Source organism: Helianthus annuus, chromosome 15 (genome assembly GCF_002127325.2).
Source record: "Helianthus annuus cultivar XRQ/B chromosome 15, HanXRQr2.0-SUNRISE, whole genome shotgun sequence".
NCBI lineage: Eukaryota > Viridiplantae > Streptophyta > Magnoliopsida > Asterales > Asteraceae > Helianthus > Helianthus annuus.
In genome coordinates, this window is record NC_035447.2 from 82,766,038 (window position 1) to 82,838,126 (window position 72,089).

Below are 72,089 nucleotides of genomic sequence, written 5' to 3' on the forward strand. Positions count from 1 at the left end.
TAGTCTTCTTCTCAGCCATCTCGCTCATCTTATCATTTTCATTGTCTGAATCACTTTTCTCATGTCTCCACTTTTCATTCTCAGGAGCAACATAATTTTTATCCTTGATTCTACATATCATTTGTTTTGTTTTTGCATCCTTTTCCTTGGTGATTCTTCCAATTGTATTATAGTTTACACTACTCAGCTCCATGATATCATCACTGTTCCTTGGAAGATCCTTGATCTTATCATTGATTAACATCATGATGAACCTAGGGTACATGATGTATCTATCTACTTCATTTTTGCAATTTTCTTTCATGTACTCAAAGATCACTTGAGAAATATTATACTTTCTGTTCAATACCAGGCTAGCAATGAAGTTCATGATGTAATCGGGTACTTCATCATATGCTCCTTTTCTATGTGACATTGAATGCACCATGCAGTGCATCAAGTACCTGTAAGCCTTTGAAAAATTTCTTTTAAGCATTTTTCCATTTATATGCCCAGTGAATCCCATTGTACACCACAACCCTTTAACAAGACGTTCTGACATGATTGTTGGATCATCATCAGAATCCTGAAAATCAAGAACTCTCCTAACATCTCCAACACCAAACTCAAACTTGTCACACCCCAACCGATGGCGGAATCATCGGGGCGCGGCACTGAGCGAAACAGATTGTCCAGAAGTTTCCACAACAACTATTATTACAAATTCAGTTAAGTGATACGTCCCACACCGTATCCCAAATAAATAAACAAGTTATCATAGAATACAACTAAACAAATAGTACTGTTTCGACAAATCAGATTCAATTTATTACAAACCAGATGTTTATAAGTACTGCCCAGAGTCATTAAGACTCGTCCGGACAAGAGCTACAGACAACTAATGCCATAGATGCTTGATCGAACAACTCCAACGGCTCCATGGCTATAGTTTATTCGCTTCTAGAGACCCCTAGGTAGGCTACGACCTACAACTGCTAGATGGGCTCTAAAGCTTTATTATTGCCCCGCTTTCCTAGCAAGTAAGCATCCTAATTTCCTGTCACATACGTTAAAATAAAGTCAATACATAAAATGTAAAGGTGAGCACACAAGATTGATAATAGCATATGGAGTTCGAATAGTTTACGCATAACCAGGCACGTACACAAAGGAAAACGATGCATGTTAATTATCGACATGGGACCATCGATACCAACGACTGCGGGTTGACCGTCCGAGACGGTTCGCAATACATGATTACCACCGTAATCCATGCAAGTATTTGTCCTTAACAACCCCCGTGTGAACGGGTGCTGAGTCCAAACTATAGTACTATGTTGCTAAGGCAGGTAGATAGCACTCCACGTGTAAACATAATAAACAGCATTCATTTAGTCAAATAGCACATGCAATTTGGTTAGCGTTCAAATAGTTTGTGTTTGATTGTGATTTGATAGGTAACGTATGTAACACCCAAAAGTGCTAAAGCAAAAAGGGATCGAGTATACTTACAGTGATTGATTGTGGATTGAAGGGAGCACTGAGAGTAAGATTAGCCTGAATAGTTCGATAGCATAACGATAAGTAACGCGGAAAAGTAAACAAGTATGGATGGATCGAATGGGCTGGTCGATCGAACGGAAGGTTCGATCGGACGGCCTGTTCGTTCGGCTGGTATATCCGATCGGACAGTCCTGTTCGATCGGCCGGTTGGCTCGATCGGCTGAACCATTCGAGTGGATTGTTTCTTCCTCTAGTGTGTTTGTGTTACAGGATTTGAACTTTTGAAGTTTTTGTTGCAGTATTTGAGAACACTGAGGTGTTCCTACCTTTTCAAGTCGTTCGATCGAACGGTTCGTTCGATCGGCTAGCTCACTCGATCGGCTTGGAGCTTCAGGTTAGTCCCCAACTGAGTGTCACTCGATCGAACAGTCTGTTCGATCGGCTGACATTCTCTACTACGAACGAGTTGTGAAAATGGTCAAGTGTTGAAGCATGGTATCTCATGATCCGAACAGTAATGTTTACCAATCAGGCGACCCATTTGATTGAACATTACTTCGTCAATACTATACTTCGAAAGTTTGGAAATGTGGGACCATGTGCTAGCCGATCGGCTGGCCCGGTCGATCGGCTGGTATGTCCGATCGGCTGGGCTGTTCGAACAGCCTAGCCGTTCGGCCAGCATTTCTAACCTGGTCGGCCTTTCGTCTAACACATGGCTGTTTGTTTATTTGTCATTCTTTCAAGGCATCTTGACAACGTGTTGAACTATGATAGCCTTCGTTCCTACCTGTTTCCCTGGCTCGAACAGGAACCACCCAAGTCCGGCCGGCGAACGGTTCGGAAGGTCGGTTAAGAGTTTAACCGATATCGGGTTAACCTTGTATATAGAATCCGAATCTTGAACCTTTTAATCTATTTGAATGATTAGTTAGCCGGTTCAAGCTCCGTTTCTATCGATTTGAAAGAATTGAGTGTAAAAGAGTTGAAAGAAAGTTGGAAATCCTTCTTTCAATCCTTCACATCATGAAAATGTTTAGATCTATGTTGGATCTTAGCTTGTTTATGTGGAAATCGGTTAGATCTAAGCTAATCATAGTGGAATGAGGCCAAAACATGATGTTCTTCAAGAACACCAATATGACATCACCCAAGAACACTTAGATCTTGGTGATTTCACGGTTAGAATACAAGTTTTTGAAAGATAGAAACGTGTAGAATCAAGTAATGATCAAGATCGTACAAGAATTAGAGTGAAAACTTACCGGGATTGTGAGAAATCTGAGAAAAGGTGAAGAAGATGGCTGGTTCGGTCAGAGCTTTCCAAAAATGGAAAGTATGACAATGACAGCCCTATTTATAGGCTTCCAAAAGAGGAAAGTGGCAGCCGATCGGCTGGGAACTCCGATCGAGTGGGCTCGATCGGCTGGCAAGGTGCTTAGCCGATCGGCTGGCCTGTTCGATCAGGATGTTTCCTGTTCGATCCGCCACGCACTTCGAGTATTTTGCGACGGTTTTCGACGTTTCGATTCCGACGTATGATGATATGATTTTGTTAGAGTTCCTAGTCAAATTACTTTTAATCCCAACCACTATATCTAACATACATTCTTCTATAAGTCACGTTTCGATGTCGGTTTCGATTGAGTTCGATTGTTTTTCGAGTTTCGATTCGATTTTCGATTGATTTGCTTGAATACCACACCAAACATAAAGTAAGCACGCACAAACAACACATAAGGCACACACACACGTATAACAATACCACAGTTCAATAGTTCGAGTCTCGAGTTTGATTGATTGTTAGATCGGTTTGATTACTGATTAGGTTAACTTTATCGCATTGTTACTTCCTATCGTTCACAGTCGTAGATCGATTCGCATTAAAACACATTTGATTACTTCGGTTCTTGCTGATTACAACACTTACTCCACATAATACAACTAAAACACAAAATCGACTATTTACAGTCAAAGAAAGTCAAAGTTGACTTGGACTTTGACTTTGACTTTGACATTCAAAAACACGGGGTGTTACAGCCTCCCCTTGTTTAGGGAATTTCGTCCCGAAATTAGGCTCGAAGGCTACACGACACCGTGATTTACCAATTTGATGCTTCAGATCTATTTATTTAAACAACTGCGGGTACTTGGCCTTCATGTCGCTTTTGAGTTCCCAAGTGAACTCCGCGCCTCGTTTGCCTTCCCATCGGACTTTCACGATCGGGATGCGAGAGCGCCTGAGCTGCTTGGTTTGACGATCCATGATTTCGACAGGCTTTTCCACGAAGTGTAACGTTTCGTTGACCTGAAGATTGTCGAGTGGTACGATTAGATCATGATCAGCAAGGCATTTTCGGAGGTTAGAGACATGGAAAGTCGGGTGGACGTTACTGAGCTCCTCCGGTAATTCGAGTCTGTAGGCGACTTTTCCGATTCTTTCCAGAATCCTAAAAGGTCCAACATATCGAGGCGCGAGTTTCCCTTTCTTGCCGAATCGGACCACACCCTTCCAAGGTGATACCTTTAGGAGTACGTAGTCACCAACTTCAAATTCAAGGGGCTTGCGTCTTTTATTGGCGTAACTTTTCTGTCTGTTTCGAGCTTTTACCAGGTTGTCTCTTATCTGGTGGATTTTGTCAGTCGTTTCTTGTAGAATCTCGGGACCGGTTAGTTGCGAGTGACCGATCTCGTGCCACACAATAGGCGATCGACATTTTCTACCATACAAAGCCTCGAAAGGTGCCATTTGGATGCTGGCATGATAGCTGTTATTGTACGAGAATTCCACCAACGGCAGGTGTTTGTTCCAACTACCACCAAAATCTATAACACACGCTCGGAGCATGTCTTCAAGAGTACGGATCGTTCTTTCAGTCTGTCCGTCGGTTTGAGGGTGGAATGCGGTACTTAGATTAAGCGATGTACCAAGGGCTGCTTGAAACGTTTCCCACAATCGCGAAGTGAACCGAGCGTCGCGATCTGAAAAGATATCACGAGGCGTACCATGATTACGGATGATCTCGTCGGTGTAGATTTGGGCTAATCGTTCCACCTTGTAGTCTTCTCGTATCGGCAAAAAGTGGGCTGACTTCGTGAGACGATCCACTATAACCCAAATACTGTCGTGACCTGATGGCGTGGGCGGGAGCTTCGTTATGAAATCCATAGCTATACTCTCTCACTTCCATATAGGTATCGGCGGTTGTTCGAGTAAGCCAGAAGGTCTTTGATGTTCAGCCTTGACTCTTGCACAAGTTAAACAGCTTCCAACGTACAGAGCGATATCCCTTTTCATACCCGGCCACCAGTACTTATAACGAAGGTCCTGGTACATCTTGTCTGCACCGGGATGAATAGAATATCGGGACTTGTGGGCTTCGTTCATGATAATCTTTCGCAAATCGGTCCGCTTAGGGATCCAAATTCGGTCCAGATAATAGAATATCCCATATGGTTTGCTTACTAACTGAGCTCCATCGTGATATATTCTCTCCCTCTTCAATGTACGCTCGTTAAAGCAAGCATGTTGAGCTTCTCGGATGAGGGTTTCGAGGTTATGCTGGGCTTGGATGTTTCGGGTACTGAGCACATAACTCTTTCTGCTGAGCGCGTCAGCAACCACATTCGCCTTGCCTGGGTGATAACGAATCTCACAGTCGTAATCATTGAGAAGTTCTACCCATCGGCGTTGACGCATGTTAAGCTCTCTCTGATTAAAGATGTGTTGTAAACTCCTGTGATCAGTGTAGATTGTACACTTAGTGCCATACAGGTAGTGTCGCCAAATCTTCAATGCAAAGACAACCGCGCCTAGCTCAAGATCATGGGTTGTATAGTTCTTCTCGTGGACCTTGAGCTGACGAGATGCGTAGGCTATAACCTTGTCTCGTTTCATGAGAACACAGCCGAGACCAAGATTAGAAGCATCACAGTAGACAATGAAGTTGTCGCTTCCGTCGGGCAGCGTAAGAATCGGTGCGTTACACAGCATATGTTTGAGAGTTTGAAAGGCAGTCTCTTGTGCGTTTCCCCACACAAAAGGCTTGTCCTTATGGGTAAGAGCGGTAAGCGGCACAACGATCTTGGAGAATCCTTCGATGAATCGTCGATAATCGCCCGCTAGTCCGAGAAAAGAACGAACTTCTGACGGGTTCTTAGGCGTAATCCAGCTTTTGACAGCTTCAATCTTCGCAGGATCGACATGGATACCTCGACTATTCACTATGTGACCCAGAAATTGAACCTCCTCCAACCAGAATTCGCACTTGGAGAACTTGGCATAGAGTTGGTTTCCCTGAAGTAACTCGAGAACCAAACGTAGATGTTGCGCGTGTTCGGCTTTCGATTTGGAATAAATCAAGACATCGTCGATGAACACGATGACGAAACGGTCAAGATAAGGCTTACACACGCGATTCATGAGGTCCATAAAAACCGCGGGTGCGTTGGTTAGACCAAAGGGCATAACAACAAATTCGTAATGGCCATAACGGGTTCGAAAAGCAGTTTTAGGAATGTCTTCCTCTTGAATCCGCAACTGATGGTATCCTGAACGTAGATCGATCTAAGAGAAACATGCTGCACCTTATAGTTGATCAAACAAATCGTCAATTCGGGGCAAGGGGTATCGGTTCTTGATGGTTATCTTATTCAATTCCCGATAGTCGATGCACATCCGGAACGACCCGTCCTTCTTTTTGACGAAAAGGACTGGCGCGCCCCAAGGAGAGGTGCTTGGGCGAATAAAGCCTTTTTCGAGTAATTCCTAGAGTTGATTCGAGAGTTCCCGCATTTCGGATGGAGCGAGTCGATAAGGGGCTTTGGCAACGGGGTTAGCTCCAGGAATGAGATCGATACGAAAGTCGATATCACGACTTGGTGGTAGTCCGGGAAGATCATCAGGGAACACCTGAGGAAATTCACGAACCACTGGAACATCTTCGGCTTCAACTTTCTTTATCTTTCCCTTCTCCGCTACTACGATGTTGGCCAAGAAGGCTCGGTATTCCTTGCGGAGATACTTATTGGCTTGAATACACGACATAAGCTTAAGATCTTTCGACGTTGTTTCACCGTATACACATAGGAGATCACCATTTGCGAGCGAGAATCGAATCATCTTTTCAAAGCACACAACTTCAGCATGGTTTTCACGAAGAAAGTCCATGCCGATTATGACATCAAAACCTCCGAGTTGCATCGGAATAAGGTCGATTGGAAAGATGTGATTGTTGAGTTCGAGAGTACAATCACGGAGTACTGAGTCAACGGCAATAGTTCTCCCTGTAGCAACTTCGACTTCGAATGACGAGGATAGATAAGAGCGCTTATGACTAAGGAGCTTCTCGAATTCAAATGACACAAAGCAGTTATCGGCTCCAGTATCAAACAAACATGATGCATAAATACCATTCACAAGGAACGTACCATTAACGACGTTGTTATCCGCCTGAGCCTGACGGGCATTGATGTTGAAGGTTCGGGCATGGGCTGCTTGCTGCTGTTGCTGAGGCTGCTGTTGCTGCTGCTGTTGTTGCTGCTGGGGCTCTTGTTTAACCACCCTGTTTGGGCACCTGTTTGCAAAGTGGTTAGGGTCACCACATGCAAAGCAGACTCGAGCATTGACTGCTGGTGCTGGAGCTGCTTGTTGGCCTTGAGGGGCAGGGAGTAGAGCTTGGTTGACAGTAGCTTGAGCTGGGGCTTGACGAGAACCATAGCGACAGTTCACAGTGAAATGACCGTAAAGGTTACAGTGAGCGCAAAAACGATAAGCTAGACCCACTGGATGGTGATACGAACATGTCGGGCAGAGTGGGTGAGGGCCTGTGTATGCACGCTTTGCTGGTGGTGCATTGATCACTGGAGCTGAGCGCTGGTGGTGCTGCTGTTGAGCTGGTACTGCTTGCAGAGGAGTGGCAGTGGTTGCGGCAGCACAGCTCTTGTTGCTGGAGCTGTTGTTGTGCTTCTTCTTCCTTCTCGATGACTTGGAGGCTTGAGCAATTGTGTCGGTGGGTGTTGTAGTAGCTTGATGTAGAGACTTGGTCTGCTTATCCCAGAAACCAGACTTGACTCGCTTATCGTTGATCTCAGCGGCGAGTAGATAGGTTTCTTCGATCGTTGTTGGCTTGGCAGCGTGAACAAAATCGGCTACACAGTCGGGTAGGGCTCGGATATACTTCTTGATGGCTTGATCTGAGGTCTTGACTTGATCAGGACAGATAATGCTAAGCTGCTTGAAGTGAGCAGTGAGAGCAGCGTTGTCTCCATCCTTCTGCTTGATTCCCCAGAACTCGTCCTCCAGCTTTTGGCGTTCATGAGGAGGGCAGAATTCTTCGATCATGATCGCTTTCAACTCCTTCCATGATAGCCCGTAAGCTGCATCATTTCCGCTCTTGTTTCGTTCGGCCGTCCACCAGTCTAAAGCACGGGACTGGAAGACACCTGTAGCATTGAGAGTACGGAGATGCTTAGGACATCCGCTCTGGCGCAGAGTGACTTCGACCGAGTCAAACCAGTGAAACATGGCTGTTGGACCATCTTCGCCAGTGAACTCTTTTGGTCCGCATGCCTTAAACTGCTTGAAGCTGAAAGCAGCCTTTCTTGAATCCTTAGAGATCTCAGTTCGGGATTCTTCTGACGACTTGCTATCGTTTTCATACACCTCACTCACAGCTTTCGCCACGGTTTTGGAGATGATAGCAGCGAGGCGTCGGTCCCTCTTTTCTTGGCGGGTCAGACGATGACGTGATCCAGACGACGACATGGTCTGCAACAGACATCGTCACAGGACTCAACACAACGAAATCGAATCTCACCTCACACGTCTAGACTACTAAAGCTTAGAATCACGTCGAATCACATATTACGTAACATATGGGCACGTAATCACAGATACATATAATCACAGAGCACAGAAGTATACAGAATCACAGAAGCACAAAATCACATAGAGCACAGAAGCACAGAGGCACATAGACATTTAATCACAGATGTAGTCAGAAAACAGAAACCTATCCTTTCAAGTCGAGTGTCGTCATACAGTGATCCCGTCTAGCAGATAGCCTAACTTAGTCGTATGGCATAACATAGTATGATGTCGTCTAGATTTGCAGTAGCTGGGTGTCGATTAGGGGTAGAATAACAATACAAGTTGTGTTTTGTTTGAACTAGATAGAGGAATCGAATAATATTCCAAAACATGAGCTTAAAACAGAGAGAGCAAACATAAACACTAAACAGAGAAGCACACATAAATACATAAAATCAACGAGTTATCAGAGTATGCGGTTGCGGTTCTCAGAATCGAAGCACATAAAAATCGAGAGATAGATTGTCTGCGGCTACTAGACATCGACTAACCAAGGCAACTCGACTATTCACAGTAAACTTGTCATCACTTTCGACTCTAGAGGTCGTGTTTCTGCCTCGATTCTTGGGCATTCCACACGCGTTCCCTAGGTCATACTTGTGAGTTCAGGTTGTTGGAGTCCGTCGAAGCCTTGGTGAGATAGGTAAAGTTTAGAACAAACTGCTAAGGTTAGGGTCTCACCCCTTGGCTTAGCAATTTCTTCCTTGTTTCTAGTAAATTTAAGAAGAATTTCCATCAAAATGAGGGTTTCACTCCTGATTTGGTACAATTCTCCTTATATGAAAGTGAAAATAATAGGATAGCATGAACAAATGAATAAAATCAACATAAGTCAGCCAATTTAGTCGGGAGTTTGCGGTTTTCACACCTATTCCTGACTGAATCGCCTGACGTTAGTTAAAATTTCGAGTGCAGTGGTTGTGAAGGATTACAGAATAAAGCACATAAACTGGGTCTGATGGTTCCTAACTATAGTCTAGGTTTATAAGACAGCGACCCGGACTAGGTCGTGTCCGCCTAATTCCCTATAGTTATGGCTCTGATACCAATCTGTCACACTCCAACCGATGGCGGAATCATCGGGGCGCGGCACTGAGCGAAACAGATTGTCCAGAAGTTTCCACAACAACTATTATTACAAATTCAGTTAAGTGATACGTCATATACCGTATCCCAAATAAATAAGCAAGTTATCATAGAATACAACTAAACAAATAGTACTGTTTCGACAACTCAGATTCAATTTATTACAAACCAGATGTTTATAAGTACTGCCCAGAGTCATTAAGACTCGTCCGGACAAGATCTACAGACAACTAATGCCATAGATGCTTGATCGAACAACTCCAACGGCTCCATGGCTATAGTTTATTCGCTTCTAGAGACCCCTAGGTAGGCTACGACCTACAACTGCTAGATGGGCTCTAAAGCTTTATTATTGCCCCGCTTTCCTAGCAAGTAAGCATCCTAATTTCCTGTCACATACGTTAAAATAAAGTCAATACATAAAATGTAAAGGTGAGCACACAAGTTTGATAATAGCATATGGAGTTCGAATAGTTTACGCAAAACCAGGCACGTACACAGAGGAAAACGATGCATGTTAATTATCGACATGGGACCATCGATACCAACGACTGCGGGTTGACCGTCCGAGACGGTTCACAATACATGATTACCACCGTAATCCATGCAAGTATTTGTCCTTAACAACCCCCGTGTGAACGGGTGCTGAGTCCAAACTATAGTACTATGTTGCTAAGACAGGTAGATAGCACTCCACGTGTAAACATAATAAACAGCATTCATTTAGTCAAATAGCACATGCAATTTGGTTAGCGTTCAAATAGTTGTGTTTGATTGTGATTTGATAGGTAACGTATGTAACACCCAAAAGTGCTAAAGCAAAAAGGGATCGAGTATACTCACAGTGATTGATTGTGGATTGAAGGGAGCGCTGAGAGTAAGATTAGCCTGAATAGTTCGATAGCATAACGATAAGTAACGCGGAAAAGTAAACAAGTATGGATGGATCGAATGGGCTGGTCGATCGAACAGCAGGTTCGATCGGACGGCCTGTTCGTTCGGCTGGTATATCCGATCGGACAGTTCTGTTCGATCGGCCGGTTGGCTCGATCGGCTGAACCATTCGAGTGGATTGTTTCTTCCTCTAGTGTGTTTGTGTTAGAGGATTTAAACTTTTGAAGTTTTTGTTGCAGTATTTGAGAACACTGAAGTGTTCCTACCTTTTCAAGTCGTTCGATCGAACGGTTCGTTCGATCAGCTAGCTCACTCGATCGACTAGGAGCTTCAGGTTAGTCCCCAACTGAGTGTCACTCGATCGAACAGTCTATTCGATCGGCTGACATTCTCTACTACGAACGAGTTGTGAAAATGGTCAAGTGTTGAAGCATGGTATCTCATGATCCGAACAGTAATGTTTACCAATCAGGCGACCCATTTGATTGAACATTACTTCGTCAATACTATACTTCGAAAGTTTGGAAATGTGGGACCATGTGCTAGCCGATCGGCTGGCCCGGTCGATCGGCTGGTTTGTCCGATCGGCTGGGCTGTTCGAACAGCCTAGCCGTTCGGCCAGCATTTCTAACCTGGTCGGCCTTTCGTCTCACACTTGGCTGTTTGTTTATTTGTCATTCTTTCAAGGCATCTTGACAACGTGTTGAACTATGATAGCCTTCGTTCCTACCTGTTTCCCTGGCTCGAACAGGAACCACCCAAGTCCGGCCGGCGAACGGTTCGGAAGGTCGGTTAAGAGTTTAACCGATATCGGGTTAACCTTGTATATAGAACCCGAATCTTGAACCTTTTAATCTATTTGAATGATTAGTTAGCCGGTTCAAGCTCCGTTTCTATCGATTTGAAAGTATTGAGCGTAAAAGAGTTGAAAGAAAGTTGGAAATCCTTCTTTCAATCCTTCACATCATGAAAATGTTTAGATCTATGTTGGATCTTAGCTTGTTTATGTGGAAATCGGTTAGATCTAAGCTAATCATACTGGAATGAGGCCAAAACATGATGTTCTTCAAGAACACCATGATGACATCACCCAAGAACACTTAGATCTTGGTGATTTCACGGTTAGAATCCAAGTTTTTGAAAGATAGAAAGGTGTAGAATCAAGTAATGATCAAGATCGTACAAGAATTAGAGTGAAAACTTACCGGGATTGTGAGAAATCTGAGAAAAGGTGAAGAAGATGGCTGGTTCGGTCAGAGCTTTCCAAAAATGGAAAGTATGACAATGACAGCCCTATTTATAGGCTTCCAAAAGAGGAAAGTGGCAGCCGATCGGCTGGGAACTCCGATCGAGTGGGCTCGATCGGCTGGCAAGGTGCTTAGCCGATCGGCTGGCATGTTCGATTAGGATGTTTCCTGTTCGATCCGCCACGCACTTCGAGTATTTTGCGACGGTTTTCGACGTTTCGATTCCGACGTATGATGATATGATTTCGTTAGAGTTCCTAGTCAAATTACTTTTAATCCCAACCACTATATCTAACATACAATCTTCTATAAGTCACGTTTCGATGTTGGTTTCGATTGAGTTCGATTGTTTTTCAAGTTTCGATTCGATTTTCGATTGATTTGCTTGAATACCACACCAAACATAAAGTAAGCACGCACAAACAACACATAAGGCACACACACACGTATAACAATACCACAATTCAATAGTTCGAGTCCCGAGTTTGATTGATTGTTAGATCGGTTTGATTACTGATTAGGTTAACTTTATCGCATTGTTACTTCCTATCATTCACAGTCGTAGATCGATTCGCATTAAAACACATGTGATTACTTCGGTTCTTGCTGATTACAACACTTACTCCACATAATACAACTAAAACACAAAATCGACTATTTACAGTCAAAGAAAGTCAAAGTTGACTTGGACTTTGACTTTGACTTTGACATTCGAAAACACGGGGTGTTACAAAACTCCACATCTATGTCTTTTCCAGCTTGGTCCTTCTTTCTCAATACTGCGTGTATCATTTTGTCTGATTCTTCAAATCTTGTTGTGTCCCAGAAAGCTCTAATATGGGACTCATAAACCGCAGTTCTGTTAGATAAAGCTTTTGCAACTCTGCTTTCTCTTAAAAATTTTGCCATCTTTTCAACCACCGTACCATTCGTGGTTTCAGCATCAATTACGCAATGTACATTGTGACCTTTGTCTGTATCCTTTCCTCTTCCCTGTAAGTATATGCATTATTAATCATTTGTACAGATATTGAGGCATAAGGATGAAAGATGAAATTTTTTCTAACACTGAGAATCTCTATGTGATACTACTAGAGAATCGACTGGCCTGTTCGATCGAATAGCATTGTTGTTCGATCGGTTAGAATGTGCAGTGAGACAGTGACTGTTCGATCAGTTAGCATGCCTTCTTGAATCAAATAAAAGATGTTGTTCGATCGGTTAGCAGAGCTGTTCGATCGGCTTGCAATGCTGATCGATCGGTTAGCCATGTTGTTCGATCGGTTAGCAAGGCTGTTCGATCGAACTGTCACTTGTTCAGATAACAAAGTATGATAAGTTGTTGTTCGATCGACTAGCAATACTATTCGATCGACTAGAAAAGCTGTTCGATCGGTTAGCAAGACTGTTCGATCGAACTGTCACTTTGTTCAGAAAACAAGGTATGACAGGATGCTGTTCGATCGACTAGCAATGCTGTTCGATCGGCTAGCAATGCTGTTCGATCGGCTAGCAATGCTATTCGATCGGCTAGCAATGTTGTTCGATCGGCTAGCAATGCTGTTCAATCGGCTAGCAATGCTGACCAATCGGCTAGCATACATTTGAACAAATACAAAAATTTCATAACATATGATGGCACAATTTTCAAGAGATGAACTATCTTATTATTCATCAACAAAAGGCAATTAATGTCATTGTTGTTCGATCGGCTAGGCTAGCCGATCGGTTGGCATCTCGTTCAAGAACAGCCTAAGAACATTCAATAGACTCAAAAATTTTATGCAAATTAACAAAAATTGAACACAGATCCATGTTCCTAATGATGTCGCGATCAAAACCCTATGTTCATCTTTGTCTAACTCGTGCTAAACAAAGAATAATTTCACATGAACTTCGCCGACTGCCGAACACCAAAATTCCTAGATCTATCAAGTTTGAGCAAGATTTTACACAAATAGATCCGGTAAACTTATAGATCTAAACATTTCGAACACAACCTTATGCTTGAATCTTATCAAAAGTTCCTAAAATCTCCTAGATCTAAGATAGAAGCACCGACAGGAACGAACATGAAGAACATGTATAACAATGGTAGATTTGATAAAGAAATACATACCTTCAGCATTGTGAATGATGAGCAAACCAACAAACCAATGTTCTAAATCCAAGAGAATCAAGAAACAATGAAATCAGAGGAAAGATTTTGAAAGAGAAAGGTCGGTCGTTCGAACAGTGTAACTGTTTGACTGAAGCTTGACCACTTATTAATAGGTGATGTTTACTCGGCTTGGCTGTTCGATCGGCTAACAATGCTGACCGATCGGCTAGTCTGTTCGAACCAATTGACCTTTTGACTTTTAAACACTTTGACTTTTTGACCGTTTTGACTTTATCAGAGTTTGAGAAATCCACTTAAGTATCTAGGTCCAAGTAAATGACCCTAGGTACTTAATTTGTCTACCAAGTTCAACTTAATGACCTTGGTTGACCCGAGACAAAACATACTGATATTTTGATCAAACTTTTTCTGAAAATTTACAAGTTTCAAGTTAATGAACTTGTATAGACTTTGCATTTTCTCTGGTTCTTTCAAGATTAGCTCCCAACCCATCTTCCAGATTAGAATAACTTCCTGCAACTGCATCAGACTGAGATTCTGAAGATCAACTCTCTGCTTTTTGGTTTGTTGTAAAAATAAAGCAGACAAGAAAAATCTTTTTGGATTTTCTATAAAATCTCTAAACTAGAAATGAATTACAGAAACTAAAGTACAAAATGTAATGAAAGTAAAATATTTACAAACATATTTTTGGTGAGCGTGTTAGGGAACCATATCAGCTACAGACACGTCACAAGTACCTTTAAGCTTGATAGCATTATAAGTATTAAACAATTCACATCGATTGTCAATATACTGATCCATTTTAAATTTTTATACAAGTTTCAATCTGTTCAGGATACGAATTAGGTGAATAAGAACTTGAACTTATTCGAGTGTCCCACCTCTTGAATATACTCCCGTATCCAGATCCCAATATTCAGTCTTACAGGTGAATATACCACAGATGATATCTGTAAAGGGTTAGATGCGAGGGCCGTGAGAGCTCAGATCGATACTTCCGTATACGTGAGAGATGACGGCTTCGACTTTTCGGTGTGTCCCCTTTAGAGGATCTTTTATACAACAGCAATGATTATCAATTTTATTGTTTCATCAATTTGCTGAGGGCTGTGCTATGTTTCAAGCAATGCGGAAAGTATTATTCGGGGACTAGGTCAGAACTTCCATTCAGCAGAAGTCCCAGAATAATACCCCAGATATCACTGAGTATAAAGACCTAATATTTCAGAAAAAGGGATCTTTCAAACGAGATTTCAGGGGTTACCTATATATCCAAGTAGTGTTCCCCAAGAAATAAGTAAGTTAATGTTTTATGTTTATATCCCGAGCAAATTTACTAAGTGTATAACAACCTATTGACACATCATTAGCGAGATTGTTTAACGCTATATTCATTACAATTCTTTAGCATACTGAAACTGTCTAGCTGATGTACTATCATTTTCCCTTTTTACACAAGCTCTTTTTCAGTTTTCTATTGTTTTTGGATTTTGGAATTTTCTCATGTTTTTGGGTTTTTCAATTTTTTATTGTTTTTGGATTTTCTGAAAGTATATACATATATACCTATCTCCCCCTAAAGACCAAAACAGGTAAAAAATCGACAAACCATTGCAGATTGTTTTTCAGCATCATCTACAGTGGAGTCTTCATCAATGCTAATAATCCCCTCCAATACCGACAAAAGCTTCAAACCATTCAATTTTAGCAGATATTGAAAACGTTTTTTATCAAATGCTTTGTTATGTAAATCAACTTTTCGCTCGTCAGTATGGATTTTCTCAATTCGTATCAACTTCTTCTCGAAACAATCACGAATGAAGTGATGACGAATTTCAATATGTTTTGTTTTAGCATGATGAACGGGATTTTTAGTGATGTTTATTGCTGCCTCATTATCAACAAATATAGGGGAGTTCAGAAATTGCTAACCGTAGTCGCGCATGTGGATAAAGCTACAGAGGTTTGCTTCTTGCATTGCCAGGTGACCAACCTTGGTCCGAAAAACTGGCACCCCGCTGTTGTTGATTTTGCATTGACTTTGCAGCATCCAAAGTCGGAATCAGAGTACCCTTCGAGCATGAAGTCGCCTTCTTTAGGATACCACAACCCCAAAGATGGAGTTCCTTTCAGGTAGCGTAATATCCTTTTCACGATTACCAAATACGAAGCTCTAGGGTTTGACTGAAATCGTGCTGCAAGGCAAATGGGATACATAATATCCGGCCTTGAAGCAATCAGGTACATTAGCGAACCGATCATTGAGCGATACAATGTTTCATCTACTTTATCTCCGGTGAGATCAGGATGTATTCCATGGTTCGTTGCTAATGGGGTGGACATTGGTGACATTCCTGACATCCCGAACTTCTCCAAGACATCATGAACGTACTTTGTCTGATGTATGAAAGTTCCCTCGGATAGTTGATCAACCTGAAGTCCCAAGAAGAACTTCATCTCACCCATCGATGACATTTCGAACTTCTGCTTCATAACATTTTCAAAGTCTTTGCAGAGTTGTTCATTTGTAGACCCGAAAATTATGTCATCCACATAGATTTGTACTATCAGAAGATGCCCGTCGACTTCTTTTGTGAAGAGGGTGGCGTCTATCTTTCCTCGGATGAAGTGATTGGCTAGAAAATGCTGAGACAGAGTCTCATACCAGGCTCTCGGGGCCTGGTGTAAGCCATATAATGCCTTATCCAAAAGATAAACCTTGTCTTTATGGTATGGGTCGGTGAAGCCTGGTGGCTGTCCGACATAGACTTCCTCCTTCACTTTACCATAGAGAAAGGCCGACTTAACATCAAGCTGGTACACTTTGAATCCCTTCCACGATGCAAATGCTAGGAAGATTCGAATTGCTTCAAGCCGAGCAACGGGAGCATATACTTCTGTGAAATCTATACCCTCCTGCTGACTGAAGCCTTGGACAACAAGTCGAGCTTTGTTTCGAATAACAACCCCTCTGTCGTCTCTCTTGCACTTAAGCACCCACTTGGTGTTTATCTTCCTGTGTCCTTCAGGCAAATCCACCACCTTCCAGACTCCTAACTTTTCAAAATGGTTTAGCTCCTCTTGCATAGCATTGACCCATGAATCTTCAGTTAGTGCTTCCTTGTACGTTCGCGGCTCGATCTGCGAAATGAAACAACTTAGTGAAAATTTTGTTTGTAAAGGAGCAACAGTAGAATAAAAGCAAGTAAGCCCTTGGTCAATCTGTCGTCTGGTGCGAACGCCTGATTGTAACTCTCCAATTATCAGCTCTTCAGGGTGATATGAAAGAGTTCTTGGCATCACCTCGCCTGGAACGTCTACCTCGCCTTCCAAATTTGTGACATTTTGATTTGCATTTTGTTCACTGATAAGGTTTGTTTGATATGAAATCTGGATCTGCTCCCCCTCAGACTCTGAATCACCATGATCAAATGTTGGACCGATATCAGGTGTTAAATCATCATTTGTTGTCGTCTGAATATCGGGAGCTTGTTCTTGTTCTGAATGAGTTTGCTGAATATCATAATGTTCTCCAGCATTACTAGGACCTGCTTCATCGTCATTTGAAGTTTGTTGTGGTCGCCTAGAATACTTAGCTGGAAATCTTTCTTCTGATGACTCATAATCTCTCAGAATATCCAATTCATCAAAGAATTCCGGTTCATCTTCTATCTCTTCTCCCATGTCAAACGAATCCCACAGAATATCATAATTAAAGCGCCATGAATCACCGGGGTTCTACAGAGGCATTGTATGACCTTGACATTCAACATTGTGAGCCTCAATAATCCTCTTCAAGCTTGGAACAAAAACTCGCTTTAATGGACTTGAATATCTAACAAATATCCCTTCAATGCTCTTTACGTCAAACTTCCCAAAAGGCTCTAGAACTGTGCATGGAGACCTAAACGGTTCTAAATACTTCAGGTTTAGTTTGCGGTTATTGATTAGCTCGAAACAGGTCTTGTTGAACTTCTTGACAATGAGAACTCGGTTGAGAATATAGCATGCAGCTGACACTGCTTCTGCCCAAAAATTGATTGGAAGCTTTGAATCAGCAAGCATCGTCCTAGCTGTTTCAATTAGTGTCCTGTTCTTACGTTCAGCTACTCCATTTTGCTATGGAGTGTAAGGAGCACTAAATTCATGCAATATTCCTCTCTCATCATAAAATTCTTCCATTCGGTTGTTCCTGAACTCAGTACCATTGTCACTTCTGATTCTTCTGATACAGGCTTGGTACAGGTTTTCAATTTTTCTGAACAATGCCATCAAACTGTCAAATGTCTCATCTTTCGTCTTCAGAAAAGAAACCCACGAAAATCTGGAATAATCATCAGTTACTACGAGACAATAGTAATCTCTAGTTATGCTTTTGACATTTAGAGGACCAAAAAGATACATGTGAAGTCTCTCCAAAGGTCTCGAAACTGAATTGACTTTCTTTTGGGGATGTGACTTCTTTTTCTGCTTTCCTTTGACACAACTAATGCACTCCCCTTCCAGATGAAAACCTTTAATGTGAACACCAGTAACCAAATCATTGTGTACCAGGTGGTTCATTTTTCGAAGGTGAATATGCCCCATCTTTCTGTGCCATAACTGTGACTCTTTTTCAGTGGCTCGAGACATGAAACAATGAGCCTGACCTGTTGAAGTAGTTGCTGTACTCATGTCTAAAACGTACAGGTCATTGACTCTAGGTGCTCTCATGATTATCCACTCCTCGGGAACAACAAACCCTGGTTTCAAGATCAAACACTCTTTATCAGTGAAGTGAGTTCTATACATTCGATCACAGATTTGAGAAATACTCAGTAGATTGTTCTCCAGCTCGGCAATGTAATTTACTCTTTCAAACATCACAATCCCATTGGATAGAGTTCCCTCACCAATTATTCTACCTTCTTGATTTCCAGCAAAACCCACGTAACCTCCATTAAACCCTCTAACATCATACAATAGAGCTTTTGCTCCTGTCATGTGTCGAGGAGCTCCACTATCCATAATCCAACGTGAAACGGATATTGGAAGCCCCTGCACATATCAAATACGTTTAATTAGATTTTGATGCTACCCAAACCTTCTTTGACTCGGGTAACTTGACATTGATGTGAGTTGTTTTTGTGTAAAGCGGTGGAAAATTTTTGTCGTTTATCTTCAAGCTCTCCTCAGACCCAATCTCAACCTCTTTGTATAAAGAAACATCCTTTTTTGGAGGTTGACCAGATGATTGGTCTTTCTTCACCACATATTTCTTTAGCGAATTTGAAATTTGTTTCTGAAGTTTCTCAAACAAATCCAAAGGTACATACATCTTCTTGGTTGAGGATGATGATTTTTCAGTCTCAGAAACCTTTGGTTTTGGAGAACTTGCTTTCTGCTCAACACTTTTTGGCTTCCAAGTTTGTTGAGATGAGGCAGCTCATTTGTAAAATTTGTCTTTTTAGTTACCTCATTCTTAACAGGTTCAATTTTGACTTTGGTGATATCATTTTTCAAACCCTTTTTCTCAACAAGCAATGAAGCTTTTCCGTTCCCCTCAACTTTCTTTTTCTGAATCTCAACAACTACAGTCTCAGGCTTCAAGTTGGTACACTTTCGTGCAATATGTCCAACTTGATTGCATTTGAAGCATGTTCGGGTGTCAATTACCCTACTTGTACCTTCAGACTGAGGTTGTGAGGCCTTCTCCTCAAAGAATTCTTTGTTTGATTTTGAAAAGATTTTAGGTTCTTCATCAGAAAGTGAACTCGAACTTTTCATAAATACTTTCTTCTCTACAAGTTTTTTGTTTTGAACATTCTTTCTTGGATAATTCTTACCCCCTGATAACCATCTGACCATCTATTTTGATTGTTGTTATGAAAACGCGGAGGTACAACAGGTTTTTTGTAGTAAGATTTATCTTTTTCAAAGTTCATTTCCCTCTTAGCACCTTTTAACCCATCAATTTTCAGACACATTGATTTCAATTAATTTAAACACATTTTTTATTTTGTCAACATTCACATTTTCTATCGGAAAATCACAATCCGAATACAGCTTATCAGATCCAATCATCTTGTACATTACAAGATTTGGTTCCTCATTTAAGTTGTTTTTGGATTTCGATTTTGAAATGTATTTGTCAAGAAAACATTCATCTTCCTCAGAAGTGTCACTTTCAGATTTCAAAACATTTTCAACAACAGTTTTCACAACTTCAGATTGGACACTATCTTCATCAGAAGATGAAGTGAATGTTATATCAATTGTGTCCGGAAGTTTTACTCCATTAACTTCCTCATCATTAACCAACCCTGATTTCTTCTTTGAGAAATTGTTTAGAACTGGTGGTGGAACTTGATGAAATCCCACACCAGTTCCATCAGAGTATACATCTTCTCCAGCTTTGTTCTTTCCAATTGGTTTTGGAACAATGTGTTGAAGAACAAAACTAGCGGAGTTGTAACTGTTCAATTTCAACTGGATGTGTTCATTTTCAATTTTAGCTTCTTGAAACTGAAGCTTCAACTTTGCAATTTCATCCAGTTGTTGATTGATCAATTCCTCTTTTACTCTAAGCACACCTGATAGTTGAAGATTTTCTTTTGTTGTTTTTCCATTTCGTTCATCAGAATCTTTAACCGTTCGTTTAAGCTTCTCAAAATTTTCGGTGATGTGACGATTTTCATGAATTAGTTTTTCATTTTCTTTCCTAGTTCTTTCTATGTCACTTTTATCACTTTCAATTTTTTCAGTTAACTCTTTTGCTCGTTCGTTTAAAGCTTTCAACATTTTATCCCGGTTTAAGATCTGATCTTCAACATCTCTGACTCTTTTTGTCAGATCTTCAACCTTTTTGTTGTTAAGGTAAGCAATAGTACTACAATCCTTGCAGTTTTTCATGCAATTCTTGCAGTCACCTTTACTTTTAACTTTCTTACATGACTCTTTGTTTGTATCAATCTGACTGACCTGGCTTTTTGACTCAGCTCCAGAAGTAGAAACTACCTCTAGCTACTTTGCAGCAAGAACTCTGTCAGCCATCTTCATCAGGTTTTCAGTAGTAAACTCTTGTGATGTATCGATAATCCTATCATCAATCTTCTTTGTCTGTTGCTTCTTCTCTGCCTCCTTTTCTTTTTCATCTTTCTCTTCCACTTTCTCTTCACCACCACCCCACCATTCTTTCTGTCTAGCTTCTTCTTCTTCAGCAAATTGTTGAATGAGAGCATCAACACTGATAGAGTCTGGATCAACTGCAATGTTTCCTTGAGGATCATGATAACACTCTCTGTCTGCATCCCATCTCTTTGCCCTTTTGGCTTCTTTGTAAGTGTTAAAGATTCTGCTCATTCTTGTTTGGGCTTTCATTCTTCTGTTGACAAACTTTTCTTCTTCCGTTCTGTTGTCCTTAAAAGGGACAATCTTTGCAACAAAAGCGTATCCAACCGTATCCTCTTCTGGTAGCAAATCGCTCCAGTCAAACCCTTCGTCATCATGAATCACAGCGAGAGCTCTCGATTTTTCTTTTGAGGTATCCTCAAGCTGTTTCATCCTCGGCGGTTCTGATTTATTCTGATGATAAATCGCTCTCTTGTAATAATCTTCTCTAAACGGGTTTTCAGAATCATCAACATAAGCATTTCGACACTCGCGCTTAAAGTGACCTTTCTGTTTACACTTGAAACACGTCACTTTTGTCTTGTCAAAGCTTAACTTGGTAGTTGGTCCACCAATAGACTTTCTCCCAGTTATCTCCATGAAACGTTATGCCCTTCTTACAGCATTGGCCATACACCACCTTATATCGATCAATTCCATCTCATCCGGATCGATTTGATCAAAGTCTTCTTTCGTAAGGTTGGTGTTTCCTATCTTCCCAGCCACAAGACTTTCATATGACTCTAGCACAGAGGCTAAGAACACCATATGTTGCTTTGCTGACTCCTCACTGAAATTTTGACCATTTTTCAAATCCACAACGATGTTGCATTGAAATACATTCTTTGGTGCTGATTGCTGTTGACTTGAAGTACTAGAAGATTATCCTTGACTTGAAGCATTGGAAGACATTCCTCCATGGAAACCACTGTTTAAATTTTCTTGATTGGTCGGTTGTGAATTTTCTGCTGAGAAGGCTGTTTTGGGGGATACTGTCTTCGGGATCATACTACCCCTATAGTACAGTTCTGCATTCTGCTGGTACGATGAGTGATTGACCTTGTTCATTTTCTTTATTTCCAGCTCATGACTTTCTAGTCTCTCAATCAGCAAATCAACAGTCAACTCTTCCGGCTTTATCGTGTTCTTTAACATCAGGGCAAAGTATTGCCAATCTTTGTCATCTGGTAAAGAATCAAACAGCTTGTCGACTAGCTCTTCTTGAGAATATATGACTCCATGTCTTGCCAGCTCCATCTTTAGATGCCCAAATCGCTCAATCATTTTAGAAATAGACTCATTTTTTAAACATCCGAACAAGTCAAATTCTTTTCTCAATAACTTCTTCTTGTTCTTGACTATTTCAGCAGTACCAACACATTTAACTTTTAATTTTTCCCAAAGATCTTTTGCGTTTATGTATTCAATCAATGAGATTATATCGTCTCTCACTGACTGGTGAATCAATGCTATACATTTCTGCTCAGCCGCAAAGTTTTCGATATCTTCACTTTCTGTCAGATTTTCAAAGTCTACTCTTCCATTGTTGAATCCGTTCTTTAAACTTTTCCAGCTCGGGTACGCGAATGCTTTTAACCATTCATCGAATCTTTTAGCCCACCTGTTATACTCTTCGATCGCCATCAACTTTGGTGGTTTGTTATAAGTACCATATGCGCTCTCTATGCTCAAGGCATCGGACAAAGTCTTCTTTGTACTTAGAGAATTTTCATTTGTTCGATTTGACGTATCATCTCCAGTGTTTCCAGCGAATGCATACATGTCACTAAAAGGGTTCATGAACTCGTCCATTTTCAAATACCTGAAACAGTTTTAACAAACACTTAGAAGAATCTTTATGATTTTCAAAAATCTAACACAAATGTACTTGGATCGAATGACTTGTTCGATCGAACGGTACACACTCAATCGGTTAGCTTGTTCGATCGAACTACCTATTCGATTGGATGTCAAATGGATGACTGTAACAGCAACCAATTACTGTCTGATTGGTCGGCTTATCCGATCGGCTAGCAATATGACGTAAGCAAAAGATATCAAATATTAACAATGTTGTGCGATCGATCAGCTTGTTCGATCAGCTAACACTGATGATGTAAGCAACACAATCTGTAAGCACTCTAACTCAAGTCGTTCGAACAGTTTGTTCGATCGAGTTGATGATGTCAGCAAGTCTTAAGAACAGCTAGGTAGTCTGAACAGCTGACATCAACAACCAAGAACATTTTTTCATAGTTTTTGATGAATTTGAACAAGTTTTTGAGCGAATTTTGTTATGAAAACTTGAAGGATTATACTTCTAATGAATGCGAATCGATCTATAGCAGATTTATCAAATTTTAACCGTAAAATCACTCTCAATTTTAAGTTTTTCCGATTTTATGGTGACAAAATGAAAAATAAAGCTAGATCTGAGTAGAAAGTAGAAGAATCTGTCAAATTTCCGGTGAAATTTGAGTCGAATCGGCAGAAATAACAAATTTCCGGTGAAATTTGTCTCTGAATCAGTAAAAGAAGCTCGAATTCCGGTGAATTCGTCGTCGTAGATCTCGATTCAGCTCCCTAAAGCTCTGATACCACTTGTAGGTCCCTTTTGAACAGGATCTGATCGACTGGAACTTAGATGAATCGGATATGATCAATGCGCGGAATTCATTGATTCAAACTATAGATGTACGATAACAAATTCAACTCTGAAATACTGTCTGATCTTTCATTAATCGAATATGAAAGTACACAAGCTCCTTTGAAAGGTCAGACTGACATAAGTTCGCCAGAGAGTCAAAATAGCAAAAGTTACAAATGAACACTTCGGCTAGCTATTTATAGGCAGTAGCATCAGGATAGAGAGAGTGCTGGCCGATCGGCTGGGCTAGCCGATCGGCTGACATGCTGTTCGATCGAACACCCTGTTCCATCGGTTTGCCTGTTTGATCGGCTAGGCTAGCCGATCGGTTAGCATGGTCAACAAAAGTCAGCACCTTAACATTTACGCACCATATCCTGATCTACTAGGCTATCTAACATACATACATACATATATTGTTTTCAAACATTACAAAACATGACTACATACTGACGGAAGCTACAGACGTATACACTAACACTTTATTTACATTTGGGTGTATTTATTCGTACCAATAACTTATCTATATATTATAAGATGGAACACGATGCCAATGAACCAGTTAATGAAGTCAATCAATCGGAAAACAATAATGAGGATCACTTCTTAAATCGACAAGATATAGAAAACATTGTCGCTCAGGGAATAGCCAACACTATTCCAGCAATCTTCGCTGAAGTTAAAAGTCCTGTTGAGCCTTCACAAGCTCACCCCAGTAAACGCACGCGCGACGATATTTTCAGTAATAGTGTTAACGGAGGAGGCGACAACGACAACTTAATTCAGGCCCCAATACTCAAAAGAATGAAAGCTGCAACACCTGGTTGCACTTACAAGGAATTTCTTGCCTGTAAACCAGCTGAATTTGCAGGCAATGAAGGGGCAACAGCCGCGCTGCGTTGGCTAGAAAAAACTGAAGCGGTAATTAAAATAAGTAAATGTACAGAGGAAGAAAAAGTTATGTATGCTTCTCACCTTTTTAAGGAAGAAGCATTAGAATGGTGGAATACGGTATTACAAGCCAAAGGAAGTGACTTGGCTTATGCAATGAATTGGGAAGAATTTAGGCAATTAGTGGAAAGAAAATTTTGTCCCGAATATGAAAAAGAACAAATGGCAAACAAGTTCCTGGGCCACCAAATGGTGGATGTTGACTGTCAAGGCTATACTTCGAAATTTTTCGAGTATGGCAGAATTGTGCCAACTCTGGCTTCGCCAGAGCCAGTACTTATTTCTCGCTACATTTGGGGTTTGCTTAGCGAGATCCGTAATATCGTCAAAGCTGCCAGACCCAGCACAATTGATGATGCGGTGGAGTTAGCCAATACCTTGACAGATGAACTGGTACGCACGCGAGAAGAGAATAGAAAGAAGGACTTAGCTCAGAAAATTACCCAAGGATTCAGAGGGGGTAATGTTAATAACAACTTCAGGAAAAGAGGAACTGGGAAATCCTCCACTTTTCCGTTTTGCAGTACTTGCAAAAGAAAGCATTTTGGAAGAGGCAAAGGGTATTGCAATTTCTGCAAAATCCCAGGGCATCAGGAAGAAGATTGTCGGAGGAAGAAATCAACAATCTGCTTCAACTGTGGAGAAGCTGGACATTTTAGACCAGATTGCCCTAAACTGGTTAAACCAGCTGACAATAAGGCTAAACCTGCAGAAGGAACTACCAAGAAGAATGCAAGAGCCTTTCAGCTGACTACACAAGAAGCAGATCTGATTCCGGATGTGATAGCGGGTACGTTCCTAGTTCACAACATTTATGCGAAAGTATTATTTGACTCTGGTGCAAACCAAAGTTTTATAAATACTTCGTTCTGCCAAGCTCTTAAGTTACCATTAACCAAACTTAGGAAGATTTATGCAGTAGAAACAGCCGACGGTAACTCTGTTAGTATAGATCGAGTCTTGCAGGAAGGTAAAATAGAACTTTCAGGTCATAGATTTTCTGCAAACCTGTTACCCATGAACTTAGCTGGATTCGATGTTGTGTTAGTATGGATTGGTTAGTAGCCAACCATGCTCAAATCCTTTGTGATAATAATTCCATAGAAATTCATACACCCACCGAAGAAATAAATATGGTTGCAGGGGATAAGCCACGAAAGCCAATGTAATTCATTTCAGTCATGAAAGTGGCCAGTTATTCAAGAAAGCAGGGAATAGCATATATGATTTCGGTAGTTGTTAATACCAAAAGTAAAGAACTTAAGGACATTCCAGTAGTATCAGAATACTCGGATATATTCCCAGAAGAACTACCTGGATTACCACCCGATAGGGAAGTAGAATTTAGAATTCATTTAATTCCTGGAACTACACCGATAGCCAAGGCACCTTATCGGTTAGCACCCACCGAAATGTTAGAATTGAAAAAGCAGTTAGATGAATTACTAAGTAAAGGATTTATACAACCTAGTTCATCCCCTTGGGGAACACCAGTGTTGTTTGTGAAAAAGAAAGATGGTTCGATGCGAATGTGTATCGATTATAGGGAATTGAATAAAGTTACAATTAAGAATCGATACCCATTACCTAGGATTGATGATCTTTTTTATCAGCTTCAAGGAGCTAGATATTTCTCTAAGATAGATTTACGCTCCGGATACCATCAATTGAAGGTACAAGAAGAAGACATACCTAAAACCGCTTTCAGAACTAGGTATGGTTATTACGAGTTTACAGTAATGCCCTTTGGATTAACAAATGCTCCTGCAGCATTTATGGATATGATGAATAGGATCTGTAAACCATATTTGGATAAATTTGTAATTGTCTTCATTGACGACATACTTATTTATTCCAAAAGCCAGGACGAGCATTGTGAGCATTTACATGCACTCTTAACTTTGTTAAGAAAAGAGAAGCTTTATGCCAAATTCTCCAAGTGCGAATTTTGGCTCCAGGAAATGCAATTTTTAGGGCACATGGTGAATCACGAAGGTATTCACGTAGATCCTTCCAAAATAGAAGCAATCACCAAATGGAAGGTTCCGCAATTAGCTATGGAAGTTAGAAGCTTTCTAGGGTTAGCCGGATACTATAGGCGATTCATTAAGGATTTTTCTAAGATAGTTGTACCATTAACTAAGTTAACCTGTAAAGCAGTAAAATTTGAATGGGGACCTATGCAAGAAGAGGCTTTTAAGATTTTAAAGCAAAAGTTAACAAACACCCCAATTCTTGCTTTACCGGAAGGAAAAGAAGATTTTGAAGTTTACTGTGATGCTTCTAAATTAGGATTAGGATGTGTGCTAATGCAACGCAAAAAGGTAATTGCGTATGCCTCAAGGCAATTGAAGAAGCACGAGGAAAACTATACGACTCATGACTTAGAATTAGGATCAATAATTTTTGCCCTTAAGATCTGGAGACACTATTTGTATGGCAGTAAGTTTACAGTCTATACAGATCACAAGAGTTTAAAGTACATATTTGGGCAAAAAGAGTTGAACATGAGGCAAAGGAGATGGATGGAAATTCTAAGTGACTACGACTGTGATATCCAATATCATGAAGGAAAAGCAAATGTAGTCGCTGATGCTCTAAGTCGTAAGTATCATGAAAAGCAAAAGCGAGTTTGTGATCTTAGATTAAATCTTCAAGTAGATTTAATGGAATGAAGAATGTTCAGGAAACAGCAATCAATGATGATGCTGAAGGAATAAAAGGAAGTATAAAGGAACTAGAGCAAAGCACCGATGGAATTTGGAGATTCCACAAAAAAAAAAAGGATTTGGGTACCTAAACAAGGAAACCTAAGAGATAAGATTTTAGAGGAAGCTCACAAATATAGGTACACCATGCACCCAGGAAACAATAAGATGTACCAAGATTTAAGAAATAATTTCTGATGGATAGGAATGAAAAAGGACATAGCTAGATATGTATCTAAGTGTCTAACTTGTTCGCAAGTTAAGGCAGAACACCAGAAACCTTCAGGGTTACTTCAACAATTAGAAATGTCTGTTTGGAAATGGGAACTAATAACCATGGATTTTGTTACTAAGTTGCCCAAAACCAGAAAAGGTAATGACGCGATTTGGGTGATTGTGGACCGATTAACCAAATCAGCTCATTTTCTACCTATAAAAGAAACCTTTAACATGGAAAGGTTAGCCAAGTTATACGTAGACGAAGTAGTATCCTTACATGGAGTGCCACTCTCCATTGTATCGGACAGGGATAGTCGTTTCACTTCACATTTCTGGACGAGTTTTCAAGAGGCAATGGGGACCTGATTAAATTTAAGTACAACCTACCATCCCCAAACTGACGGACAAAGTGAAAGAATGATTCAAACCCTGGAAGACATGCTCAGGGAATGTGTGATCGATTTTGGTGGTAACTGGGATAACCACCTACCCTTAATTGAATTCTCCTCTAACAATAGTTATCATTCAAGCATCGAAGCTGCCCCATTCGAAGCACTATATGGACGCAAGTGTAGAACTCCAGTTTGCTGGGCAGAAATAGGAGAAAGCCAATTATCAGGTCCTGAGATTGTGCAAGAGACCACTGACAAGATAACTCAAATCAAGGAAAGATTAAAGACGGCTCGAGATCGCCAGAAAAGTTATGCAGAGAATCGACGTAAGCCGCTAGAGTTTCAAGTTGGAGACAAGGTATTCTTGAAAGTTTCTCCTTGGAAAGGAGTAGTTCGATTCAGTAAGAAAGGAAAGTTAAGTCCAAGATACATAGGACCATTCCTAGTAATCCAACGCATTGGACCAGTTGCCGATCGTTTACAACTACCAGAAGAGTTAGCCGGGGTACATGACGTATTCCATGTATCTAACCTCAAGAAATGGTTATCCGACGAAACGCTAGTAATCCCTCTTCAAGATGTACAAGTAAATGAAAAGCTGAAGTTTGTTGAGAAACCACTTCAAATAGAAGACAGAAAGATTAAGTTTCTCAAACAAAAAAGATTGGTACTAGTCAAAGTCAAGTGGGATTCAAAAAGAGGACCCGAATACACCTGGGAGCTGGAATCGGAAATGAAGCGAAAGTATCCTCACTTATTTCAATAAATCTCGAGGACGAGATTTTGAATAAGGTGGGGAGGATGTAAGGAATGCCAAAATGTTCCTAAACGACCCGTAAGTGAAAATCCGGACCCCTGAAACCCTAATGTGCATGAAAAACCAAGAAAACATGAAACTTGGTCCTCTCGCGGATTGCGTAAGGGACAGGCTAAACGTCACGCGGGCCGCTTCAACTTAAGGTTGACAAGATAAGCATGCCGGACCACGTGTCGTCCATCTGGCACACCTACTCGTGACACCCCAGCCCTACACGTAGACTAGGCGACCTCGCGGGCCGCGTAAGTTTTAAGTATGGGTTACGCGGGCCGCGTAACCCCCATTTTTCAGCTATAGATTGTTCAGTGCATGAGCAGTCCCCCTGTGTCGAAAACTTTGATCGAAAACGAAGTTATACTTCTCAAATTTACATTTTCACATAGGGAGACGCTGCCACGATACCGGGTATTAACTCGATCGCTGCTACGATTCAATGTCCGATCGATTGAAACTATCCAATGGATGTTTAAGTGCTACCCACATTAGGGTTATACTTTGTCAGTCGTCGTGAATTCGATGGATGTTAATTATCGCACTTTGTCATTCGTTGTGAGGGTTTGTATCTCGTGAGTTATCGTAAATGATGTATTACTTACTGACCTAGTTCGTGTGCATTGTTGTTTAAATTAGGTTATCACGCTTATCAGTAGGCTAAACTCTGCCCGTTTAAACTTGCAATGTGAGTCATTCTCTTTTATCAAAAGTATTTTACAATACCTCAAATTATTTTCAACGTTATAATTACAGGGATTAAGTCGTGGTTATCTTGAATCACTGGCTAGTGGGGTATTATGCACATTACTAATTTCTCACGGTTAGGCTAATAAATCCTAACAGTGATAATCATCACTACTTGGGTGAAAGGACCCAATAGTGGTATGACTATCGTCACCAGGGCGTGACACGGCGCCAGATAAAAATAAGATAAAAGCCATTGTAATCGCTCTTATGCTGTAATTAATAACCAGGTGTCGTTTTATTAAATTTGAATGATTCACCAGTATTTCCCCGCTGACAAAAATATTTTTAAAACATGTTTCAGGCGACCTCATGTGAATAAAGGAAAAGTGCTGCGGAGCACTCATAAAGCTTGAAGTGGTGGCTCAGTTAAATAAATAAACATGTTTTGTAAACCAGGGAATTTCCTTGTGAAATTCCTCTATTGTAAATTACGGGGTTCATCCCAAATTATGAAATAAAATAATCGGGCATTTTCAAGTTTAAAGATCCTGGTAAAACTTCCGCTGTCAAATCAGATAATAAATACGACGGGTTTTTCTGTCCCACGGCTCCTAGACAGGGTCAAACCGGGACGGGGGCCGTGAGACAAACAGTTGTTATAACACCTGTTGTATCAACAACTGTTGATGCTTCAGTGGTTTCAACAACTGATAGCCAAACACATGTCATCTCTTCAACACACACTACTTCAACACACACCACAACCACTGCCTTACCACCTTCACCACCAAAAATCACTTCACCACCAAAAACAACCTCACCACCATCACCTCCTGCCAAAAAGCAGAAGACATCAGATGTTACAACATCTGTTGTAATGGCAACAATGGTTGAAACACCAGTTGTTTCAGCAGCTGTTAGTCAATCACAAATCACTGCCACTCAAATCACCACCACTGATCCACCCAAAACATCATCAGCCTCTCCTCAACCAAAAAGGAGAAGGCTAATCCTGAAAGATGATGACATTTCACCACCACCAACATCTTCAAAATCTCTAACACTTGTTACTACACCAAACCCTGTTCCTCTCTCATCAGCTCAGATTCAAAAGCCCATAACTCCTGCAGGTGTTCGATTTCCTCTTGAACTTATAGCAGTCAGAAAAGAAATCAAGTCCTTTTATTATGAGGATGACCCTGCAAAAAGGAAATTACCATCTGTTGAAGGATATCCAAGGCCAAATAATATTGAAGAATATTTGAAAGTCAACGCTAAACAAGCAGAGGATATCTCTAAAAGAAATTCACAAGGGAAATCTGATAGAGAAATTCAGAAGAACTACCAATTCTTGCTCACACAAGTCAGATCTTTGGAACAATTTGCAAAGAATGTGTGTCAGCAGATATCAGAAAAGGCCGATGAATCCCTGAGAAAAGATTATGTTGAAAACATCATGGCCCACAAGAAATACAAAGGAGAAAGATACATGTATAAAGACTGGACCATTCCTGAGCTGGAAAGTGAAGCAGCCAGGATTCAAGACATGATCAAGAACAAAGTGAAACATACTCCTCCAGATTGGGCAAAATACAAAAAGAATGTACCTGATAAAAAGGTGGAGCTGAGGAGAATGAAAGAGGAATCAGCTGCTGCTGATTATGGGTCCTTAAATCAAGTGTTGAGATGGAAAGAAGAGAAAGTCAAGTCCACCTACAAAAGCTTGGAGAAATTAAGGAAGACAGATCCTAATGCTCCACAAAAACCTGACTATCCGGAAGCAGAGGTTTCAACAAGACTACCAAAGCTGCAAATCAGGAGAGCCACTGCTCCAGCTAGTGCAACCATCTTTAAAAGAAGGCAACAAAAACAGTTGGATGCTGAAACAATACAAGAGTTAATGGCAGGTGATGACCTTGTAAAAGAGGGCATTAAGAAGATGATTGTAGAAACTCTTGGATTGGATCAACCTGCAAGCATTGCTCAGTCAGTCATTAATAGGCCAACATCACCAAACACCTCATATAATAAAAATCTCCCAAGAAACCCACCAGACTCAAAAGTACTAAAGTGGAAAACTGACAAACAGACCCATGTACTGACAGTGATCAAGTCTAGTGGAGAAGTGAAGAAAATAACAAGGGAACAAGCACTTGGCCTAAGTCTTGAAGATTTGCAGGATCTCCTTGATCTTCCCCTTAGCAGGGATGATGATGACACAGATGCCTTAGGCTTTGGGTTACAACTCAAAGGGCAAATAAGGGAACTGTTGATGAGGCAATAAAGATCTACCAATAATGAAGAGTTTTGGCATTATCTGTTCCAGGGGGAGATTGTTGGGATTAAACCCTATCAAAGGAATAGATAATTAAAGACAAAACTGGATCAGAGCTGTGGATCCAGAATAAGCAAAGTTATGTATTCAAGTATCTCCCCTTGAAAGTGATCTTAACATCTGCTGACCTCCAATCTACTGATCATTACAAACTGCTGACCTACAACTGCTGATCAAGTCAAAGACTGATGGAAGACTAAAGCTCTGCTGTTCAATCTACTACTATGGGTCAAGCTCTGCTGGATATATCAAGTACTGCTGGGTTCACATCAGTGGAAGGATGCAGCAGTAGTTTAGTTCATATTATGAAATGTAATGTATGACAGTAGTTAGCATAACAGAGGTTGTATAGATCAGATGTTAGAGTTTGTTAGGAGGTTAGATGTCACTTTCATGGTGACGTCAGCTTAGATGCTTCAGTGGTTTGTCTGTGCCTATAAATAGAACAGTACCCTGTACTGTTCTATTAGCTCTTCACCATCTTCTTCCTATACGAACAAATCACTGAGCTCAGGCTGAGGGGGAGTTTGTTGCATACATGCAATTGTAATTGAATCTTGAAATAAATTTAAGCATTCGGTTCATTGTTGAAAATGTGTGTTGAAAGCAATTCTCCTGTTTGATTTTGAAAAGTTTGTTTCCATTTAAATTCCGCTGCTCTACTCTTTCATTATTCATCTTAATTCAAACATAAATCACAATCAATCCAAACTCAGATCCTAACAACCATAGTGTGATAACAGTTAGGGTTTAAGAAGGGTTTTTCAAGAAAAACATGGTGCTAGCAAAATAATGATGAATGTGGCGAAGACAGTAGCGAAATTAGTATAGGTCAAGGAGTTTCAAAAGTCTCGAACGCGAGTTCGAGCAACCGGCAAAATAATTTATTTCGCTGGTAAAACGGCTTAGACAAGTGTCTTCGCTGCTAGATCAATTAGAGAACAAAGCCTACCTTCACCGGCAACATCAACGAAATTAAAATCAAAACACAAGTTTATGGCCGACGAAATCATCCGATGCCCACCTTTGTGACAGCGAAGATATCTTCGTCGGGCTATAACCATCGGCGAAAATCTGGCATGTTTCCTTAGTCGTTGTCGGCGAAAACACTCGTGATCAGATATTATTGCCGGCGAAGATACTGGATCTCGATAACGGTCATCAGCGAAGATAACCGTTTGGGTTCTCGACGATTTTAACTTTTAATTATTTTTCAAATTTTGTAAATAATTTCTAAAATCAAATTATTTTTTATTTAATATAAAATATTTGTAAATATTTTCTATATTTACTTCTCTTATATAATATGTAAATATATCATAATATTCTATCTTTTTTGTAAAAAATTCTCTAATTTAGCTCGTTTATTGTGTAAAAAAAAACAGGATGGTGAAAATCGTCGAGTGGGATAAGACATTGAAGCACAATCAAAGTATCAATCTTGAGAAAGTTCCACAGGATTTCCAAGACGCTACAAGATGGATACAGTCAAGCAGGATTGGCTACGCGGTTGAAACAGAAGTCCCCATTTATCGAATCCATATTCAAGAATTCTGGCAGACCGCAAAACCCGAAACTATCAACAAATACAGAGGGATGTCGACAACGGTCCGCAACAAACTTGTGATTGTGACGGAAGAGAGAATTCGCACTGTTCTGAAGCTGAAAGATAATGCACAAGATCCGATCAGCCTGAACATGGACGATGTTTTGGATGGTTTTCGTGGCATGGGTTATGTAGGAGACTTCAGTCAAAAGAAAGAGATAAAAAGAAATGGGCTCACAAGAGATTGGAGATTCATAGTACACGTAATTGCTATGAGCTTAGCTCATCGTAAAGGTGGATATGACGGCCTGAATCTGGAGTGGTCGGCAGCAATGTTGAACTTGTGTTTGAATCTAAAGTTCAACCTCTCTGGCCTAATCTTCAATTATATGCTCGAGAATGTAAGAGGGCCGACTTGGGCAATGTATCCCAGATTCATCCAGATGCTGATCAACGATCAATATGATAACCTACCGCATGATGGAAACCTCTACACCTTTCTTGTTCCCACAAGTCAACAACTCACATAGATCAAAACGAACGAATGGGTGATGTTACATGACTGGATGTATACTGCCGAGAGAGTGCCATTGGTCAAAGAGGCTTATAGAAAGTACAGAGAAGCAGTTCAAGCAAAACAACAAAGAATCGCATAAGAGGCTGCAGAAAAAGAAAAAGAACAATTGAAAGGAAAAAGAAAAGGAAAGCAAGCAGCTGACGATGAACCTCCAAAGAAGAAGAAATCCTCTGAAAACCCAGAAAGACTTATGGGTGCAAGCTTCAGAGCTTCCGAATCAGAGGAACATCGTAAACACATCCAAGATATGCGAGAAATTCACGCGATGCAACAAAGAGAAAAGAGACTTAAAAGACAAGAAATGTCAGAATCTGAAAGACCAGTTGTAGTAATGGAAGAAGAACAGACACTGGATGATTTTGTTGATGCTTTATTAACAGATCCAGAAGAATTCCCAGCAAGCAAGACAACTCCCCCAAAGAAGAAGTCAACAGATGAAGGGCCTTCCAGATTCCCTCAAGTAAAACCAACAAGGATCTCAAAGCCGCCTGTTCCTCCATAGAGGGTTCGCCCGTTTCAAGATCTATATGATAAACTTATCAAAGAGATCGGTCCAGCTTCAACTAAGGAAATCTGCCTCCTCAAGAATCAAGTGAATGACACAAACATCTTGAGAGAAAAGTTAAAGGATCAACGGAAGAAAAACAAAGAAATGAATATTTATGTGGCCAAACAATCAAAGTTCATAAGATTCCAACAACAGGGGATTGAAAAATTATACAGAATGATGAAAAGTATATGTGCCAAGATAGAAATAGAGCCTATGTTCTCCTTCGCAGAAGTTTTCGACTTCGAGGCTTTCATGGAAGAAGAAACAAACAGAAAAGCCAAGGAAGCCGAAGCGAAGAAAAGGCGTCTAGAGCCAACGGAAAAAGTAACTGAAGGAGATGAGAGCGATGAAGAAGAGATGGATAGGGATGAAATGCCTGCTAAATTTATCGAGTGGAGATTAGAAGAGGAAGTTGTGTATGAGCAGGAAGATGGAAAGACTTTCTCCCCACAACATCCCGAATGGTTTAAAAAGGAAAGAGAAAAACTTCTTGATTTCTATCAGGTAGTAACTATTGAGAAGGCTGAAGCCACTGATAAAATTATCAGTTGGATGTACAGCAATCTCAGGGGAATGTTTGTGGTCAAAAGAAGAGGCGTTGTAATTCAGTACTTCCGAACTGGGTATGATCTCTTTTCTCTTCCAAGGTGGGATCTACGCGAATTAGGCTGACTGGATATGCTAAATCCAGAATATAGATGCGTTGGCGGGGACTTTGAGCGCATAATTGCCAAAGAATGCAACAAAGGTTTCCCAAATCACAAGCCGCAGCGTCCAAGAAGAAGAGTGTCCAAAACAACCAAAGATCCTGTTACTGGAAAAGGCAAGGTGACGTGGGTGATTAACCCTGCTAAAGTTGTCACAAGAATTTAGCTTCCAGAAGAAGTTCCAGTATGTCTAGACAAGTTCAAAAAGTGGTTCTATGATAGCCACACTTGTGAAGCAGTGATTCGATCAACTGAAAATGAAGATATCCGAATCTTGGATCCAATGGATGTGTTTATGTTTGGACTCTCTGACCTAACAGTGCTGAATGCAAGTCGTATAAATGTTGGAGCTGGAAACGCTAATCTTGAAGAGGCCATGTTATTTCAAAGGGCAGTGGATAGAGCTTGGAAGATAAAAAGAGAGATGCTCGACATCGTTGATAGAATCGAGAAAAGGAAGGAAGCTGATGAAAAGAAGAAAGAAGAAAGAAAGAAGAAAAAGCACGAAAAGAAGAAAGAGAAGTCTTCCGCGTCAACAAAAGAGCCCACCACAACTTCTCAAACACAATCATCACCTCCGGCTTCATCCACATATGAAGCCATTATGGAGGATCCACCAACAACAAGTGAAGCTGTTATAATACAAGAAACTCCCGCCACAACAATCGAAGTTCAAGCATCACCAAAAGCAGCAGGGCATGAAGAAGTCCCTCCAGAACCTGAAAAGAAAGCTGCAGACAATCCAGTGGAAACTACAGAAGAATGAAAAACAAGTATGCAATGATCTAGGGGGATATTGTTGGAACTTTTGAGATCGTTCATACTTGTATTGGATTAGTTTTATTATAGTTTGTAGCTTGTTTTAAAGTCTAGGGGCATATTTTGTAATTAGATAAAAGTAGCAAACCTGACTTGGTGTAGTTAAGATTCCAGCATAATTATAATTATGTTGGCAAGTCAGGATCTATATAAGCTCGTGTATTGTTGCCCTAGCCAAGCTTTTGGTTCTTTTGGTGAATAGAAGTGTTGTTTACATTCAATCTCTGCTATTGTGCTCTAATCTGATATCCAAGGTGCTTTATTGATTTACATTCTTGTTTGGATTCAATACAACACTTGTTGTATTCATCATTCCATTAGCTTCATCTTCACTCTTGATTCTTCTTAACTTTTTCATAGTACAAACACCTAATCAATAGGTGTTTTGGACTAAAACAATCAACCATTATGATCCGGATTGATATTGGGATCTACATATAATTATTAAATATTTTTATGTAGCATGTTTTATAATATGTTTTTTACAAATATAATGAGATTTTATATATTTTTTAGATTTAATTACACTGATAGTGTCACACCCGCTAAAATCAAAGTATGGTGTGATTTGACCGGTATCTTCATTTCACAGCGGAAGTATTTAATGCTAAGACTTCTAGAAAGTGAACGCCCGCTAAGTACTCGAATCACACTGGGTTCTTCTATTCAAACCGTGCCATAGTTTGAAATTGTAACCTGAGAAGAACATGAGAAAAATCAACTTAAAGTTGGCGAGTTCATAGTTTATTTGTTTTGTATCAAATGAATCTTGAAACATTTGAAAATCTTTCATTTGAAAACCGGTTTGTGAGATCATAGTATCCCACAGCATTTAAAATGTCGTATTTGTATATCGGTATTGAGATGTTTGTCACACCCTGACTTTTGCGGAAGCGTGGTTATTTGGTGTGACTTCTTAATACCATAGCATTCAATCATAACAACGTTATATGATAAAAACATGAGATGCTCATCCATTAATTAAGTTTAGAAAATACCACAATACCATTGTCTGAAAACATCGACACTAAATTAAGTTACAAACCATGATATATTTAAATGAGTTCACATGGACTCAACAAAAGAACTTAAACAAACCCGAGCTAAGGAACATGTATCCCGTCCAGGAGTAGGATACATCCCCTAAACTCTAGGACCACGGATGACATCTTTTATTTAAACGCAGCTTGAAGACACATGCACACACCTGCCAGATCCACTAGTTCCCTAAAATACATGTAGTTTAAAAATATCAACAAAAGTTGAGCGAGTTCATATGTGAGTGTATGAATAAACCTTTAAAGTATGTCTGTATATATGTATGTCCCTGGTATGTAGCAATAAAGAAAAAACAGATCACCAATGGGTTGCAAAGCCAATGGTATGTGTGAAATGGTGCAGGAAGACTCAAACCTAGCAAATTTGTTACCGGGCCTCCGGCTGGAAGACATAGTCACCCTATGGGCCACCCTGGTCCCCATGGGTGTGGGCTCACTACACCCAAATAGATCTATCACTCATGTCCCTCGGTTCTACGACAAGGATTAATGGCCTTAAGTGTTATACCCACCTTTCACATGATCAAGCAGTAAACCATCCTTAAGCTATTCATACCATGTATAAAACGTTTGTAATAATTGTAACATGTATTTCACCCCCGAAGTATAAAACTGAAAACAGTTAAAAGAAAAGGGGGACATGAACTCACAGTATTGCCTCTTTAGAATCGTAACCCAAAATCTCTTCAGCAAACCCGACTACCTACAACGTGCTAGGGTCTATTAGACGAACGGGCCGTGCCTAGCTTTTGAATTCACGTTTTTGAGTTACGTTTCGTATGTTCCCAATATTATTCCAAGTGATAATCACTTGTTAAAATAATACTTACTTTAACATTAAATTATATTTAGTTTTGGAATAATTGTTTAATCAATATTTTTGTACTAATACTTCTCAAGTATTTAACTCCGTATTTCCTTCCCAAGGATGGGGGTATTTTATACATGTATTTTTGTATTCTTGTATTTGTATTTTCAAAATAATATATTTAAAACAATATATTTTCAAGTCTCACTTTAGAAAATATATATATAACTTATTTGCCAAAAATAATGTACTCCAAGAAAATATATATTTTTCCCAAAAATCATATATCTTCTAAATATACTAGGAAAATATATTTTTATCTCCAAAAATAATATATTTTCTTCTTGTTGAAAATATGATATAACTTGGTAATATGTACAAAGATCATATTTTCACTTCTTTCGTTTCCAAAATAATATTTGCCAAAAATATATTTGTAATTGTATTTTCCGGAATATTTCATAAGTTACGTTTTTGCGTTCGGTTCCACAATATTAAGTGTGTAACCTATATATTTATTTCTTGTGATTTTTGGTATTATGTTATGTTATTTTATTTTACCCTTAAAATAATATAATTATTTCACAAAGTATACAAGTATTCACACAAGTGTCTTAATATATATATATATATATATAGGATAATGCTCTGTAAGAAACCCTTGAATTTTAGAAAACTTTGCAAACCCAATGCATGGTCTAGATTTTGCCACGTGTCCATAGTAAATATCATATTCTTTTTGTCCTTGAGGGCATTATGGTATTTTCACATCTATCTTAGATATCTTCCCCTATTTGATTTGACAATAATTAATACCCATCACATCCAAATCTACTTTCAAAACCCAAGATCTACCATTCAAAACCTCCATTTTTTCATTAACTTCATCTCTGTGTTTCAAGATCTACCCTTTCAAAACCTCCATTTTCCATTAACTTTATATCTGTTTCAAGTTCTACCCAAGATCCATTTCCATGAACTTCATTTCGGTTTCAAGATCCGCCATTTCAAAACATCCATTTAAAGATCCCCACTGACGGGAACGTCATTCACAACGAGTTCCCTACTGACGAGGACAAGAATGATCAAGGTTTTTCATCCTTTTTTTTTATGGGTTCGAGTTTTTTTTTTCTTTTTTACACCCCTAATTCAACTTTACATGTTAATTTCTTAGAAGAAATCGAAGAACCAAGATACTGTCGAAGAATCATGATCCTGTCAATAATAAGTTGGTTTTGATTTTTAATTGTCATTTACTTTGATTTTTATTCTTCACAATTGGTTTTATTTTTTCCAGAATTAAGAATGTTGCCAAAAGATTAATTATTTTTCAATACCATTGATTATTGTTTCAAAAAAATGACATTTATAGGTAATAAATTTCAATACTATTGATTTTAGTTTGGTTTTCATTCTCCTGGTGTTTATAAATTTTGATTTTGATTCATGGATTACTTGTTTTGGTTTCAAACTCGTTTGATTTTGATCCATGGATTAGTTATTTTTGTGTTAAAAAAATGTGTTTGTTGGTTTGGGGATTTTTGATCTGAACAGTAACTGTTTTTTTTTTTGTTGGTTTGGTTGCCTTGTTTGGTGCTTTTTGATCTGAATAGTAACTGTTTTTTGTTGGTTAGGTTGCTTTGTTTTGGGCTTTTGATCTGAATATATCTATGGTTGTCATTTTTTATTTTTAGACGTCTAATAATCGGCACATCTGTTTTTAGAAACGAAAAGCCAAGTTTGTCTTACAGGACAACCAACGTAACACGTGTTATAGTCTGAACTCCTGTTTCACAGATAAGCCAAGTTTGTCTTACAGCACAACCAACGTAACACGTGTTATAGTCTGAACTCCTGTTTCACAGCTAAACCATAGTAACTGTTTTTGTGATGTTATTTGAGAAAAAAGATTTTCTGGCTATGAATGTGTTAATATTTATGTCTGGTTAACGACTTATCGGTTATCTTATCTTTTTGTTTATTAGGCGGTGATGGATACAAGGGATATAAGATCCAATTCTCGAGACCGTTGGTTTCGTCAAACGTGGATCAGATACTCAAGGATCATGACCATGTTTATGTTGCAGCACAACACAACTAACACGTGTTATAGTTTGAACTTCTCGGACATGCATGTGTTACATGTGACATGAAACCCATGTACAACGTAACACGTGTTACGTGTGACATGAAAACACATTTTTATAACTTCCCTGGCATACGCACACCCACATGTTTACAAGCCGTTTCAAGACCGACCCAAACAATAAAGCAAGGGTAGCCGCTGAAAAGCTAAGGCAGCAACGATGGCCGCTAAAAAGCTAAGGCAGATTTTCAAAGGAAGCTCCGCCATTTTGTTAGTGCTATGTATTTTCGTTTACTAGTAATATGTAATGTGAGACTCTTATTTTGTTTTGTCTAGTACATGATGTTAAAACGGTATGGACTTAACACATTCTGGAAGTCTTAACACACGTTATAAAAGAGGCTTAACACACCTTATATCAGGTATACTATGTTATTAAGTTACTATTGGAGTTTATGCATCCATTCTGGAAGTCTTAACACACGTTATACAATATTAACTTGTATGTTCCATATTAACTTGTACACATATTAACTTGCAAACCACTTTTATATACATGAATACAAGTCGGGTTATAATGGATGCTTACATGTTATCATATGTATACAAGTGGGGTTACAACAAGATTACGATATTAACTAAGCTCACCATTAAACTCATCGCCCCCGTCGATTGTTTTCACCCTTGTCACATGTTAAGCAATTAGATGTTCCGAACACACAAATTGTAACACATGTTAGATCAGTATATACACATCATGGTGTTTTGTAAACCCCTAGCTTATACATGAATATATGTCAGGTTACAAAAAAATTATAACAGAGGCTTAACACATGTTATACATTCCAAAATGTGCAAAACAAACACATGTTATAAACGAACGAAGAGTTCTTTCCCATGTTATATATCATTCTAACAGGGGCTTAACACATGTTATACATGAACACATGTCAGGTTACATCATGGTGTTCTGTTACAGCTTGAACCACCAACACATGTTATAAATGAACGAAGATTTCTTTCCCAAAGGATGTGACTTTCAAATACATGAATACAAGTCGGGTTACGGTGTTACAATATTAACTTTTATGTTCCAAGATTATACAAGTTAATAGTGTTTTAGAAACCACTAGCTTATACATGACACAATGTTGGGTTAAACCAAGATTATAACAGAGGCTTAACACATGTTATCCCGGGTATACGGTGTTACAATATTAACTTGTATGTTCCATATTAACTTGTACACGTGTTACGATCAGTATATGCACATCATGGTGTTTTTGCAAACCACTTTTGATATACATGAATACAAGTCGGGTTATAATGGATGCTTACATGTTATCATATGTATACAATTGGGGTTACAACAAGATTACGATATTAACTAAGCTCACCATTAAACTCATCCCCCCCCCCCCGTCGACTGTTTTCACCCTTGTCACATGTTAATCAATTACATGTTCCGAACAGACAAATTGTAACACATGTTAGATCAGTATATACACATCATGGTGTTTTGTAAACCACTAGCTTATACATAAATACATGTCAGGCTACAAAAAGATTATAAGAGAGGCTTAACACATGTTATACATTCCAAAATGTGCTAAACATGTTATAAATGAATGAAAACTTGTTATAGCATGAAAACTTCTTTATGGATCTGTTACAGCATGAACCACTAACACATGTTATAAACGAACGAAAACTTCTTTCCCAAAAGATTTGACTTATTCAATATCCCCGCATCCATCCAGCTTGTCAATTGAATATCTTTATGGATCTGTTTCTGTAAATCAACACACGTTATATATTATTCTAACAGGTGCTTAACACATGTTATGGGTCTGTTTCTGTAAATCAAACAACCCAACAAAAAAAAAACACTTACTGTTCAGATCAAAAGGCTAAACCAGCAACCAAACAAACAAAAAAAACAATTATTGTTAAGATCAAAATCCCCAAACAAGCAACCAAACAAACAAAAAATCCCGTTCAAAAATCTCATCCTAAAGTTTTCGATTTATTTAAAATACATGAACATTAACCATTATTAGATCTTGATTGAAGACAGAGGAGAGGAGAGAGAGGGAGAACATTAACCATTACTAGATCTTGACTCCGACGACGTTTCGAACTCCGGCGCCACCAACCACCCACCCTCCACCACCTTCTACAACCACCCACTGTCGCCGCTATCAACTACCAACAACCTAGAATGAACCAGCCACCACCTTCCACCAACCACCATCGTGCCTCACTCATCGTGCATCTACCGCCTCCCATGCCCTAACCATAACGGTCAACAACACCACCGCCATAGCGCTGCTGCCGCCGTGGGTGGCTGGAAACCCACCAGTTTTCTCTCTCTCTTTCGATTTCTCTGGACCTCTCTTTCTCTTTCGATTTCTCTGGTACTCTCTCTCACGGCTCTCACTCTCTCTTTAGGCTTGCAGGTTGTAAGTGTTGTGTAGAGAGAAGGGAAAGTCATGGGAAAGAGGGAATTGAGAGAGCTGATATTGTGATTTTGAATTGGATATGAAGAGAGAGAAAGAGAGGTGCATTAAAGATGATAGGACTAGACAGTAGAAAGAGAAGGAATATACTACCCAAAATGCCCTTCTAGTTGACTAATGTGTATTATTACATTTCTTTTAAATCTAATTGTTACCAAAATTATGAGAGCCATTGATCAAGTGTGATGAAACATAATCAATGGATGGTATTGGGTTTGCATAGTTTTTTAAAAAAGATGGGGTTTCTTGTATAGCCAAGCCCTATATATATATATTTACCCATTTTTATTTATAAAACCAACCTCCAAAATATTTTTGTTACAAAAATTTTGCAAAGTTTATATTGGAAACCATAGTTAAAATACACTAGTAAATATTTGATAGAAAATATTTCTAAGTGTATGTATTTTTAGAAAATTTTGCCATAGTTTCCTTTGAAAATCGAGGTGTCCATGCTATTTAGCATATCATTTTCTTTTCAAATTCAACACACAATGATCAACAATCAACCCTAAACAATATTACACTTACCAAGTGCAAAAACTATACAATTTACATAACAACATGAACTTGATCTTTTCACAAAAACTTGTAGTAACTTGGTAAAGTGTTTAGTGGGTTTAGTTACCCTTTAAAGTGGGCTAATTCCTTTAAAAATCTCATTCTTAAGGAAACTAGGTGTTTACAACTTGTAAACACATTTCACAAAAATGTTTATCTATTAGATCTTCTTGTTTCATAAGTGTTTATACGCTTGTTTTCCAACTAAAAATAGTGTAGGTTTAAGTAAAAACCATGATCTTCCAAAAATCATATTTTAAACTTGGTTCTCTTGGAAAATCATTCATAAGTCTTGGATCCATAAGGTTACTAACTCACTTTGTTTATTATTTTACAAGAAATCTCTTTATTCATCAAGTTCATGTTCATACAAGAAGATGATCATCTTATGTTGTCACATAATCATCCTGTAACTTCCTAGATCATGTGTTTAATCACAATCTAGCAAGCTCCATATGATGATCAATATCATATTCTCAAGAAAAACAACAAGCAATCATCAACATATACTAAACAACATCATTTCATCCATATTTCATCATATAACAAGTTTATGTTCATGATTCAAGATTATGTCTTTTAGTGATCTTGTGATTTATAACATAATACATCTTTTAACCACTAAAAATAGAAGTATCAAAGGGTTACAAGGATCATATTACTAGCTCTAAGCTAGGGAAGAAACAAGATGAATATGGAGTGGATAAAAGCAAACGGGAGAGGTCCTTGATGATCCACAAGCTCCAAGCTTCGTTAATGACCTTCTTACACCTTGGAAAGCACTGGGAATGGTTGGACTTGAAATGAAATGGTTGTGGTGAGGGGAGGGGTGTTCGGCCGAGACTTGAAGGAGAGGGAGAGGAAGAGATGAAGTGTATGTGTGTTGATGGTTATGATCCACTAAGTCTTCTTATAAACTCAAGTTAGTGTATTACCCATTGGTTAGTATGTCTTTGATAGTACAAACATGATCTACATCAAATCCAATCAAGATCATGGAAGGATTTAGTGAAATCTTATAAAGATTAAGGTGGGGCCTTGGTTGGGGCCGATTACAAGCTTGGGGGGGGGGGGGTTAAATGTAAATTTTTAAATGGTAAGTAGGTAATTAGTTGGAGGTTAAGTGTAAAGTCTAGTGTTTTAAGTGTATGATGCATTATGTAGTGTGTTAGGGTGTTCGGGGACCATAACTAGTTCAAAAATAATAAAACAATGCTTCTCGCAATATTTTGGTGTTCCGGGTAATTCCGGTGGTTCGGTTAGATACCGATTCGTTAAAGTGTCAAGTTATTCCGTTTAGTGTTCATTAAGTACCCTTTTACGACACTTTTAATTCCCGACACTTAGGAAAGCATACAACACCATTTTGCCATATTTTTGCACATTACTAGCTTGTTAAAAAAGCTGATTTTTGCTGAAATATGCAGAATTCTGCATTTTTAGTGGGTTTTAGGCATTTCCGGCACTTAAACTATCACCTAGTGACGCAGTTTTATGGTCCTTACTTCCCTACACTTCATACTAGTGTAGTACCTTGTCTCTGGCCCTTACGGGGTCTCAACACATTGTCTGTCTATGTACCGACATTGTCAGCATGTTTCTGAGTTATCCGTTAACTGTGTTAACTGTGCTTTGTGTATCGTTTATGTCACTAAAGTTTGTATGCAATAAGTGATGTGACAATATGAAATGTGATGAACATGTATGTATGATCAGAAAGCAGTTTAAGTCACCAGTTGTAATTAAGCACAGTCATTAAGCACAAATCAATATTAATTAATTGTACGGATACCAGTAATTATGAGGGTTGTCACATTCTCCCCCTGTTTAGAAACTTTCGTCCTGAAATTTTAGTTCTGCTACTAGATGCAGGGGTCTTGGAGAACAAATGTGGGTATTTGGCTTTCATGCGATCCTCACGCTCCCACGTGAATTCTGGGCCATGTCGTGCGTTCCAACGAACCTTGATGAGTTTGACACTACTCCGTCGTGACTTGTTAACCTTCCAATCAGTAATCTCAACAGGTTCTTCAGTGATGTGGAGTATGTCGTCAATATGAACTTCGTCGGCAGGAATGACCACTGTTTCTTGAGTTGGACTCTTTTTCAGATTTAATACGTGAAATGTATCATGAACGCCATTCAGCTTTGCGGGCAGATCCAACTTGTATGCTACCAGACCAATCCTTTTCAGGATTTTGAACGGTCCAATGTATCTTGGGTTCAACTTCCCACGCTTCCCAAAGCGTGCTACACCCTTCCAGGGTGAAACCTTTAACAAAACCATATCTCCTACTTGAAACTCCAAAGGTTTCCTTCTTCGGTCCGTATAATTCTTTTGACGATCACGAGCCGCTTTGATGCACTCTCGGATCTGAAAAATCTTGTCAGTCGTCTCTTGAACCAGTTCCGGGCCAACTAGCTGTCTATCACCCGCGTCTGCCCAGCATAGCGGTGATCGACACTTGCGTCCATTTAGAGCTTCGAACGGTGCAGCTTGAATGCTTGCATGGTAACTGTTGTTGTACGAGAATTCTACCAAGGGTAAGTGAGTGTCCCAACTCCCACCCAAATCCATTACGCAAGCTTGTAACACATCTTCCAACGTTTGAATCGTTCGTTCGCTCTGTCCGTCTGTCTGCGGATGAAAGGCAGTACTCATATTCAACTGAGAACCAAAGGCTTCTTGAAAGGATTGCCAAATCCTTGACACGAACCTTCCGTCTCTATCAGAAATAATTGAGAGAGGCACTCCATGTCGTGCAACAATCTCTCTCAGGTATAGCTCAGCTAGCTTACTCGTATTGTCTTTTTCCTTGATTGGCAAAAAGTGTGCAGATTTCGTTAAACGGTCTACATTTACCCAAATCGTATCAAGGCCCTTGGGCGTCCTTGGTAACTTCGTTATAAAGTCCATTGAAATCTGTTCCCATTTCCACTAGGGTATTTCTGGTTCTTGCAGAAGACCTGAAGGCTTTTGATATTCGGCCTTTACCTTGGCACAAGTTAAGCATTTGCCAACATACGTTGCAACATCACCTTTCAATCTTGGCCACCAATAAAAATCCTTTAAATCTTGGTACATTTTATCCGATCCTGGATGGATCGAGTACCGTGACTTGTGAGCTTCATCAAAAATAACATTTCTCAAACCACCAAACAAGGGAACCCAAATTCGTTTCGTGAAGCACAACGTTCCTTCCTCATTTGGTACCAACTGCTTCTCCATCCCACCCACGGAGATATTCATTTTCAAGGTTCTTTTCCTTAAGAGCTTCCCTCTGTGCGGCACGAATGCGTAATGAGAGGTCCGTTTGAATAATCATTTCCAAAGCCCTAACCCTTATGGGCTTGATCCTTTCCTTCCGACTCAGGGCATCTGCGACCACATTCACCTTTCCTGGATGATACTTAATCTCACAATCATAATCGTTTAACAGCTCCACCCATCGGTGCTGTCTCATGTTAAGCTCCTTCTGATCAAATATATGCTGCAGACTCTTGTGATCAGTAAAGATTGTGCATCGCGTGCCATATAAGTAATGTCGCCAGATCTTCAATGCAAATACCACCGCGCCTAATTCCAGATCATGCGTGGTGTAATTTTTCTCGTGGACCTTCAACTGGCGTAAAGCATAGGCTATAACCTTCTGACGCTGCATTAATACACATCCCAATCCTTGACGCGAGGTGTCGCAATATACCATGAAGTCGTCAGTGCCTTCGGGTAGGGACAAAATCGGTGCGTCGCAAAGCTTGTTCTTCAACAGCTGAAAAGCTTCCTCTTGTTTGTCTCCCTATTCATACTTCTTGTCTTTCTGTGTGAGGGAGGTCAATGGTTGAGCGACTTTTGAAAAATCCTCAATAAACCTGCGATATTAACATGCCAACCCTAGGAACTGACGTATCTCGGTTGGCGTCTTCGGAGTCTCCCAGTTCTTGATCGCCTCGATCTTTGTGGGATCCACATGAATTCCATTTCCGTTAACCACGTGACTAAGGAACTGAACTTCGCGCAACCAAAATTCGCACTTCGAGAACTTCGCGTACAACTTCTCTTTCTTAAGCAGCTCTAAGATAGACTAGATGTTGCTCGTGTTCTGCTTTCGTCTTTAAATATATCAAAATGTCATCAATAAACACGATCACAAACTTATCAAGGTACGGCTTACGAACTCTGTTCATCAAATCCATGAATATTGTTGGCGTGTTCGTCAGACCAAACGGCATGACCAGAAACTCGTAATGTCCACATCGAGTTCTGAAGGCAGTCTTCTGAATACTTTCCTCTTGTATTCTCAACTGGTGATAACCTGATTGAAGGTCGATCTTGGAGTAAAAACTTAAATCTTGTAGTTGATCGAACAGGTCATCAATCCTTGGCAAAGGATATCTATTCTTGATAGTCAACTTGTTCAGCTCGCGGTAGTCGATACACATGCGGAAACTACCGTCCTTCTTCTTAACAAACAAAACTAGAGCTCCCCAAGGCGAGAAGCTTGGTCTGATAAATCCCTTGTCCAATAACTCCTGGAGTTGCATTGACAGCTCTTGCATTTCTGAAGGCGCAAGTCGATAAGGTGCTTTAGCCACAGGCGCGGCGCCTGGAACTAAGTCAATGTGGAATTCGACTTGCCTTTGCGGTGGCAATCCTGGCAAGTCTTTGGGAAAGACCTCAGGATATTCCTTTACGACTGGTATATCTTCTAACTTTGGCTCAGCGGCTTCTTTATCCACAATGTGTGCCAGGAAGGCAACACATCCTTTCTGCAAACACTTTCGAGCTTTCAAGCAACTAATGATCCTTAAGGGCGTATCGCGCTTCTCTCCATGCACCACAATTGTTTCTCCATCCGCCATTGGAATGCGAATGATATTCTCGTGACATACAATCTCTGCTCTGTTGCTTGACAACCAATCCATCCCTAGTACCACGTCGAAGCTTCCCAACTCGACGGGCAGAAGATCAAGTGAAAACTCGTGCTCTCCCAGTTCTATCACGCAACCTCTGATGACTTCATTCGCTTCTACTACCTTTCCATTGGCTAGTTCTATCGAATACGAAATGTCTAACTTACTAGCTACCAACCCAAGTATATTCTTAAATTCTAGCGATACAAAACTATAATCGGCACCAGTGTTAAATAGTACAGATGCAAAGCGTTGATTGATAGGGAACGTACCAGTAACCACATTTGGATCTTGGCGAGCTTCTCTCACTCCGATGTTGAAAACCCTTCCTTGTGCTTGATTGAGCTTTGGGCATTCTCGCTTGAAATGCCCCATGTCTCCACAATTAAAACAACCTGGTCCTCGACCATTACCGTTCCCATTACCACCTTGATTGTTATTCGCTCCACGGTTCCCATTACCAGCTTGATTCCCACGATTTCCATTTCCGCCATTTCCTCCTTTTGGGCAGTTCCCATAACCATTACCGCCACGGTTGTTGTTTCCAAAACCCCTTTGACCGCCACGGCCATTACCAACCCAGCATGTTTCTTTCAAGTGACCAACTTTCCCACAAGATTCACATTTTCCAGCTCGGCATCGTCCATTGTGATGCAACTGACACGCATCACATTTGGGCAATGTGCCCATATACCCCTTTCCTTTGGCCTTGGCCGGTGCGCTTGTCTCATCCTTCTTGTTCGTACTGCTGGTACCTTTCTTAAAATTGGAGGACATCCGCTTGTTCTCACCGGATGACTCAACGTGAGTCTCCTTTTTGTTCTGGTCAGGGGTCGAAAACTTGTTTAATCTGATAGCTTCTTTAGTTAGTGACACGCTCAGATCGATAGCCTCAGTAATTGTGGCAGGCTTTGACGATGTCACCATACTCATAATCTAAGGTGCCAATCCCCAAATAAACCGCTCGATGCGTTTGAATTCTGGATCAACCATGTATGGTACCACGCGAGACAGATCGTGAAATCTTTGCACATATTCAGCAATTTTCGGGCCGTCCATTTTGAGGTGCCAAAACTCAGTCTCCTGCTTTTGGATTTCAGCCCTGGAGCAGTATTTCTTTCGCATGAGCTCCTTCATTTCATCCCATGACATGGCGTAAGCAGCTTCTTCCCCCAGGGTTTGGACTTGAAGATTCCACCAGGATAAGGTACCATCTAGAAAGAGTCCTGAGATGTAGCTGACTTGATGTTCAGGAGCACACTTGCTCATCCTTATCACAGAATCCGTCTTTTCCGTCCATCTGACAAAGGCTACAGCACCCCCGGTGCCGTTGAAATTCAATGGCTTACAGTCTAGAAACTGTTTATAAGTACAGCCTGTAGAAGTAACATTATTCACAGTAAGCATTAGCGATTGCACATGGAATACCCAAATGTAATGTAATGTGTCTATAGTGACTTAACATTACCATGGGGTGGGTTGTTCCCAAAGGTACCCCCGCTATGTTCCGAGCGTAGGGCCTCGTGCTGTGCAATAGCCAGTGAATCCGTTCCTGTAACTCCGCCTCTGTAGAGGGCAAACGAGTTTCTCTTTGAGGAGGCATCTTCTATAAGAAGATTGCATCGGTCAGGTCATAATAAGTATAGTAAGTATGTAACATGCATTTGTAATATCATTCATCAACACAATTAAACACATAATATCCCATGTCATAACGCAAACAAGTAATCCAACAACGTATGTATTGAGAATGTTGCGATTGAGCTTTCATATATCAAGACCACAAGTACAGTTTTACATGTTTCACAATGTATCATACATCAAAAGAGACTAAGGGTCACATCACCCTTGTCCGAATCGTCTAACAAACTACATTAGTCAAAAGTCAATAAGTCAAAAGTCACACTGTGGTCTTCAAAAGTTGTGAAATCTGGCTCAATAGCTGCACTCTCATCAAAAGCATGCTATGTGCATCAAACCAAAAACATCTAAGCTGATGGTGGAGGATAAGGAGGAGGTGGTGGAGGAACGAAAAGCAACCTGCGCAAATGCGCCAAATCCTCCTCAAGTGCATGAACGATACGCAGCAGGTAACCAATCTGCTGCTCCATAGTGAGGAAACGGATGTCAAAATCAGGATATGGTAGGAGAGGAGCTGGTGGTGTCGCGAATGGTGACTGACAAGGACAAGGCGGAGGATGCGGGATCCTCTCTAACTCCATGACTCTCCTACATAGCATCTCCTGCTGGAGCTGTAGGGACATAAGCAGATCATCCCTCGAGTATCCAATGTGGAAGGGATGGTATGGATCAGATACAGGCATCATGTTGGGTGGAAACCAAATAAGTGGCTCGCCCATGGGTCCAGAAGAAGGAGCAGTGTGTGCAAACTGTGGCATGAAATGATCGGCTGCTGACACAGGAGGTATATGACCGGGCTGCTGACTTGACGGTCCTTCCCCTGGACGGGGAGGAGGGATATCCTGAAGGAATGTGATCGGCAAATCTGTGCGGTGCATATCTGACACGTGTGGGTGAAATGGGGCGATATCAACGGGTGCCTGGGTAGATGCAGGTGGGGGAGTAACGGGTCTAACAAAAGGAGGGTAGTCATCATCGTCCTCGATCCAACCATTACAGTTGTGAGCATATCTGGGGTCTACATGGGTAGTAAAAGGAGCACGATCAACAAGTACAGGGATTGGGTCAGGCAAAGGTGGTGCAACAACAGGTGCATCAACAGGGATAGGGTCATGCACAGGTAGAGGGTCGTGTGCAGGCATAGGCTCTGGTGCAATCTCAGGCTCAGGGTCAGCAGGAGCAATCTCAAGATCAGCGGGTATATCAAAGAGCTGATCGTCAGGAATGACAGGTGCCTCAAAAGGCTGCTCATCAGGGACAAACTCAATCTCATGATCTGGATCAAAGTCGTGTGGAAAGATAGGTGCGGCAAACATTGCTATGTCGGAATCAGTGTTAGTAGGATAATGTTGCACACCCCGTGCGTGTAAGGTAGCGGATGATACAGACTCAAATGAATCAGGACCTGAATGGTCAGATGAGATCTCAACGGCAGGAATCTCGACCAACGGAACGGCAATGACATCAGCGACTGGTATCTCAACAAGAGGGATAACAACATCATCATCAACTAGAATCTCGACAAGTGGTACAACAACATCATCATCGACTAGAATCTCTGCAAGTGGGACGACATCATCATCATCAACTGGATCTCCATCATCCTGGGCACCCTCAGGGGGACCCTCAATAAAAAGATCAATGTCGTCATCAGACATAGCATCAAGAGGCAGATCCTCAAGAGGAAACGCAGCAAGAGGAAAAGGAGCAGGGATCGGAACAAGGAGTAGATCCCCGTTAGGAAAACCATCAGCTATAGGTATATCATCTCCAAAATCTGGTAAAGCGAACGGCTGAAAATCATCATCGTCATCACTCGTAGTATCAGATGTAAAAACCTCAGGGTCTATGGCTATCTCATCATCCGAGACTATGGCCATAGGATCTACTGTGTCGGATACTCCACTTTCAGAAGAAGATGACATAATGTCTGTAACAAACAATCACAACATATGCACATACATCAACAATCATCAAATAAGTATGTATGCAGTAACAATGAAAGCATGTAATCATCCTAGTCTTCCCAGACTATCCCACCCAGCCTCTCAGACTGAACTCCCTAGTCTCTCAGACTAAAACCTTCCCAGTTTCTCAAACTGACTACCCAGTCTCTAAGACTCAATTTTCCCGGTCTTTAAGACTAAACCTCCCCAGTCTCTAAGACTAAACCTCCCCAGTCTCTAAGACTGAATTATAAATATAGCCATGAATTGTGTTTTGTGCCCTTTTATTTGTAAAAATGTTTGTTTCCCTGGATCTGGACGTTTAGTGTATGCAATGTAAACATGTTTCAAAATGTTTTTGTGAGAGCCCTATTGATCGTAGTCTAGACTCGAGAAAGAATCCTAGTTCGCTACGATCGAAGCTCTGATACCAAGTTGTCACACCCTGACTTTTGCGGAAGCGTGGTTATTTGGTGTGACTTCTTAATACCATAGCATTCAATTATAACAACGCTATGTGATAAAAACATGAGATGCTCATCCATTAATTAAGTTTAGAAAATACCACAATACCATTGTCTGAAAACATTGACACTAAATTAAGTTACAAACCATGATATGTTTAAATGAGTTCACAAGGACTCAACAAAAGAACTTAAACAAACCCGAGCTTAGGAACATGTATCTCGTCCAGGAGTAGGATACATCCCCTAAACTCTACGACCACAGATGACATCTTTTTTTTAAACGCGGCTTGAAGACACATGTACACACCTGCCAGATCCACTAGTTCCATGAAATACATGTAGTTTAAAAATATAAACAAAAGTTGAGCGAGTTCATGTGTGAGTGTATGAATAAACCTTTAAAGTATGTCTGTATGTATATATGTCCCTGGTATGTAGCAATAAGGAAAAACAGATCACCAATGGGTTGCAAAGCCAATGGTATGTGTGAAATGGTGCCGGAAGACTCAAACCTAGCAAATTTGTTACCGGGCCTCCGACTGGAAGACATACTCACCCTATGGGCCACCCTGGTCCCCATGGGTGTGGGCTCGCTACACCCAAATAGATCTATCACTCATGTCCCTCGGTTCTACGACGAGGATTAATGGCCTTAAGTGTTATACCCACCTTTCACATGATCAAGCAGTAAACCCTCCTTAAGCTATTCATACCATGTATAAAACGTTTGTAATAATTGTAACATGTATTTCACCCTCGAAGTGTAAAACTGAAAACAGTTAAAAGAAAAGGGGGACATATATATTTACCCATTTTTATTTATAAAACTAACCTCCAATATTTGTATTTTTGTTACAAAAATTATGGCAATGTTTATATTGAAAACCATAGTTAAAATACACTAGTAAATATTTGTTAGAAAATATTTCTAAGTGTTTGTATTTTTAGAAAATTTTGCCATAGTTTCCTTTGAAAATGGAGGTGTCCATGCTATTTAGCATATCATTTTCTTTTCAAAATCAACAAACAATGATCAACAATCAACCCTAAACAATATTATACTTAACAAGTGCAAAAACTATACAATTACATAACAACATGAACTTGATCTTTTCACAAAAACTTGTAGTAACTTGGTAAAGTGTTTAGTGGGTTTAGTTACTCTTTAAAGTGGGTTTATTCCTTTAAAAATCTCATTCTTAAGGAAACTAGGTGTTTACAACTTGTAAACACATTTCACAAAAAATGTTTATTTATTAGATCTTCTTGTTTCATAAGTGTTTATACGCTTGTTTTTCCACTAAAAATAGTGTAGGTTTAAGTAAAATCCATGATCTTCCAAAAATCATATTTTAAACTTGGTTCTCTTGGAAAATCATTCATAAGTCTTGGATCCATAAGGTTACTAACTCACTTTGTTTATTATTTTACAAGAAATCTCTTTATTCATCAAGTTCATGTTCATACAAGAAGATGATCATCTGATGTTGTCACATAATCATCCTATAACTTGCAAGATCATGTGTTTAATCACAATCTAGCAAGCTCCATATGATGATCAATATCATATTCTCAAGAAAAACAACAATCAATCATCAACATATACTAAACAACATCATTTCATCCATATTTCATCATATAACAAGTTTATGTTCATGATTCAAGATTATATCTTTTAGTGATCTTGTGATTTATAACATAATACATCTTTTAACCACTAAAAATAGAAGTATCATGGAAGGATTTAGTGAAATCTTATAAAGATTAAGGTGGGGCCTTGGTTGGGGCCGATTACAAGCTTGGGGGGGTTAAATGTAAATTTTTAAATGGTAAGTAGGTAATTAGTTGGAGGTTAAGTGTAAAGTCTAGTGTTTTAAGTGTATGATGCATTATGTAGTGTGTTATGGTGTTCGGGGACCATAACTAGTTCAAAAATAATAAAACAATGCTAGATATTTTGGTGTTCCGGGTAATGTCCGGTGGTTCGGTTAGATACCGGTTCGTTAAAGTGTCAAGTTATTCCGTTTAGTGTTCATTAAGTACCCTTTTGCGACACTTTTAATTCCCGACACTTAGGAAAGCATACAGGACCATTTTGCCATATTTTTGCACATTGCTAGCTTGTTAAAAAAAGCTGATTTTTATTGAAATATGCAGAATTCTGCATTTTTAGTGGGTTTTAGGCACTTTTCGGCACTTAAACTATCACCTAGTGACGCAGTTTTATGGTCCTTACTTCCCTACACTTCATACTAGTGTAGTACCTTGTCTCTGGCCCTTACGGGGTCTCAACACATTGTCTGTCTATGTACCGACATTGTCAGCATGTTTCTGAGTTATTCGTTAACTGTGCTAACTTTGCTTTGTGCATCGTTTATGTCACTAAAGTTTGTATGCAATAAGTGATGTGACAATATGAAATATGATGCACATGTATGTATGATAAAAATTCAGAAAGCATTTTAAGTCACTAGTTGTAATTAAGCACACTCATTAAGCACAAATCAATATTAATTAATTGTACGGATACCTGTAATTATGAGGGTTGTCACAATGTTTCCTGTTATAATTGTAAATCGATACATGTAATTGTTGTGTTTGTAAACCAGTAATGAAATTTTTTCTGTTATATTTGTAAACCGATATTGAAATCATTGTATGTAGGATGCCTATGGAATCTAAGGATCAATCACTGTGTAGATAATAGACTGACCTATGTGCCGTAAGTAAGGATCAATCACTGTGTAGCTAATACACTGACCTATGTTTGTTAATGTTGTTAGATGTCACTGTCTTGGTGACGTCAGCCAACATGCCACAGTGGTTAGGATTGTACTATAAATAGACAGTGCGTGTACTGTTCTATTAGATCACTTCATCACTTGCATTTTCTATGAACAATCACTGTGATCTCAGGCTGAGGGGGAGTTTTAATTCATGCATACGTAAAGCATTGTGTAATACAATCTTTCGATTAAAAGTATTCATGATGAAAGCATTTCTTCCCTTGTTTGTGTTATAAAGTTTTTCTTCATTTCCGCTACAATTGTTCATCTATTTATCTTCTTTCATTGATCATCTTTTTAAAACAACACAAACAATAAACTCATATCCTAAAAATTGGTATCAGAGTTGTGAGGGATTGCTATGAAAAATGTTTGATTTCTCTGCATCATGTGCCAACTCAGGAATAGCTGGCAGATGTGCTAACAAAAGCATTAGATACATCTACCTTTGAAAGCTTGATCTCAAGAATTGGCATGCTTAATTTGGATTAGAAGGAAAAAAACTTCTTTTCCTTGAATAAAAAGCATTAAAATGTTTTCAGAAAATCAAAAATCCATCCCTAAAAATAGCTTAAAATGAAAGTTACAAACCATGATATGTTTAAATGAGTTCACATGGACTCAACAAAAGAACTTAAACAAACCCGAGCTTAGGAACATGTATCCAGTCTAGGAGTAGGATACATCCCCTAAATTCTACGACCACGGATGACATCTTTTATTTAAACGCAGCTTGAAGACACATGCACACACCTGCCAGATCCACTAGTTCCCTGAAATACATGTAGTTTAAAAATATCAACAAAAGTTGAGCGAGTTCATGTGTGAGTGTATGAATAAACCTTTAAAGTATGTCTGTATGTATATATGTCCCTGGTATGTAGCAATAAGGAAAAACAGATCACCAATGGGTTGCAAAGCCAATGGTATGTGTGAAATGGTGCAGGAAGACTCAAACCTAGCAAATTTGTTACCGGGCCTCCGGCTGGAAGACATAGTCACCCTATAGGCCACCCTGGTCCCCAAGGGTGTGGGCTCGCTACACCCAAATAGATCTATCACTCATGTCCCTCGGTTCTATGACGAGGATTAATGGCCTTAAGTGTTATACCCACCTTTCACATGATCAAGCAGTAAACCCTCCTTAAGCTATTCATACCATGTATAAAACGTTTGTAATAATTGTAACATGTATTTCACCCCCAAAGTATAAAACTGAAAACAGTTAAAAGAAAAGGGGGACATGAACTCACAGTATTGCGTCTATAGAATCATAACCCAAAATCTCTTCTGCAAACCCGACTACCTACAACGTGCTAGGGTCTATTAGACGAACGGGTCGTGCCTTGCTTTTGTGTTTACGTTTTTTAGTTACGACTCGTATGTTCCCAATATTATTCCAAGTGATAATCACTTGTTAAAATAATACTTACTTTAACATTAAATTATATTAATTTTGGAATAATTGTTTAATCAATATTTTTGTACTAATACTTCTCAAGTATTTAACTCCGTATTTCCTTCCCAAGGATGGGGGTATTTTATACAAGTATTTTTGTATTCTTATATTTGTATTTTCAAAATAATATACTTAAAACAATATATTTTCAAGTCTCACTTTAGAAAATATATATATAACTTATTTGCCAAATATAATGTATTCCAAGAAAATATATTTTTTTCCCAAAAATCATATATCTTCTAAATATACTAGGAAAATATATTTTTATCTCCAAAAATAATATATTTTCTTCTTGTTGAAAATATGATATAACTTGGTAATATATACAAAGATCATATTTTCACTTCTTTCGTTTCCAAAATAATATTTGCCAAAAATATATTTGTAATGGTATTTTCCGGAATATTTCATAAGTTACGTTTTTGCGTTCGGTTCCACAATATTAAGTTTGTAACTTATATATTTATTCCTTGTGACTTTTGGTATTATGTTATGTTATATTATTTTACCCTTAAAATAATATAATTATTTCACAAAGTATACAAGTATTCACACAAGTGTCTTAATATATATATATATATATATATATATATATATATATATTCTAAATATATATATTTACCCATTTTTATTTATAAAACCAACCTCCAATATTTGTATTTTTGTTACAAAAATTATGGCAAGGTTTATATTGAAAACCATAGTTAAAATACACTAGTAAATATTTGTTAGAAAATATTTCTAAGTGTTTGTATTTTTAGAAAATTTTGCCATAGTTTCCTTTGAAATTGGAGGTGTCCATGCTATTTAGCATATCATTTTCTTTTCAAAATCAACACACAATGATCAATAATCAACCCTAAACAATATTACACTTACCAAGTGCAAAAACTAAACAATTTACATAACAACATGAACTTGATCTTTTCACAAAAACTTGTAGTAACTTGGTAAAGTGTTTAGTGGGTTTAGTTACCCTTTAAAGTGGGTTTATTCCTTTAAAAATCTCATTCTTAAGGAAACTAGGTGTTTACAAGATGGAAACACATTTCACAAAAAATGTTTATTTATTAGATCTTCTTGTTTCATAAGTGTTTATACGCTTGTTTTTCCACTAAAAATAGTGTAGGTTTAAGTAAAAACCATGATCTTCCAAAAATCATATTTTAAACTTGGTTCTCTTGGAAAATAAGTCTTGGATCCATAAGGTTACTAACTCACTTTGTTTATTATTTTACAAGAAATCTCTTTATTCATCAAGTTCATGTTCATACAAGAAGATGATCATCTTATGTTGTCACATAATCATCCTATAACTTGCTAGATCATGTGTTTGATCACAATCTAGCAAGCTCCATATGATGATCAACATCATATTCTCAAGAAAAACAACAATCAATCATCACATATATACTAAACAACATCATTTCATCCATATTTCATCATATAACAAGTTTATATTCATGATTCAAGATTATGTCTTTTAGTGATCTTGTGATTTATAACATAATACATCTTTTAACCACTAAAAATAGAAGTATCAAAGGGTTACAAGGATCTTACTACTAGCTCTAAGCTAGGGAAGAAACAAGATGAATATGGAGTGGATAAAAGCAAACGGGAGAGGTCCTTGATGATCCACAAGCTCCAAGCTTCGTTAGTGACCTTCTTACACCTTGGAAAGCACTTGGAATGGTTGGACTTGAAATGAAATGGTGGTGGTGAGGGGAGGGTCTTCTTAGTGACCTTCTTACACCTTCATTAGGACCTTCTTACACCTTGGAAAGTCTTCTTGTAAACTCAAGTTAGTGTATTACCCTTTGGTTAGTATGTCTTTGATAGTACAAACATGATCTACATCAAATCCAATCAAGATCATGGAAGGATTTAGTGAAATCTTATAAAGATTAAGGTGGGCCCTTGGTTGGGGCCGATTACAAGCTTGGGGGGGTTAAATGTAAATTTTTAAATGGTAAGTAGGTAATTAGTTGGAGGTTAAGTGTAAAGTCTAGTGTTTTAAGTGTATGATGCATTATGTAGTGTGTTAGGGTGTTCGGGGACCATAACTAGTTCAAAAATAATAAAACAATGCTTCTAGCAATATTTTGGTGTTCCGGGTAATGTCCGGTGGTTCGGTTAGATACCAGTTCGTTAAAGTGTCAAGTTATTCCGTTTAGTGTTCATTAAGTACCCTTTTGCGACACTTCTAATTCCCGACACTTAGGAAAGTATACAGGACCATTTTGCCATATTTTTGCACATTACTAGCTTGTTAAAAAAGCTGATTTTTGCTTAAATATGCAGAATTCTGCATTTTTAGTGGATTTTAGGCACTTTACGGCACTTAAACTATCACCTAGTGACGCAGTTTTATGGTCCTTACTTCCCTACACTTCATACTAGTGTAATACCTTGTCTCTGGCCCTTACGGGGTCTCAACACATTGTCTGTCTATGTACCGACATTGCCAGCATGTTTCTGAGTTATCCGTTAACTGTGCTAACTGTGCTTTGTGCATCGTTTATGTCACTAAAGTTTGTATGCAATAAGTGATGTGACAATATGAAATGTGATGCACATGTATGTATGATAAAAATTCAGAAAGCATTTTAAGTCACCAGTTGTAATTAAACACAGTCATTAAGCACAAATCAATATTAATTAATTGTACGGATACCTGTAATTATGAGGGTTGTCACAATGTTTCCCGTTATAATTGAAGACCGATACATGTAATTGTTGTGTTTGTAAACCAGTAATGAAATTTTTTCTGTTATATTTGTAAACCGATATTGAAATCATAGTATTTAGAATGCCTATGGAATCTAAGGATCAATCACTGTGTAGATAATAGACTGACCTATGTGCCGTAAGTAAGGATCAATCACTGTGTAGCTAATACACTGACCTATGTTTGTTAATGTTGTTAGATGTCACTGTCTTGGTGACGTCAGCCAAGATGCCACAGTGGTTAGGAATGTACTATAAATAGACAGTGCCTGTACTGTTCTATTAGATTACTTCATTACTTGCATTTTCTATGAACAATCACTGTGATCTCAGGCTGAGGGGGAGTTTTAATTCATGCATACGTGAAGCATTGTGTAATACAATCTTTCGATTAAAAGTATTCATGATGAAAGCATTTGTTTCCTTGTTTGTGTTATAAAGTTTTTCTTCATTTCCGCTACAATTGTTCATCTATTTATCTTCTTTCATTAATCATCTTTTTAAAACAACACAAACAAGTAAACTCATATCCTAAAAATTGGTATCAGAGTTGTGAGGGATTGCTATGAAAAATGTTTGATTTCTTTGCATCATGTTCCAACTCAGGAATAGCTGGCAGATGTGCTAACAAAAGCATTAGACACATCAACCTTTGAAAGCTTGATCTCAAGAACTGGCATGCTTAACTTAGATTAGAAGGCAAAAACTTCTTTTCCTTGAATAAAAAGCATTAAAATGTTTTCACAAAATCAAAAATCCATCCCTAAAAATAGCTTAAAATGAAATTTTTTCATGAATCCTTAAAAGTTTGTTCATAACCACTGATGTTTTAAACATCTGATTGGCTAAAAATTTACCCACTTCTTAAAGGTATCCTCTGTTTCCCCTTATCCACTGCTTATGGACCACTACTGACCAAATAGTTCTTGGTTTCAACCACCGATGTCTATCCATTGATAGACTAAAATTAGCCACTGTCATTCACTGTTCCTAACCACTGTTGTTGTCCAACAGTGGTTCTCAAACAACTGTCATCCACTTTTTCAGCAGAGGTTGCCACGTGGACAGATGTTAGCTGTCAGATATTTGAAACCGCTGCCACGTCAGCATTCACTTTTTCTCTTTATAAAACCCTGTTTAATCACCAAACAAAGCTTTTACTCGCCGTATCGAATTCAAAAATTCTCCAAAGCGGTTACCATCTTCTTCTTCACTTCTTCTTCAAACCATTCTTAATTTCCGACTCCGATCATGGCTCTGACAATTAAAAACCCTCATAACTACCTCCCCATTTTCGAAAAAACTGACAAAAACACCGCTTTCCACGCAATAATTGACACACTTCAATCATCCAAATACAAAGCAATTCTTACTACCGATGCACCCATTTACCAAGATACTCTCCGAGATTTTTGGGCAAATGCTAAACTTGAAGAGCAAAAGAAAGAGGTCTTTGGTTGCAATAACCCCAACTACCATATCAACAACATTTGGGTTAAACGACTTGGCAGGTAAGACATCTTTCTCAAAAAAATGAGTTTCAAACAGAGCTGATTGAGAGGGGATATGATGGACAGTTAAATAAGGCTACTATGTATAAGCCAAATTTTTCACCACCAATGAAATTCCTGTTCCATACCCTCTTAACATGTCTCTCTCAAAAAACCACTGCTTTCAATGAAATACCTTTGAAAATTCAGTACTTCGGGTATGCAATTTTAACAAAATCAGATTATAACTACTCTCAAGCATTGTTTTCTGGCTTGGTTTCAAATGTGAAAAACATTTAAATGGGAAAAATGATGCTTTTCTCATGTATCCAAGACTATTAAGCTACTACTTGCAAAAACATGTTTCTAAAAAGGCTTTTCAGTAAGGTGCAACGTTTAAAATGAATAGTCTAACATCTGAAACGTTTACTCGCCTTATGGGCAAAGAGTCAAATGCTTCCAAAACACAAGCAAAGGGGAATGAGCAAATTTTAGATGCGTCCACATCTGCTCCTCAAACCTCTGTTGCTGAGCCCACTGCTCCTGGTGATCACAGCACTACAACCACTGTTGTTTAACCCCCACCAGCAAAACCTAAAAAGACCAAAACAAAATCCAAAAAGCCCACCAAACCCAATAAAGAGGGTCCTCTGGAAGATGAGATCCCAGAGGTTAACCCAGTGACAACACAAATGTCACTTGAAACCACTACTGCTACTTCCTCACAGCATGTGGAAAGATCTCAACCCATAGACCAAACTCCTCATGCTTCCTCACAAAAGGAACATGTTGTAAGCACAGGGACACCACAATATGAAGCAATACTTTTGTTTTGGTCAAAAATTACCGAAGCAATTAAGTGATCAAATTAGTTAAGTGAGGTAGTGTGCTAAAAAAATGTGTTGAAAATGGACTAGTTTAGTTGTTTACAAAAACAGTTTTCAGGATACGGCTTAGGATATTGAGTTGTATCTATGATCAAATAGTGAACAAAAAAGGTAAAGGGTGACACGAGATATACGAGGAAAGCCCTTGATCAATCTAGATCGCCGGCATAAAACCTCGGGAGATGACAATCGCAGCTGCCTTGTTCTTCTATTACTTCAAATGTCAGGATACAGTGCAGGATATGATGCGGATCAACTAAGTATTACAATGTAAATTCGATACAAGTGTAGGTGTGTAGTGATTGTTTGCAAGTAGAGAGAAAGAGTGTGCGAGAGATTATGTGCCTTAATCTGATCTGATCAATCCTTTTTATAGTAATAGAAAATAACTAACTATCCTATCATTCCGGGATTCAGCAAATATTCCATATGTAGACGTTGCAGTCCACGTCTTCCGGCTTCAACGTCTATAATCCAACTGATTTGCCCGAGTCTTGAGGAGAAGAAGTCCACTCGAACGTTTGAGACTTGTTCCAATAATCTGCACGTGAATTAATTAGTTGCTACCAGGATATCGTATCAGGATGTTACCAATATCCCGATCCAACATCCTGGTCACAATGAAACAAATAAAGTCAGCATATCATTCAGGATATATGAGCAGAAAATCACACATAGCAACTTTCATTTGAAAGTATACTTAAAAGCCCTTCTCCCTGGGCAATGTCTCTTTTAACACCACTCCCTTCATCTCCTATTCCACCAACCCTTGTACCACTGTTTGAGGCAATTGACATTCAGATTCAAAGCAGTCCCTCTTACCAACACATTACTGAGAGTACAACACCAGAAATGACTGTGTCTGATCCTGTTCAATCTGCTATCCCACAAACAGTTGAGGATGTTACACCACTTGAGTTTTACGAAACTCTTGTTGGTAGTTCAAGTGGAGCAACTACTACAAATGTTGAATCCACTGATTTACATTTGGACAGTAGTTTCATCTCTAAGACTCCCTTGAAGGCAACCACTATTGTGGCTACTACGGTAACCATTGTTCCAGTGGGAAGTCCCCAGAACCAAGACAAAAGGGCATTTGTTTCTGATGATTTAGAGTCTACTCCTATCACCAAAACAAATACAACCACTTCTGGTAGGAATTCAGATAATCCTATTAAGTTAAGTGATGAATTAAGATACCGAGAATTGACGGATAGAATGTCCACCATTGAAAACACTGTTGGTGAAATGAAAGACATGCTGAAACAAGTGTTGGAGGCTTCTAAGTGTCAGCCTAGTACTTAGCAAATCTCCCAAGAAATCTGGAATTCAGTGCAACCAATCCTTGCTGCACAAAGGGAATTAGCTGGACTCAACCACAATAAGCATATGGAGTTGATAAGAATCATGGTTGAGGCTAGGTACAAAGATACTCAGGCAGATATCAGGGGTATCAAAGAATCATTGCACTAGATAACTGGCTCCTCCCCTGCACCAATCTTTGAAAAATATAATGATGATGATGATGATGCCAAAAAGGGGGAGAAAGACTCAATGAGGAAGTTGGAGCCTGATCCTAAAGTAAAACCAAAGGGCCAACAAAAACAAAAGCCAGGTTCTGCCAAAGATACTTCTGCAACATTTTTTGAAAAATCAGATGTTGGAAAGAAAAAGGGAATTGATGAGACCCTCAATGTCCAAACTAATGAGGAGATTTTAGCAAAGCAGAAAAGGAAAGATACAACAGAGAGCAAGGCCTACAATTGGAAGAAAGAACAGGAGGAGAAAATGAAAAGGGAAAACATTGGTACTTCTCAAAGAAGAAAGTCTTTTAGAAATAACAGACCACCAATAGCCACATTTCCCAAAACATCTGCTACTCCTAAAAGGCATGTATCCTCTGCTGCAACCAAACCCAAACCTTCATCTCAAAAACCACCACAAAAGAAGCAGAAAACAGCTTCAACACCACCATCCTCACCCACTAAACCAACAGATGTTGATGCAACAAAAGCATCAGCAGATGTTAGGCCAACAGTTGTTGAAACACCAGTGGTTTCAAAAGTTGTTAGCCAATCCACTGCTTCCATTCATTTCAACACACCACCATCAACACAACTACCACCAACACCCCCAAAGATTCCCTTCACAACCACTTTCTTCACCTAAACCACCTTCTCCATCAAAAACTCCACCTCCCAAATTTGCCTATGCACGCAAAAGAAAATTTGTTGTGCTGGATGATGATAAGGAGATTCCATCACCAATCCCCTTATCATCTGCCCCTATTAAATCACTCCACCCTCATCATCTCCACTTACAAATCCACTTAACCATCCACCCACTGGTTACATGCCATCTATCATCCCATTGGCTACTCAATATCCTCTAGAACTGCTTGCAGTTCAAAGTGAAATGGAATCTTTTTATAAGATAGATGATCCATCCAAAAGAACCTTCCCATCTCTCTATGGCTTTAGAACACCTCAAAATCTGGATGAATATTTAAAGTTGAAAGCAAAACAAGCAAAGGTTATAGCCAAAGAAGAAAGCAAAGGGTTAGGTGACAGGAGATACCAAGGTCTGTTATCACATGGGCTTAACAAAGTCAGAAAGCTTGAAGACTTTGCTAAAGACCTTTGTAAATCCATGTCTGAGCAGTCATTGGATACTGAGCTTTAAGAGGAACTAAGGGTTGATTATTTAGATCATATAATGAAGCACACGCCCTACAAAGCAACCAAGGCTCAATTTAAAGACTGGTTTGTAGATGCTCTCAAAGAAGAAACTGGCATAATTACAATTATGAACAATGATCCTCTGATCAAGAAAACTGCACCAAATTGGAAGAAATCCAAGCAAGTTGATCAAGAAGATGCATTAAGGTTCAAGAGAATGAGAGCAGAGCTTGTTGTTGCTGATTATGGGTCTGCAAGATCAATAGCCAGATGGTCAAAACAAAATGTTGAAGAGACCTATAGAAAACTGGAAGAGCTTAGAAAGAAAGACCCATTTGTTCCTCAAACGCCTGTTTATCCTCAAACTACTGCTGGCAGGTCCTAACAGACCCAAACCTCCAAATAGCTTACCTTATCATCTGCTTTACCCATAAATGCCTTGAATCAATTAAAAAGGCAAAAGCAGACTGATGAGGAGGATGAGTAGAGGTTTGAAAATATAGTAAAGAGGGGATCAGATGCTAGATTAGATTTCAAATGGATGATGCTAGTGACCTTCTCACTACTCAACTAGTTGAAACAATCAAACAGTTGGCCAGTAAACCTCATTCACCAAACTCATCACAAATAACTCTCATCCCAAGAAAACCATATGTCCAAAAATACTAAAGTGGAAGTCATCCTCAGACACCCACGTATTGCCTTTGCTCAGATCAGATGGTAAAGTTGAAAGGATATCAAGGAAGGATGCATATGGTCTGAATGCAGATGACCTTCAAGATCTTTTGAACCTTCAACTGGAAAAGGATGAAGATGATATGGATTCCCTTGACTTTGAACTTCAATTCAAAGGGCAAATCAGAGAAATGCTGATGAGGAAATAAAGATCAGAAATAAATGAAGGGTTTGGGCATCATCTGTTCTAGGGGGAGATTATTGGCTCATGTGAAACCTTCCTTGAGAACATATGATACAAAGCCAAAATTGTTCTGCAACAACTGCTCCATAATAACAGTGTTTTGAATTGCTTCTCCCTCCAATGGCAAGATTTCTAACAACTACTGCTTCAAAGGTCTGCTCAACACAAAGCATTGCTGGATTATAAAGATTGTTGAAGACTAAACCACTGAAGAAGTCAAAGATCTGCTAGAAGTCAAAGGTCTGATCACCCTTTGAGTAAAGCACTACTAAAGCTTCAACAGAGGATTGAGTCCATCAGAGGATAGCACCAACAGAGTCTAGTTATCAGTGTTTAATAATGCAATAATGTTTAGCATTAGCAGTGTTTAGAGTTTGTTAATGTTGTTAGATGTCACTATCTTGGTAACGTTAGCCAAGATGCCACAGTGGTTAGGATTGTACTATAAATAGACAGTGCCTATATTGTTCTATAGATCACATCATCACTTGCATTTTATACGTACAATCACTGTGATCTCCGGCTGAGGGGGAGTTGTAATTCATGCATACGTGAAGCATTCTGTAATACAATCTTTCGATTAAAAGTATTCATGATGAAAGAATTTCTTCCCTTGTTTGTGTTATAAAGTTTTTCTTCATTTCCGCTGCAATTATTCATCTGTTTATCTTCTTTCATTAATCATCTTCTAAAAACAGCACAAACAAGTAAACTCAGATCCTAACAAAGCCTAAATTGATTTGATTTTTGAATTGGATTTTTAGTTAATTAATTAACTTAAATTAAACTGATGAGAACTTATGAACTGGACAATTAGAATGACTACGAACACGAGTTTGGAATCAATCAAAAGGAAAAACCACTTATGCAATGAATCCCTTGGAACGTGTAATTACGTATGACTTGACTATCGACTAAAGATCCGATATCTAACCCAACAAACCTCCCGCTAGGGACGGTTAAGTCCCACAGTTCATATTCAGCTCAGAGGGCTCCCCACTCTCCAGCTCTAGACACCGACTATAAATAACAATCAGAACATGTAATGAAGTGCTAAGATGGACCAACTCGACCTATCGACACCGAATTTCACAACTATCAGAATATGTAACATTACTAGTGTTAACAACCCTCTAATTGTGAAGCTAACTTCAACTTGATACACCGAATACCCGGGAACAACTAAACGCGAATATACAGATGAACCCCGAGTTACCAACGGTTCAAACTATCAGACAACGCCTAGAACAAACCTAGCAATCTCAACTTAGTTTTTGACTTGTTAAGGAATGGGTGCACGGTTTATCTAAGTAATTTTAATGATTATTTAACTTGAATTATTTCTAATCTCATGATCTCGACCGAAACCTAACAGATCAATGACCTAAGAATGAATTTACTGAATCCTAGGTTACGTGTCTACATTTAAAGACCGAGATAGTCATCAACCAAACATCAATCAAAATCAGAAACAAACACACATGATCATGTTTAGCAACAAATCAAAGTTATTTTAAATCAAAAAGCGTCATTGTAAAAAATGTCAAACATAAAGTCAAAACAACGATTCCAAGTTCATCACAACCTAGGCAGCTCAATTGCTTAGCCTCCAAACATGTTTGAATGAAAAAACATAGCAGTATAAGGTAGCAAATATGATTTTCATTCAAAATCTAAAGAGAAAAGAAACGGAAAGATTCGACTAACGGGTTGCAATCTTCCAAAGATCTGAACTTTGTGATTAATCCTTGTTCCAAGCCTTTTCCTTGACTGCTAATTACTCTAATATTCATCCACAAGTCGTCTTGAATGGAAAAGATAGAAATTAGGGTGCAAAATCGTGTTTTTATATCGAAGGGATCATAATTGGCTTCGAACAACTTATAGGCGTATCGCGATGCATCTCCTATCTCCTCTAGCGAGTAGCCCGGTGGTGGATAATGTCAAAATAGCCAGTCAAATGTTTCCACCTCCTAGTTAAACCCTAACCCACCTCGCGTCTCGCGAGGCCTTGGGTGATTCCCCTCACGACACGCCTAAACCTCGTAGCTTCAGAATTTTTGTGTGTAACACCCCTACACTTCATTAGATGTTCCTGGTTGCTCGTTCTTATCCGTTTAAGGTCGTTTTTCTCCTTTAATACACCGGGACCTGCAAATACACAAACTAATCAAATAGAAGCTAAAATTTAATAAAATGACTCTAAAACTATCAAAAAAAAAGTTCGATTTACGTAGGATAGATGCATGTGTTTTACAACACATCAACGATTAAGTTTTCCATCTATTCATCGCTAAAGGTTCCCTCACAACTTCCCAGACCTAATTTTGCCTCTACCGGCTAACAAGACACAAAGAAATGGGGTCTGCGGGAAGTGGGGGCCCAAAGCCTTTGCCTTATTTGACTTACCCTTGGGTCGGATATGCTAAGATGATAAAGTTAAATATTATTTTGTAACACAAAATAGTTTGTAATTATCAAGGGAGTTGATTAGGTAAATATAGATGTCTATTTGAATAAAAGAAGATGGGAATTGAATTTTTTTTAAACCGAAGATGGGATAAAAATAAACAGGAGAGCTATGCTTTGAGAATTTCAAAAGAAGTCGGCATGTTAAATTGTGATCCTACTTTGTGTAACCGGACTGAAGTTATCAAAGAATGAGAATGAGCCAGAAGTAGATGCTACAAAATATAGAAAGATAGTTGGTTGTTTACGTTATCTCTTGCACACCCGATTTGACTTGGCATATTCGACTAAGGTCGTAAGTGTTGAATATTTATGTCCGGTTCGATAAGTCAACGCTGCCGACCGGGTCTTGACCCGTAAGAGTTACACCGTGGGCAACGAACTAAAATCCACTTAACTAATTTAATTGTCAATTACGAACGATACGCGGGTATTTAACTAAGAGACGGGTACATGGACCGGGTGAGACAAGAACACTCTTGCATCGCCAGTTGTCGCGCACCTAAATCTCGGCCAATAGCATTGCATGCATGGGAATCTCCACCACTTGGCCTACACGCAAGAAGCTCCAACACTTGTCCAATTGCATGGCCACCATGTGTTGAGCATGCATGAAGGTTCAAAGGATATATGAACAAAATGTGTGGACATTTTTTGGGTGTTGCAAGAATGGAACCAAAACTCACACAACACACACAACCCCAACCGGCCAAGACCGCCGCCGCCGCCGGACAGGACCGCCAGCCATCGCCGCCGCTAGACCGCCGCCCACCTCCGCCGTTTCCGATCCATTCCCGTGTTTCGTTAGTTCGTATAACTAGCACTTGTTCGTTGAACCTCGGTGTCTCAACCGGTTATTCACTAACCGAAGGTATATCTAAACCCCCTATGGTTGATGTTCTATTTCGTGTTTGCATGTTGGTGATCTTGTTCCATTACGGGTATTCCTTGGTATAAAAGTGTTCGTGTTATTTTGCTACATACGCTTCCGTTGCCTAAAATGTGTATATAATTTTAACTAGTTAAAGTTTATTTTAAAAAACATATACATATACATGTACTCTCACTTGTCAAATGTGTCTTTGACTTATCTTTGGAACAAATAAACACATGTATAATATGAACTGGGTTCATAAAATAAAAGTAAAATTATACCACGGACATCCTTCAGTGGTATCAGAGCCGATGCTCACCACATGCAAATCGAAACCGGTCCTATTTCACCGGAATAGTAAGTCACAAACTTTAAAAGTCTAAATTTTTTGATTTATTTTATTTTGGGCAATATATATATATATATATATATATATATATATATATATATATATATATTTGGCCATATTTTATTTGTTGATATTTTGTTGACCAAAATTGCCCAAACATACTTTTGGTTATGTTGAATATGTAAATCGGGCCCGACCTTGTGCTTGTGTTTATATTTGTTTTTGTTCATGGTTTTGGCCCATTTTGCGGCTCAAAGTTGTAATAGATTAGTTTATGGTTTTGTCCCGTTTTGTGGTTCAAAGTTGTAATAGATAAGGTTCTTTGTCTTTGTTATATTTACTTGTTAAATATTGTTGATACGAAGACCCGAAGCAAACCCGAAGCAAAACCGAATGCCAAGAGGAGTCTTGGAGTTAGTGGGAGTTGCTCAAGACAACAAGATGCATTCAAGTCCATCCTTGTGGTTGTTTTGTGTGTTGTGATCGTGACCCCTTTGATCTTGCTACTTGGCTCTAGCAAGATCATAATCGTGCCCATATGATTTACATATTCATTTTTGCTATTATGGTTGCCATTTGATAAATGTTGTCACACTTCAACCTAATACCAAAACGCATTCTTAAAAAGTTTTTTTTTAAATGAAATCGGGAAAAAGCAAGTTCTAGCAACTTGCATATTTTTTATAACTAGAGTTTTAAAACATGTTTTTTTTTCTTACATCTTTAAAACTCATAAAATTAATAGTCTTTACTATTAACTTTAATTGGTTATTCCAAGTTGCGACAAACGTAGTTTTTAGGTTATCTAAAACTAATTGTCCCGAGAGGTGAAAGGGACTTTTGGTTATGTCGCAAATTTAATATCTAAATTAAAACAGACTATAACGACCCTATTTGGTAAAAAATAAAATCAATGGTCTATGCCATCCTACTACTAGTAACACTTGGGGCATAATGTGAACCATCAGTGTTGAAGCCACAGCACGACACTTGGTGTCTAGTTTATCCTTCCAATGTGCAAGGGTTTCGTCGACACATCCGGCCCTTGCACATGCGACCGTTTTAGGACGACTATTACTTTTCTTCTCGTGTTACGTGCCCCAACCGTCGTCTCGAGAACAAAAGTGGCACAGATGAGGCCAAACGTATCAATGCAAGGACAAAGGTTGTCCTCGCAGCCTCATAAACCTCGGGAGTTGTGCTTTTCTCACAATTGACAATCGTTGTAAGTCCGCTTAAACCTCTCGCTAATGTTGCATGCCCCAGCTGCCTTTAGAAAGAGCTTCTAACCGGATTCTCGTTCCTTATCGTCTCACCTCAATAAATAAGGAAATACATTAAAAATACTAATTAAATAATTTTTTGCTTAACAGATGTCATCTGAAAACAACTCCTCTTTTGCTCTCAAGTCCATACATGAGAAAGACAAACTAAATAACACCAATTTTCTTGAGTGGCACCGCAACTTGAGAATCGTTCTCAAGATGGCAAAAAGGCTTTATGTTTTGGAAACCCCGATCCCAACCGTACCCGATAACAACACTGTGGTTGCGAAGAAGGATTTCGACAAACATAAAGAAGATGCCATGGAAGTTGCTTGCCTCATGCAAGCCACTATGTCTCCAGATCTTCACAAGAATATGGAAGACATGAATGCCTTCGACATGATTGAGCAACTCAAGGGCATGTTTCAGAAACAAGCCCGTCAGGAACGCTATGACACCATGAAACAGCTCATAAGCTGTAAAATGCAAGAGGGTTCCTCAGTTATTGTCATGTCCTCAAGATGAAAGGCTATTAAACAAACTTGGTTATCCTCTCCAAGATGAGATGGCTGTTGACTTCATTCTCAACTCTCTTTCTATTCACTATGATCAATTTGTTATGAACTTTAACATAAATGGCTGGGTAAAGACGGTGCCAGAGCTACATGGGATGCTCAAAACGGTAGAGATGAACATTTCCAACAAAGTAAGCCAAGTGTTAATGGTTCGATCTGGTGGTGTTAAAAAGCCCAAAACAAAGAAGAAGAGTTATAACAGCAAAAGCAAAGGAAAGGCTCCTGTTGCTGCCAAACCTACCACCAATAAGAGCAAGCAAGTTGTGAAATCCCTCCTCCAAAAGAGCGGAAATGCTATGAGTGTAACAAGATAGAGCACTGGAAACGTAACTGCCCCGAGTATCTTGCCAAGCTCCAGGTGAAGAAGGCTAATGGAGAAGGCACTTCTTCAGGTATTCTATTATATGTTATCGAACTTTTCACTGTTTCTAGCAACACATGGGTATTTGATACCGGGTGTGGTTATCACATCATTAATGTCTTGTAGGAGCTTGAGAAGTGGGAGAAACTGAAGCCGGGAGACATGTAGCTCATTGTTGGCGATGGGAAAATAGTCCCAGTTGTGGCAACTGGCACATTTAATCTTACATGTCCTTCTGGTCTTGTTGTTGTTTTGAATAATTGTCTTTTTGCACCTGGTTTAACTAGGAACATCATTTCAGTTTCGTTGCTTTTTGAACAAGGATTTAGATATGTTTTTAACGGTGTTGCTATTTCTGCTTATCTAAATGGTATTTACTATTTTTAGGCTAAACCTCGAAACGGTATCTATGAAATTAATGTTCAGCCTAGCAATAACATATATCACCTTTCTAAATGTCAAAAAAATGGTACTAGTGATTCATTCCTATGGAATTGTAGACTTGGCCATATAAGCAAGGCACGCGTGAAATGGCTCCAATCTGAGGGGATTCTTGAATCCACCGGAACGAACTCATTTGATGATTGCGAGTCTGGCTTAGCTGGCAAACTCACCAAGGATCCCTTCACCCATTTTGGTGAACGAGCTAGTGATCTACTAGGACCCATACACTCAGATGTATGTGGTCCTTTTAGAACCATGACTAGGAATCACGAGAGATACTTCGTTACGTTCATCGACGACTATAGTCGATATGCTTATGTCTATCTCATGAAGCATAAGCATGAAACCTTTGAAAAGTTCAAAGAGTTTCAGAACGAAGTTGAAAACCAACTTCATAGAAAGATTAAATTGCTTCGCTCAAATCGAGGCGGTGAATACCTCAGCTTAGAATTTCTCGATCATCTAAAGGAACGTGGAATAGTTTCACAACCCACTCCACAAGGCACACCCCAACTTAATGGCATGTGTGAAAGGAGAAATCGAACCCTACTAAATATGATTCGATCGATGATGTGTAGAACAAACTTTCCTCACTCCTTTTGGGGTTTTGCTCTTATGATTGCTGCTCGACTCGTAAATCTAGCGCTGACCAAAAACGTAAACAAAACTCCATATGGGATATGGCATGGGCATAAGCCGAATTTGAGTTACCTAAGAGTATGGAGGTGTGATGCTTACATCACAAGTGATTCTGATGACAAGCTCGACCCTCGAGGCGAAAAGGTTGTTTTCGTCGGATACTATAACCAATGCGGTTATTACTTCTACCATCCTGATGCAAATACGATTTCCATCAAACGGAAGACTAAAAGGTTCCATGAAGATGAATTTCTTAGTCGGGGAATTGGAAGTAACTTAGTAGATATTGAAGAAGTTCAAGGACTACAAACAACCGTTGAAGAGGTTGGAACGTCTGAACCACAACAAATTGTTGATACTG

At 39.2% G+C, this 72,089-nt stretch overlaps 2 protein-coding genes across 2 annotated transcripts; one reads left to right on the top strand and one right to left on the bottom strand.

Moving 5' to 3' along the window:
* Positions 1-35,656: 35,656 nt before the first annotated feature.
* Positions 35,657-48,673, bottom strand: LOC110913900 (DNA-binding protein HEXBP-like). The gene is made up of 2 exons (XM_035984364.1): positions 48,019-48,673; positions 35,657-35,736 (listed from the first exon to the last, which is right to left on the bottom strand). The coding sequence occupies exons 1-2, from the start codon at positions 48,671-48,673 to the stop codon at positions 35,657-35,659; spliced, it is 735 nt and encodes a 244-aa protein (XP_035840257.1).
* Positions 48,674-62,709: 14,036 nt separating this feature from the next.
* Positions 62,710-63,324, top strand: LOC110913899 (histone H1.1-like). Its single transcript, XM_022158717.1, has one exon. It carries the CDS (start codon positions 62,710-62,712, stop codon positions 63,322-63,324), a length of 615 nt encoding a protein of 204 aa, XP_022014409.1.
* Positions 63,325-72,089: the final 8,765 nt, after the last annotated feature.

Coding starts and splice junctions, on each gene's coding strand:
- LOC110913900 (XM_035984364.1), bottom strand. CDS start 48,673: ATGGTGACATCGTCAAAGCCTGCCACAATTACTGAGGCTATCGATCTG. Junction 35,737..48,018: donor AGATCCAAATGTGGTTACTG/GTACGTTCCCTA, acceptor ATTCTTCTGTAG/TTTCCACTGGATTGTCTGCA.
- LOC110913899 (XM_022158717.1), top strand. CDS start 62,710: ATGAGGAAGTTGGAGCCTGATCCTAAAGTAAAACCAAAGGGCCAACAA.